Here is a 72,089-nt window from a genome sequence, read left to right on the forward strand (position 1 = left end):
ACTTGGATATGTGCCTTTCAGTCTGTTTTCAGTTTTCTAAGACTATGGTGGTTTAATCGCTAAGTCATGCCTGACTCTTGTGATCCCGTGGACTGTAGCCTGCCAGGCTCCTCTGTCTATGGGATTCTCCAGGCAAGAATACTGGAGTGGGTTGCCATTTCCTTCTTCAGAGGATCTACCCAACCCAGGAATCAAACCCGGGTCTCCTGCATTGCGGGCAGATTCTTTACCAACTGAGCTATGAGGGAAGCCCCACAAATGAGTGCTTGTTTTCACAAAGTGTGTTTACTTAACAGGCCAGAATACAGGAGTAGGTAGCTTTTCCCTTTTCCAGGGGATCTTTCCAACCCAGGGATTGATCCCAGGTCTCCTGCGTTGCAGGCAGATTCTTTACCAGCTGAGCCACAGGGAAACCCAAGAATACTGGAGTGGGTAGCCTATCCCTTCTCCAGGGGATCCTCCTGACCTAGGAATTGAACTGAGGTCTCCTGCATTGCAGGCGGATTCTTTACCAACTGAGCTATCAAGGAAGTCTAAAACTGGGATGATAGCATTAACCAGAGAGGGAAGTTAGATGATAGTGTGGGCTCGCCCTGCCTCAAGGGAAAAGTTTTCTTCATGGACAAGTTGTTGGGATAGGTGTGTCATTGTGGGAGTGGGAACTGGGTTCACGGATACTCTGGCAGAGGTGGGGTTTAGGAGGAGGTTCTCAGGTTCTGTGGGTTTCTGGGCAGCTGCTAATAGCGAACTGTGGGTGCAAAGAGATAACCTGATTATAAGGCTGAGAGAGGAATGCTTGCAGGTACAAAAGGTTTTTCCTGGTCTAGGAATGAAACCTCCATGATCCAGGCTGCATATGTGGGTGTTTGTGTATGACAGAGAGACACACAAAGAGAGAAAGCCAGGTGGAATTCAGATACAAAAGATGAAAGGAAAAAGCATGTAATTCTTCTTGGCTGTGAATGAGGGATCAGATGACGAAGTTAGTCATAGAAGTTAGTAAGTTGCATTCTTTTTTTGCAATTTGATGATATTTTTTTAAAATGATATTTTGGTTGGAGAAGAAAACAGAAGAAAATTGTATTCATAGAAAGTTGTGTTTCAGTTAGATTCAACCTTTTGGCGGCTGGGAAATTTCCAGTGAATTTCCAGGAACAAGAAAATGGCAGCATTCCTGGTGCAAGGTCTGAATCCTCAAAGTCCAGGAATAGTCATACATAAACTGTGATTAAAAGACAGAGAATGAACTTAAGAAACAATCTAACAATAGAGCCCAGCAAGTGGGATGCCATCGTTTAGCTGGATGTGTGTAGGGAGAAGGGGCCGCTTCTTCATGAACAGAGTAGGCAATTTACAGGTGTTGTGGTCTCCACTCAACCAGTTAGTTATAGCTCATCGGTTTCTCACTAAAAGCACATTTAATAAATATTAACTTTGCTACTGGCCACAGATCCTTACAAGAGAAGATAAAGGTGAAACTGAATAGTGGAAAGAAGGAAAACAAAAGAGTACACAAGGAAAATCAAATGGGAAAGAAGTAAAGAAAAGAGAAAAATATTTTTAAAAATCATACATTAAACTCCAAATGAAAAATGACAGAGTGGTCAGAATTGGAGCAGATGATCAAGAGATAGCTTTTCCAGTTTAAAGCTGAGATGACACAGTCTGCATCGGATGGAAGACCTCCTAAGCAGAACTAGAAGATGGTGCCAGTTGGTGACACATTCTCTAAAGACCAGAAGCCTAGTCCCCAAGTGTGGTGGAGCTGAACCCACACAAGAGTGGGAGCCCCCAGATGGGACCACAGAGCAGCAGCAAGGCCATTGTCCCCCGGGCCTGAAATCTTCTTCACCTCTTCCCCAAGAGCTGGTTTGGCTCTTGCTCCTTCCAGAGTGGGGATGAGCCCTGAGTCTCAGGCAGCAGAAAGGCCAGTAGAATCTGGCTGCCCCGACAAACAGTTGTCTGCCTTCATCTCCTTTACAGGGTCTACTGAGGTGGAGTTTGTCCTAGGACATAAGACCACAGAACCACAGAATTTCAGTGTGAGCAAAGAGCCTAAGTGTCTCCTCATTTAATCATTTCTGAACTCTCTTGCTTGAGCATACTACATACTTTGAGCATGTAGCTTCAATTTAAGCATATTCATTCATTTTTAAATGACATATTAGCCTTTTGTACTAATAGGTTTATTTTAAAACCTACACAGACATTATATTTATAAATAAATATATAAAAGTTATATTATTTTCTTCCTGTCCTCTAACATATTATCTTTGTTTCCCCCGGGGGACATGAAATCTATTTTTAAGACAATTCATCAGATTCAACCAGATGTTTTCATCTATTCTGTAACTCTCTTCCAAAAACACAGTCTCTCTTTTGAATACCTAGAGGGGAGGCCATTCCATTTTTGGGACACTTCTATATGTTCCCTGGTTGCTGTGTCCCTGTTGGCTCTGATGGTAAAGAATCTGCCTGCTATGCAGGAGACACGAATTTGATCCCTGGGTTGGGAATATCCCCGGAGAAGGAAATGGCAACCCACTTCCGTATTCTTGCCTGGAGAATCCCATGGACAGAGGAGCCTGGCAGGCTACAGTCCATGGGATTGCAGAGTCAGAGATGACTTAGCGACTAAATAATAACAATACTCTGTCCCAGGTGGCCAAGGTGGGAGCTTCCATACAGAATCACACAAGGAGTTTCGGTCAGAGCTCAACACTTCTCTGGGAAAGAGCCCTTGTTCCACACTTGGCTCTCTCTGGATCTCACTGCAGTGTGAGCTGTGTGGACAGCAGGAAGGCTCTCACGGCCATGGTAAATATTATGGTTGCCTCTGGTATGCAGAAGAGCAAGAGTGGCTGCATTTGCGGCTTCCAGGTGGCAGACGCACAAGAATGAAAGCAGGCAAGGAGGAGCTGGAGGGGTGTCTGGGAAAATAGAGATCAAGGAAACCTCACTAGTGTGTGATATTTACTGTAAACAGCCCAAGGTTGTTTGGGGTAAGCAACATCTTTGACATAGATCAGTTATTTCTCAGTGACTGTGGGAGCAGGTGTTCCCAAGGAAGGATGAATGAGCCCAGTAGCCGTAGTAGGTTCCCTGACTGCTTGGAGGTCCCTGGATGTTAATGTGGACAGCACGCGGGGCCCCCTGCCGTCTGTAAAACTCACTGTTCAAGATCCTGCAATGAACTGTTTCCTCAGTTCCTCAGCAGAGTTTTTCCAAAGCACACAAATGCTAGCGGTGGAGCTGGTTTGGGGCCGAGAATCCTTAGCCAAGCAAGGGTGCAGAAAGGCCTGGGGGAGAAAACGGTGCAGGCTGAGTTGGTTCCAAAACATCTCAGGATGCTCAGGGAGCCGAATGGGAACACTTATCCAGGCAGCTTTGTGCAAAACCATTTGAAAGAAAATCTCTCTCAACAATTAAACTGGGTGTGTGTGGGTAGAATCAAACATCTTTCTGGAATTCAAGATGAACTTTCTTTCTTCCCCCTCCCCTGTTCACCTGCTTTTGAATGACAAACTAAATCAGATACTGAGACTAGATTTAAAATTATCGCAACTTTTAATTTGAGTTCTTACCATTTGACATTGAAAGAAAAACATTTATTTTGTGGTAGGTGTCCCAGATTGGAAGCTTCTCTGAGTTTAGGGGAGGCAGAGTCTTAAGGGTCCATACGAATTGGATAAAACTCAAAGGAAGTATAATTTGGGTTTTAGTCGGCAGTCTGGGGCAGGGGAGGTTAGACTGTGGTAACAGTTGGCTTTTGTTTGTCTGGAAAGTTTTTCTAACTCCTCAATTCTAGTAATTCTCCCTGCTGCTCTGGTGATAGGGTAAGTGTGTATCCCAGGCCTGGACAATCATTATATGTCGCCTTCCTGACAACAGTGATTGGTGCAAAAGTTGGGTCCATGACTCAGACGGGACTTTGCTGAGGTCTGATATGTAAATATGAAGTAGCTTCCATGGCCACTAAACGGGAGAGTGTAGATTTAGGGCTCTTGGACATCATGTTATCACCTGCCAAATGGAGAATTAGAGTAAAGCCAAGAGACAGGCAGAGATGGAAGATGGATGGATGGACATGTGAGGATGGCTGGGGAGGGAGAGAGCCCTGGTAGCAAGGCATCAATCATGACTCTCTAGAATCTTGCAGCCCAGGTGGGATCCATCAGCCTGTGCTTTCATCCTTACCTATATATATATATATATATATATATATATATATATATATATACACACACACACATACTGGATATATATAATTTAATTTATTTTTGGCTGTGCTAGGTCTTTGTTGCTTTTCTCTAGTTGCAGCGAATGGGGCTACTCTCTGGTTGTGGCATTTCTCACTGCAGAAGCTTCTCTTGCTGTGGAATGCCAGCTCTCAAGCGTGTGCTTAGGTGGTTTTTGCAGCACATGGGCTCAATGGTTGCAGTTCCCAGGCTCTAGAGCACAGGCTCGGGAGTTGTGGCGCACAGGCTTGGTTGCTCTGCAGCATGTGGGATCTTCCCAGATTGGGGATGGAACCCATATCTCCTGCATTTACTGGTGTGTTCTTTACCACTGAGTCACTGGGAGAGCCCTCACTCCCACCTTTGAACTAGAACCTGATCCTGATAATGTGACAAGGTCTTATCTCCATCATGATGGCTTTAGGTTCAACCTTCAGTGTGTCTCCCCTGGAAAGTGACAGTGACCTTTTCCCTGTCCTCCTGCTCCTGCTTTGCCTTGATGCAGTCCATTTTCCATACAGCAAGGAGGTCATTTGGTTGTCTGCTTGCACGGAGTTTTGAAACATTAATTACAGCCTGTCACTCCTCTGCTCAATACCTTCAAAGGATTCTCACCTCACTCCGAGGAAAGCCAGTAGTTTTTTCTGCAACCTCTGTCCTCTCCTCCTTAGAGCTCATCAGCCTCCTCTGCTCCTGACAGATTCTTCACTCTCTGATGTGGCTATCTTTTAATTTTTGTGCACTATATATTTATCTCTCTGGTTTTTATTGTTGCTTTCATTGCTGTATCCTCTATGTCCAATGGACCCTGGAACACAATGAGTACCATGAATTCCAGGGCTGGGCTCCAAAGTGCTGGTTCCCTCTGCTCTTGCCTTCATTCTGTCCCCAAACTCTTCCCAGCCACCTGAGCCTACACATTTCCTTTTTTTTTTTTTTTGTTTAAGCTAGTTTGAGTTGTGTTGGAAATTTTTAAACCTTGAGATTTGGGGGAGACCTGTACGTTGCTAAAGATGAAATAAATGGAGGTTTCTGCAAGTTTCTGACGTTGGTTCAAACTAAGTGCTCTAAAGATGCCCTTTGTTGAACCACCTCCCCACAGAACCATTCTGTATACCTTGGCTGCGCCCCAGACAGAACTTAAATCAGATATCTAGGGCTGAGAAAGCAACGATAATGGGAGCAATAGTAGGTAACATTTATTGAACACATACTACATGCCAGATTGCATGCTACGTGGCTTCACACACATTACCTCATTTCATCCTAACAATAGTTCTATCAAGCAGTACTGCTGCGATCTCCTCTAAACATTTGAGGAAATAAATTGAGGTACAAAGAGCTTAAGTAGATTACCCAGTGTCTTACAGGGAGCCAGTGATAAGAACCAATTACTAATCCAGGCAATCTGATGCCAGAGCCTAAGATTTTTTTATAATTTGGTTTTTATTTTTGTAACAATTCAATACACATAGTTTTGAATCAAATAGTTCTCAAAGCTCATTACTAAAAATATCAGCCTATCAATCCCCTAGCACCACACCCAGCTGTCCTGCTTCCTCATTCTCAATGCTGTCTCTTTCAGTTATTTTACTTTTTCTTTTCATACTTATGCAGGGGTCTCGCATTATTATAGTTCACTGGTGGCTCAGAGGTAAAAACCTGCCTGCAGTGCAGGAGATTCAGGTTCAGTCTCTGGGTCGAGAAGATCCCCTGGAGAAGGAAATGGTAATGCACTCCAGTGTTCTTGCCTAGAGAATCCCATAAACAGAGGGGCCTGGTGGGCTACACAGTCCATAGAGTCGCAAAAGAGTCAGACACGACTGAGCAACTGAACACCACCACCACTATGTGATCTTATGCTTTTTTCAGTTTTAAGCATTAACTTTTACCTGAAGGCAGAGATTTTACTGCACATCACTTCTCACTTTTCCTAGTGTAGTTGCATCATACTTTGATAATATAATAGCAGATTACATCATTTGGATTACATGAATACTATGTAGTACTACGTTGTTATTTTTTCACTTCTTAAACAATTCTACTCTTGTTCTAAGTTGTAATCTCTGTTGCTACCTCTCTGGGAGTAACAATGACGGTTTCCTGTTGGTTTTTGACAAGGGGAGGGAGTAATGTTCACGTCCTTGCATAGTTTCCGTTTACCTCATGTCACTTTTTTCTGTTTGACTCTTCTGAGGCTTGCCTTTCATATCTGAGACTCGGCTCAGATGACCTATGATCCTTGGCTGTTTGTATCCAGGTGTTAGAGGGGAGCTAAAAATCAGACTGGGAACCATGTGCACAAGGGCATCTATGGTGAGTCATTGGGCATTTGAATCTCAGGCTGATCATATCTCCTAGAGAAGAATCTTCCAGTCTCTTGTCTGAAGAGTGTTACCCTGGATGCCAGCATTTAGGAGTAGAGTCGGGGAGGGAGGCTGGGATATTTTAGTTAGTCCTTCTGTTTTCAACCAAGTACTCTGGCCTGAGTACACAACTCGTCTGGTGTCTGTAGATCCTCTTCAGAGAATAAGACTCCAGTCTATTGGGAAGGAGAGAAGGCAATGGCACCCCACTCCAGTACTCTTGCCTGGAAAATCCCATGGACGGAGGAGCCTGGTGGGCTGCAGTCCATGGGTTGTGAAGAGTCGGACACGACCAAGCGACTTCACTTTCAGTTTTCACTTTCAGGCATTGGAGAAGGAAATGGCAACCTGCTCCAGTGTTCTTGCCTGGAGAATCCCAAGGACGGAGGAGCCTGGTGGGCTGCCGTCTATGGGGTCGCACAGAGTCGGACACGACTGAAGCGACTTAGCAGCAGCAGCAGCAGCAGCAGTGGCCAGAAAAGACATCCATCCATCTGTGCCTACCTGGGGAGGGGATCTGTACACATTACTGCCTTGGCAATAGACTTTTAACCAACTACCTTCTTTTCTGTCCCTTGTATATCCTCACTTCTAAAGGAACCTGTGCTACCAATTCCTGAGGCTTTTGAAGGTGCTGGATGCAAACTGAGTTGTTTCTCAGATTCCCCACTGCTGACTTAGGGTGATTCTGCCCAGAAAACCTGACCCACTTATCATCTGTCCTGCTTTTAATAAACATTGAGCATGTGCACATACCCCCACAGATGTTTGTGCATGGATTTGTTATATTAGTTCCTGCCTCATCTCTTGTGCTAGTAACCTTATGCCAAAGTCTCATTTTGCTGAGGATACAGACAGGAGTAGAGTTAGATGAGTGTGTTCAACCATCATATTTATGGAGGGGCCAGAGCCCTTAATCACCAGCTCCATTGAAAGATAGACAATCAGCTGTCTTCACGCTCCTGAGTAATGTCTTAGCACTTTCGCGCCTTTTGTTTTTCTCAGCCTAATCAGACAGGTCACGAGGCTGTCATATGTCCACAGCACAGATAAAGGATGACATGGAAACAGTGAGGGACTGTGCCAGGACCACACCGCAGGCCTCCTGACTTCTATCCAGTGCCATTTCCGCATTTTCATATTGTATCCTGGCCTATATTGAGGAGACCATCTGCCATTAGGAAGGATGATGCTCTCAGGTCCCACCAGTGATCCTGGGAAAACATGACTCTGTTTATCACCTTGATTCAAATTTCAGGTTCACTGCCTGAGTTTACAAAGAAGAGAAATAGGAGAGGGAAGCAGGTTATAGAACTCTTTTATTCCATGCCTGCCTTTCTTTATTCCATTTTTGCCTTTCTTTATCTGCTCCAACTGCTCAGGCTGCTTGTTATTTAGGAGTAGATAAATGCAGAGATGACCACATTTGGAAGAGCTACAAAGGATGCTAAAAAAGCATGGGGCTTCCCAGGCACCGGAAGAATGAGTCAAACAGTGAATTTGTTCCCAGGCTGAAGAAAGATACTGTACCGAAACTGAAATTGGCCCTCTGGATGACATTTGGAAGCCAAATGAACCGTAGCACTTTAAGTGGTGAGGTCAATGGCTCAGCTAATTGTGGAAATGGGGGGATTCCCCACTGACCCAGCAATCCTTGTGATCCAGGGCTGAAGATGTACATTGTGAAGGCAATGTGTGCTGGTTGATCTATGAAAACAGGAAGACCAGGGCAGCCCCAGCTAATGCACTTGCCTATGCTGGCTTTTTCCTGAAGCTAAGGATCACTGGCAAAATCTAGCTGTCTGGCCTAAAAAATAAAAGTGGACTAAATGGTATTAATAAAAAGAAATCTAAATATTATGATGAGTGGTCTAGGCTTCAAAAGGTACAGACAGAAAGCTGCATTATTTTATCTTTTTATGGTGTGTTTGAATCCCTTCTGTAATTCTGTAGGCAAGTTCATCCCTATTGCTTGGGGAAAAACTCAGGCAATTCCACTGATCTTGCCACTGCTAGTAGTAAAATGTCTCTGGGTCCTCTAGATCTCAAGATAAGTCTCATTTCAGAAATTAAGCATTTCAACAATTGAATGTACACATCAAAACTCAAAACTTCATCCAAAGTGAAAGCTTTTCTCCTTCTTTGTGTCTGGTTTGGGTTCAAGACCTGACATTGGGGTTTTTCCTCCTATTTCTTCTTCCTGACACTGCTCCTGCTCTCTGCAGCTGGAGTTGATACAAGGGAGGTGTGGGGAGAGCCCGGAGGTCTTTCTTGACTGGCCCAGGTGTCGTCAGACAGTGGATCAGACATGGTCTTATGTGACTGTTTCTCTCTCACGGAGGCCCTTGCTGACTGTGGACAACGTGGTGAGGACAGAGCTGTTCCACTGGATGGCCCTTATGACGACTCTTCCTTCGGTCTTGGGATCTCTGCACGGCGATCCTTCTGTTGAATGGCCATGCTCCTCCAGGAAGCCCTGTGGTGGGAAGGGGATCTTTCATGGCCTGTGAGCAGCACTTCCCCACTCAGCCCAGACCCACTTTCTTTTCCCTCAGTTCTTCCTGCCCAAGCCTGTGGTCACAACTCCTGCCCTAAGGTTTCCCAGGCAGGTATAAGGGGCCAGTGTTTGTGTTCTGCACACACTCCAGGGGGATGCAGTCACATTAAACCTCTGTCACCATGCTCCATTCTATTCTGGCAGCACCTTCCATGGCCTTGATGAGGGGAAGGTCCTCTCTCCTCCGCTAGGGTGGGAGGAAGTGAGCAGTGTCTACAGCATCCACCTCTCTGGATTCTACAGCATCTCTCTGGCCTCTACAGCATCCATCTCTGGATATCTAGGTGGGTGATGGTATTTGCCTTTTTTTGGATGCTTTCTGAGTCCTACAATGACCTGACACCTACTGGTTTGTTCTTAGCCTATGGAAGCTGTCAGAGCTGAAAAATGTCCCCCAAAGATATCAAGTCCTGAGCCCCACAACCCGAGAATATTACCTTACATGCCAAAAGACATGGTTAAACTAAGAATCCTGAGATGATACTATCTTGGATTATCTGGGTAGGCTCAATGCAACCATCAGCATTCATCTACAAGGGAGGCAGAGGGAGATTTGACACATAGAGGATTAGGAGGCAGTATGATCATGGAGGCAGAGAGGAGAGAGCTGTAGCCACAAGCCAAGGAGTGCCAGTGACCCCCAGGAACTGGAGAGGCAAGGAGCCCATCCTCCCCAGAGCCTCCTGAGGGAGCCTGGCCCTGCAGGGGCCTTGATCTCAGCCCAGTGATACTAATTTGGGACTTTTGGCCTCCAGAACTTGGAGAGAGTAAATTTCTGTGTTTTAAGCCACCCATCTTGGGGTAATTTGTTACAGCAGCCACGGTGTCAGCCAGAAGAAAAGCAGGAAGAATTCCACTTTAAATTATATTGTAAAAGAAATAATTAAAAAAAATTATCTCAATGCCTCTTGAGACCCGGGTCTCCTCCTCCCTCCACAGGGAGTATACCCAGCATGTTGTTCCCTGTTATCCCTGAAAGCTCCCCTGGGGAAAAATTAACACTAAACCTCTCAAGGAAAGCTACAGATGTGTATTAACAGTGATTTTTTTTCAAGCATATGTGGATCAAGGATGCTGCCTAAGAATGGGACCCTTATGAAGATTTTATCCCCAGAGATTATGTCAAAGAAAGAATGACAGAGGTCAGAAAGTGAAAAGCACCTGTAGAAAGCTGCCCTAGCCCCTCGGTCAGAGGCAATAACAAATGCGGAGACATCCCCAGTCCAACCATTGAAACCTGGTTCAATCTGGGTCTCAGTGCTTCTGAGACATGGGTTTCCTGCATTGCAGGCGGACTTGTGCACTGCAGGCAGATTCTTCACCAACTGAGCTACAAGGGAAGCCTAATGCCTCTGAAGGAGAAGGCAATGGCACCCTACTCCAGTACTCTTGCCTGGAAAATCCCATGGATGAAGGAGCCTAGTAGGCTGCAGTCCATGGGGTCGCTAAGAGTCGGACACGACTGAGCGACTTCACTTTCACTTTTCACTTTCACGCATTGGAGAAGGCAATCGCAACCCACTCCAGTGTTCTTGCCTGGAGAATCCCAGGGATGGGGGAGCCTGGTGGGCTGCCATCTATGGGGTCGTACAAAGTTGGACACGACTGAAGCAACTTAGCAGCAGCAGCAATGCCTCTGAAAGGGGCTGCTTATCACTTTTGCTGGTCATGTTGATATATTTGACTTTTAATGTATATGAATCAGCCTGAGGGATATGATTGGACCAGGAGTGTCTCTGCATTTGTTATTGCCTCTGACTGAGGGGCAGGGGCAGCTTTCTGCAGGCGCTTTGTCACTTTCTGGCCTCTGTCATTCTTTCTTTGACATAATTTTTGTGGATAAAACCTTCAGGGTCCCATTCTTTGGCAGCATCCTTGATCCACATATGCTTAAAAAAATCACTGTTAATACACATCTGTAGCTTCCCTTGAGAGGTTTGGTATTTTTTTCCCCAGAGGAGCTCCCAAGGATAACAGGGAGCAACATGCCAGGTGCACTCCCTGTGGAGGGAGGAGGATTCCCTTGCTGAAGATAAGAGATGTGATTGACATTTCTGATGCATGACTGGCTTCCAGTTTTGGCATCTTTACTGTTGACTCATAGATCTGCAGTAGAAACTGAAGTTGTATAGTCCAACTCTTAGAGTTTTCAGTTTTCAACCCTCAAGAGCTGCTGAGTTCCCTGATGAGTGGCAAAGTCAGTGTCACTCCCAGGCCAGGCTTGCGGCCCTGGAGAACTGGGTCACACAGTTCCCCTCTCTGTGCTCATTTCCTCATCTTCAAAGGGGAAAGAGGGGGTGGGAAGCATCATTTGCTCATTCAACAAACAGTTGTTGGGCAGTTGCCACAAGCCAGATCTCCTGCCAGGTGCTGGGCACCAACCAATTTGCCCCAGACCAATGGGACTCAGCCTGGTGAGCTACGTACTCCTTTCAGATCCCTCCTTTCAAGCTAAGGCTTCCAGTCCACTGTGTATAACAAAGAAAAGCAGAAGGAGGGCAGGTGGGGTGGGAAGAGGGGTGGAGACTGAGAAACTAAGTGAATCCTGATCTAGGTACCTCCCAACCCTTGATAGTCCCCAGAGTGACCAGGAACCCCAAGACTCAATTATTGAGCTTGAAAAAGGCTATTTTAGAGCCCAGCTTAGTACAGAGGCCACAAGTCCTGACTCTGAGGACATTCTGCTTGGCTTCTAAACCTGACATTGCTGCTTCCTAGGGTTGGTCTCCTCTTCAAATTGCTTAATCCCTTTGTGTTTCAATATTCTCATCAATAAAATCAAAGTGGTACCTAATTCTAACAATTCCTAACTCCTGGAGTATAGAGAAGATTAAATGAATTCGTTCATTCACAAAAGTGTCTAACACAGTTAGCACTCCGAAATGTCAGGTGATAGAATTTATGAGCTTGTGAATTACCCTTGGACTCTCCACTGTCCTACATACTCTTCTCGTTCGTCAATCAGAGTGGATGATGTCAGTGGAACGCACTTGAAAGTTTAGGAAAATTCCACTCAACTTCAAAGCACTTTGATGAACAATCATGTAATTCCTGCCTTCTGATGGACAGGACTGAACTTCAGCAAACCCTGGACCCTGATTGGAGTGAAACCCAGTCAAGGGGAACAGAAGGGAAACCATGTGGGGCTTCATCTCACTCTGCCAGGGAATGGATGTCTCTTTGCAAGTTAACAACCAAATAGTCAGAGGGAAATTGCTTTTGTTGGAGGATTATGCCTTTGCCACTAAAAAGTTTTTCCTTCTTGCTGAACCCTTAACCAAGCAAAAACATGCATGACAAAAACTGGGAGTGTTCCAAAGCAGACCAGAGAGGAATTTTCATTTTGGAGACAGAGTGAGAGTTGGGGAAGAGGGCAGAAAGGAACAGGAAAAGGAGACAGGCTTGGACAAAATGTTAGGGATGGGAAGGGAAGAGGTGAAGGAGGCTGGGAAGAGGTGAAGGAGGCTGCATGGATCTGCTCAGTAAGCATGCTTGTTTTGCAATATGAAGTTGGTGCTCAGGGCGCTGGGAGCCTACATCCTGGACAGTAGCAAACAGATGGGATCTGGAGGGCCTACAGATGACTCTGGGGGAAACCAGCTGGTGGCAGATGCAGCTGAGGCCGGTGGCCACCTGTGCTCTGGCGCCCACACTACCCACCTGGTCTGTCTGCATTTACTCAATCCATCAATTACGGTGGCAAAGCCCTAGGGCTCCAGATCAAGTTCCGAAGGAAGGCTGACATCAGACCCAAGGAAGCAGTGCTTCCTTTCTGTTGCATTGTAACTGACCATGCAGCTTGTGGCAGGCTTCCCCTGAGTTGCAGAAACTGTGAGGAAAGTGAGCCTGGGCTGAGTGTCCCCAGTTGTCACCTGGATGCCCTAGCATCTGTTTGTTCCTAGTCAGTGGGAGGGGGAGGAGGAAGGAAAAGTGGGGGTGGGGGTTGCCTCAAATCCTTGACCCTGCTGGAAAATAACCCCGTGCTTCCTAGGAGAGTGTCACTTTCATGTATGAAAAGAGCATGGGCACAGCAATTGAGGATGAACAAGAAGGAAGGTCAGCCTATCAGATACTGAATAGCTACAACATCGCAGACACTGGGTCTGGAAATTTATGTGTATTCTCTGGCTTATCCTCAGCAATGATGCTTTAAGGTTATGGTTATATCTTTAGAGGTAAAGAAACCCAGGCTCACTGATTTCAATCACTCCCTAAGACCATGTAGCTGGATTTGAACCCAAGCCTGTCCTAGTCCAAGGGAGGAGTTCACCTGAGTGACTCCTAAATATTAGACTGGTTTGAGGAGCTGCTTACGTCTATACATGTCCACTCTCACCCCCAGAAACTCTGATTCAGAAATTCTGAGCTGAGGCTGGGGAATCTGCCTCTGCAGATGTTTGGAGGCCCTCCTGCTGATTCTGATGCTCAGCTCCACCAGGCATCAGACCCACTGGACAGCACTGCTTCCCACAGCAGCACTCACACTTGTAATGGGCCTTGTGGCTGGGGGAGTTCCATCACCAAACCTGCCTTGACCCATTAAAAATCCCTTTATCCCGACCCCTGACTTTCTTTGGGAAGACTCTGCCAGTACCTGGTTGACCTGCTTCATACCTGTCCCTCGTAGAGCCTCTCTGAAGTTGGAATCTCTGTAAACTTAGTCAGAGATTTCTTTATTTCACAAACACCTCTGTAGCAGTAACTCTGTGCCAAGTATGCTTTATATTTTGCTTTTTTTATTATTTAGCAATATGGGTTTTATTTTAGGATTTCATTAACAATTTAAATATTAAACTCAGTGCTAATTCAGCCATAAAACTACAAGCTGCAATTCCTTTTGGTATGTATATTTGTGCACAGGCCTTTTAAAGAATAATTGTTTCAGGTTTATCAAACAATTGAGATTCAGATGCTTTCACTATGACATAAAATACATTTTAAATGGCAAGTGCTATACAAGATGTCTGTATATGGATGAATGTATAGTATAAAATGTTATCTCTCAAATAAGCCCCAGAGATAGGCTGAGTATTTTGATGGGTTTTCAGATAAAGATTGCTCTTGTTTACAGAATTATGTAGGACAATAAGAAAATTCCTTTTTTCTGCTTCATTCAGTTCTCTTAAGGCAGGAAATGGGCACAGTTCCCACGGAAGCTCCAGTTAAAACCTGAGGCACTGGCTTCAGTGGAAATTTTGCTGGAGAAAGTGTTCTACCAGGTCATTTTTGATCAGAGACTCTTCCACAGCCTTCTTTGCCCCTACAGCCTGTATTCCTTTTAACTGTGTCTCTCTACGTCGTTGTTTAGCTGCTAAGTTGTGTCTCTATTCCTGAATGTATACCTCGCAGGCTGCATTTCTGAAGGGTCTCTGCCATGTTGCCTTATTTTTGCACGTGCCGGGTGTGCTTCAAGCCTTGTATGCAATCAATTCTCATTTTTGCAGTAATTGTGTGTTTAAAGTCACAGCGGACACTGAATTAGTGAATACTGTACCCATATTCCCAGAGGAAAGTCAGGGTTACGTTCCTTCAAGCCTCTAACCTCAACATTTTCATCAACTGATGAGTACCTAACTTGTTTTATCTGAGTTTCTGTTTAAAGACACCTTGTTTAATAGATATTGCGGACTCATTAACATTGAGCTCACAGCCAACAGCACGTTCACACGTGCCTGGACAAAGCTTATCTAACACGTGTGTTTTCTCTCAAAGATCCTTCCACAGCTTTCTGCAACTACAAACACCAGTCAGCACTTCTCAGCACTTTGCTTAGGGGCCACTATGTGCAACAGAATTATTAATAAAAAAGCACAAAAATGCAAAAAAACATAACCCTAAGCAGACTTCAAAAAGGACACTTGTTTAACAGTCTGAAGGTGAAACAAGAAGGCAGAGCATTGTCTTGCTCCACACCACCTGGGAATGTGACATGGGGAGACTAAAATTCTTCATCACGTGTGCCAGAATGACCACAAAAATGCCCTGAGTATTGATTTTGGGGTTACAAATGAATTTAGCATGTTGGAAAATTCTCAAATTGTGAGGATGAACTGTGTTAATATGTCTAATCTTCACAACAAAAGCACAAGGTAGGCACAATCATCCCTCATCCTGATGCCCTTTAGAAAAGTTAGCAGCAAATTCCAAAAATGTCACTCCCACTATAACAGATGAAAAGCCTGAGTCATAAAGAGGGCAAGGTGACACAGCTAGTAAGTATCAAAAATCTGGACTTAAACCTAGTATATCTGGCTGCACAGTTAACCAGATAACCATGATACTCTCTGGGGAGTGCAAACCCATCTGTGAACTATACAATTGACCCAGCTCAGAATTTGCCCACCAGAGGGATGCTGATATAATTTAAGAGGAAAAAAATGAACGATTCTGCATCATTGTAGGCATAGTGGGTAGTCATTATACCTGTTGCCTGAGTTCCCTTAAATTTGGATTTCTCAAAGTGTGTTCCAGGACTCCTGCCTTCAGAACTATTTTTGTAATGCAGATTCTCAGAGATTCTAGTTGAACTGGTGTGAAGTGAGGGCTGCATTTTCAGTATATTCTGCAAGGAAGTCTAATGTTTTAGGATTTTAAAAGCACTGTCTAAAATTCAGTACCATCTTGAATAAAAATGACAAATTAAAATAATATTTATTTGTGAAATCTGTAACATTCGAAGTCCTTCAAACTTTTTTTTTAAGGTTCTCTTTTTTGTTTACTTCCTTAATAGGATGGTGGGAGGAAAATGGGCCCAATAAAGACTATTGGAAACTCAATTACAAATTAGAAAGAGCATTTTTTCAATGAGTTGCTTCAAGATTTCCATAATAGCAAAAATTAAAGAAAATTCACCCAGAGATCTTATTTCTTTTGGAAGAATGGATTCTTGCCTAGCTCAAACTTATCAAACACTTTGGCCTAGGGAGAAGAAAGTTCTTAACCTTCTTTGCTTATCAACTTCCCCAAGATCTGGCCTTTACAAGAAAAGAAATTACAAGTTTACTTGAAAACAAGAGAGAAATAAGATTAGCTTGTTAATATTTTTAGAAATCTGAGGACTTAAAAACAGCAAGTAACTCAGGGATTGTTATATCAGTGTGTGCATTTGTTAAAATGCACTTATACACTTGTGACTTATATACCAGTTCATTAGTAAATTGTAGTTCAATAAAAAACAAATCTACAGAAATAAAAACTTAGACTGCTTTTGCCTAATTCTACTTGTTTCCCTCCTTTCTGACATAGAGGAGAAGATGTGTGTGTGCACCAACTTTCTTTGGAAATTTTGTTCTCACTTGTTCAGCCCTGTGCAGAAGTCAAAGGAGTAACACCCAGAGGGGTTGCAGAAACATTCAGCTTAATGTTACCTCTGGTGAGAAGGGATGGGTATGGACTTGCCATGCCTTCTACGTATTCCTCTTTAAAAATGGAATGCACTATAGTTGTTTCAAAGAAACAGTTATTTACCACATCAAAGAATCTAACTGTAAAACCAATTACCATCCCAGGTTCCAGGCAACTCAGTGGTCACAGAGCCTTCACAAAGGGCAGTCTCACTTCTATGAGATTTTCTGTCCAGGCACCAACTCACTGATCTCATCTTCCCCTTACACCTGCTCACCATCATCCAGGAGCTTGGAAGATGAACATCTTGCAATCATTCATGACTGTAAACTTTGAACTATGGTCCCAGATGGAGCTCTTTTCCATATATATACAGTTTATCTTTGAACAACACAGGATTGAACTGTACATGTTCACTTATAGGCAGATTTTTTTTTCCAGTGGTAAGTACAGTAGTATGCGATGCATGGTTGCTTGGATCCTTGATTGTGGAACCACGGAGGTGGACTATGGGGCTTGAGCATCCAGTGAGTTGGTTGTCCACGGTGGGTCCTGGAAACTGCCCCCACCCGAGGACATCAAGGGATGACTATACTTCTCTCTTTAGCAGCAATAGCTTTAGAGATGAAAAGATGGAACAGGTTGCTTTTAAAGTAGAAAAGGAAGTCCACTGACCCTGACTAGCTTATGAGGCAAAATTCTGATGCTCACTGTATTCCTTCCCTTGACCAGCTTCCAGGGAGGAAACAAAGTGGCTGGGTGACCCACCATGGTTCAGGGACGAGGACAGAACTTGGGTTTTGTGACAGGATAATTTATTTCCCAACCAATGAGCTGCTTCTAACTGTAATGTTTTTCTTGGGCTAAAAGATTTGTTCTCTGGCATTTTTGGCTACGTGTGTAACAAGGCTGGCCTTGTGGCAATCGTCAGCATGATTGTCATTTCACACTTGTGTTTGCCCACATCTCTGAATTTATGCTGCCAGTTAGAGTTAAGAGGCTCAGCCCTCCAGTAGCGATAGCCACAGCTGGCTTTTCAGAATCTAAAACCAATTACTATGAATCATCTTCAGGTTTCTTCCTTCAAGTTTCTTCTTTCCTTCCTGGTACCTGGAAAGCAGTATGAGATTTTGATTCAGAAACTATTCACACATTTGGTTTCACCAGGACAGTGACCTCCTTTTGAACTCAGGTGTTCTGCACACCTAGATGATAATATGTTTCAGAGTCTCAAAGAAGTTGCCTGATCTGACAGCTCTGAGGGAATTAAAAAATAACTCAAACAAAAGTAGATAATTAGCAATTGTATCAAGTAGATGTCAAAATATCTGAAAGGCTCTCAGTTGGATGCCCAAGAAGAAATCTAATTGAAACTCTTTCCTTAGCACATTTGTAAAATGTGGATGTGAGTGTGACTATTTTTTTATTTTTTTGCTTGTTACTACAGGTCAGGAAGCAACAGTTAGAACTGGACATGGAACAACAGACTGCTTCCAAATAGGAAAAGGAGTACATCAAGGCTGTATATTGTCACCCTGCTTATTTAACTTATATGCAGAGTACATCATGAGAAACACTGGACTGGAAGAAACACAAGCTGGAATCAAGATTGCCGGGAGAAATATCAATAATCTCAGATATGCAGATGACACCACCCTTATGGCAGAAAGTGAAGAGGAACTAAAAAGCCTCTTGATGAAAGTAAAAGTGGAGAGTGAAAAAGTTGGCTTAAAGCTCAACATTCAGAAAACGAAGATCATGGCATCCAGTCCCATCACTTCATGGGAAATAGATGGGGAAACAGTGGAAACAGCGTCAGACTTTATTTTTCTGGGCTCCAAAATCACTGCAGATGGTGATTGCAGCCATGAAATTAAAAGACGCTTTCTCCTTGGAAGGAAAGTTATGACCAACCTAGATAGCATATTCAAAAGCAGAAACATTACTTTGCCAACAAAGTTTCATCTAGTCAAGGCTATGGTTTTTCCAGTGGTCATGTATGGATGTGAGAGTTGGACTGTGAAGAAGGCTGAGTGCCGAAGAATTGATGCTTTTGAACTGTGGTGTTGGAGAAGACTCTTGAGAGTCCCTTGGACTGCAAGGAGATCCAACCAGTCCATTCTGAAGGAGATTAGCCCTGGGATTTCTTTGGAAGGAATGATGCTAAAGCTGAAAGCCAGTACTTTGGCCACCTCATGCGAAGAGTTGACTCATTGGAAAAGACTCTGATGCTGGGAGGGATTGGGGGCAAGAGGAGAAGGGGACGACAGAGGATGAGATGGCTGGATGGCATCACCGACTCGATGGACGTGAGTCTCAGTGAACTCCGGGAGTTGGTGATGGACAGCGAGGCCTGGTGTGCTGTGATTCATGGGGTCGCAAAGAGTCGGACACGACTGAGCGACTGATCTGATCTGATCTGACATTGCAAGTTAAGCAAGTTAAGTAGTAAAAAGCAAAAAACATAAAAATAAAAAAATCGTTACACTCATGTCCACAGTTTTTTTGCTAGTTACTACATTGCAAATTGGGTTGGGATCCCCTGGAGTAGGAAATGGCAACTCACTCCAGTATTCTTGCTTGGGAAATCCCACGGCGGAGGAGCATGGCAGGCTATAGTCCATGGTGCTGCAAAGAGTCAGACATGGCTGAGTGAGTGACACACATTACCAGTTGGTTGAGACCTGAACCAGTGCGTTAAACAGTGGGCTTTAAGGAGAAGGATGGCCTTCCCTGGTGGGAAGAATCTGCCTGCAATGCAGGAGACCCAGGTTCAATCCCTGGGTCAGGAAGATCCTGTAGAGAAGGAAATGGCTACCCACACCAATATTTTTGCCTGAAAAATTCCATGAACAGAAGAGCCAGGTAGGCTATAGGCCATGGGGTTGCAAAGAGTCAGACACAACTGAGTAACTAATACAAGGAAAAGGATATCTTTCTGCTGCATTTCAGGGTCTCTCCTTGGTTTTGAAGACAGGTGGCCCCTGGGTTAGCAGACAATGAGAAAGAAAACATACCCAGAGCACAGGCAAGAGCTTGTCTGACAGCAGCCTGGCAGTCCTGACACAGAGGAACTGTGTGTCTCCACAGAACCACTCCCTTCTGAGAGATGCAGGTGCCACATGAGCCCTCAGCCTCAAGAAAATTAACCAGCACTCATGTTAAGAAAGAAGGGATGAATGCTCAAATTATCAGTTCAAAAATTGAGCATATTAAATGACTACATACAGCACTGAGCTAGATGGTACATATAATGTATAAAAAAGCAGAATTTTTACCTTCCAGGGACTTGTGATCTAATATTTCTCATATAAGTCAGACATGAAAGCATAGTGCAGTCTTTCTTCTCCTGAGATGAGACATCAAATGTTGAGGGGGAAATATAAGTGAGGGAAAACAGCAGGTTGAAATCTAGAAATTTACGTCTTGCCTCTATCACGGTAATGCAGAATTCTGGATGCCTGTTTTCTACCTAAAACTCGAGAAAGGTTATTACATGCCTTACAGCCTTGCGTCCAGCTTCTGTGGCTCTGATTCTGCTGCCTCCAATTTCTTATACTGGCAACAGAATTCAGGAGAAATGTTGGATAAAGAACATTCAGTGATATGGTTAAGTCTTTGCCATCAAAGACATCCATCTCATCAGAGGAGGGTGGCCAGTGGCAGAATGTAGCATTGCATGTGTACATGCTAAGTCACTTCAGTTGTGTTCAACTCTTTGCAACCCCATGGACTATAGCCTGCCAGGCTCCTCTGTCCATGGGATTTTCCGGGCAAGAAAACCGGAGTGGGTGACCATTTCCTTCTCCAGGGGATCTTTCTGATCCAGGGACAAACCTGCGTCTCTTTACATTTCCTGCATTGACAGATGGGTTCTTTACCACTGATGCCACCTGGGAAGCCAGAGTCTAGCATAGTATGTTAGAAAAATATCTGTAAGAACTTGAGGTCTTTAGAAATAAAACCTATAGAGGTACCTTTGGTGGATTTCTTGGTAAATGGCTTCAGCAACAGGCAAAGGAATACGGAGAGGGCATGTGAGATATCTCTTACCCTTTTAATTGGGTACTGAGGAGTTTTATCACCAATACTTTTTTGATGATCCCTCTGGTCCTTCATCTCTTCATTCGGCGGCCTGCTGCAATTTCTGCAGTTGATAAGACAATAAACAAACATAGAAGGTAAAGTAAGGACTGTCAGTGCCAAATCAACATTTACTAAAGATCTATCGTGTGTCAGTCCTTGTGTTAGAAACTAGAAGGATATGTGTCCACATTCCATAGAAGGAAGCTAGGGTTCTCCTCAAAGTAAATCACTCATAAAATATGAGGTTTCACAAAAGAAATAGCCTCACTTTATGCCAGACCACTTTGTTAAATAGAGCTAGACCTCAGCTCACACTGACGGCGCCTTCACAGCTATCCAGGACTATTTTAGTCCATTTCTATAGGACTGGAAACCATGGATAAATATCTTACAAGTCATGAATCAATTAAACCAGGATTAAACAGCCTCTGAGTGAATTTTCTTCATATACTCACATATCCTAATGTATTTATAAGTGAAACTATTAATTTAAATTAAAATGATTAAATAACTTTTGTCTGGTATATGGTATTTTGGATTAGAATAAAAACACTAAAAGCCCTTGGAGCCCTCGGTTTCTATATTTTCATTTTGTTTGTTGTGGTTTTAAAAATATTTATAACTCACTTTTAAAATTAAGCTTGTTATTTCAAAGTAATTATAGATTCACATGCAGTTGTAATAAATAATACAGAGACATCCCATATTTCCATTACCCAGTTTCCCCCAATGATAACATCTCGGGAACTGTAGTGCAATGTTACAGCCAGGATATTGATATGGATAGAGGCAAGATAGGAAACATTCCATCGCCACAAGCCTCCCTCAGAACTATACTCGCTTTCCTCACACCCCATCACCTGTTTAAGCCCTGGGAACCACTAATCTGTTTTTACTTTCATAGTTTTGCCACCTCAAGAATTATGTAAATAGAATCATACAGTAAGTAACCTTTCAGTTACTTTCTCACTGAGCATAATTCTCTAGAAATTCATCCAGTTTTTGGCCTGTATCAATATTTCATTCTTTTTATTGCTGTGTAGTAGTCCATAGTGAGAATGTAGTGCAGTTAATTTAACCATTCACCTGTTGAAGGGTATATCTATTTCCGGTTTTTGATTTCTAATAAACAGCTATAAAACATCCACATATAGGCTTTTATGTGAACATAAATCTTTATATCTCTGGGATAAATGCTCAGGGAATGTAATTGTTGGATAGTATGGTAATTGCATGTTTATGTTTTTAGGAAACTGCCCAACTGTTTTCCAGAGTAGCTGGACCATTTTACATTCCTATCAGCAATGCATGAGTGATCCAGTTTCTTCACATTCATGCCAGTATTTGATGTTGTCACTGTTTTTTTAATTGTAACCATTCTAGGAGGTGTGAAGTGATATCTCACTATGGTTTGAGTTTCCATTTCCCGAATGGCTCGTGCTGATGAATATATTTTCATGTGCTTGTTTACTATCTGTATCTTTTCTTTGGAGAAATGCCTGTTCACACACTTTGTCCATTTTCTAATTAAATTGTTTTAGTTATTCTTTTTTTTAATGATGGACCCTAAGAGTCGTTTATATAGTCTAGACACTAATCCTTTATCAGATATGTGACTTGCAAATATTTTCTCCCAATCTGTAGCTTGACTTTCACAGGACAAAGTTTTAAATTTTAATAAAGTCCAATTTATCAATTTTTCTTTGTAGAAATTGTGCTTTTGCTGTCAAATCCAAGAATCTTTTTTTTTCTTTTTTTTTAATTTATTTTTTTGAAGGATAATTGCTTTACAGAATTTTGTTGTTGTCTGTCAAACCTCAGCATGAATCAGCCATAGGTATACATATATTCTCTCCCTTTTGAACCTCCCTACCATCTCCTGCCCCATCCCACCCCTCTAGATTGATACAGAGCACCTGTTTGAGTTTCCTGAGCCATACAGCAATTTTCTGTTGGCTATCTATTTTGCATATGGTAATGTAAGTTCCCATGTTACTCTTTCCATACATCTCACCCTCTCCTCCCCTCTCCCCATGTCCATAAGTCTATTCTTTATGTCTGTTTCTCCATTGCTGCCCTGAAAATAAATTCTTCGGTACCAGTTTTCTAGATTCCATATATATGTGTTACAATATGATATTTATCTTTCTCTTTCTGACTCACTTCACTCTGCATAATAGGTTCTAGGTTCATCCACCTCATCAGAACTAACTCAAATGTGTTCCTTTCTATGGCTGAGTAATATTCCACTGTATATATGTACCACAACTTCTTTATCCATTCATCTGTCAGTGGACATCTAGGTTGCCTCCACGTTCTAGCTATTGTAAATAGTGCTGCAATGAACAATGGGATACATGTGTCTTTTTCAATTTTGGTTTCCTCAGGGTATATGCCTAGGAGTGGGACTACTGGGTCATATGGTGCTTTTCTTCTTAGTTTTTTAAGGAATCTCCATACCATATTCCATAGTGGCTGTATCAATTTATATTCCCACCAAGAGTATAAGAGCATTCCCTTTTATCCACACCCTGTCTAGCATTTATTGTTTGTAGACTTTTTGATGAGGGCCATTCTGACTGGTGTGAGGTGATTCAAATGCATTCTTTTTAATGGCTGAGTAATATTCCATTGTGTACATGTACCACAGCTTTCTTATCCATTCGTCTATCTATGGGCATCTAGGTTGCTTCCACGTCCAAACTATTGTAAACAGTGTTGCGATGAACATTGGGGTACATGTGTCTCTTTCAATTCTGGTTTCCTCAGTGGAAAACAATCACTTTCCCAATAGTCTTTTTGAACATGACCAAGACTAAAATTGCTTCTTAACTAAGTTAGTAGAATCAGACATTTGGTTGGGTTTTCTTTCCTTTGTACAGCCTACGTTCAACAAAGCCCTAAATGAATGTCCTTTCAGGATAGCAATGATGATAACTCACATGAGGCAAGCTGACTTTTATCCTCCAAACCACATCAGAATAATTGTAAAATTACTGGTTTAATGGCTGTCTCCATCATCAGAATGTACACTCCTCAGAGGCAGGGACTTGCTCAGCACCTTGTGGATGCTCAGTAAATATTTGTTAAATAAATAAATGAATAAAAGCTTAAAATATCTTTAAAGAGGCATTCTGGTTTTGACTATTAAGAAAGGCAGCTACATGGATGGACCTAGAGATTATCATACTAAGTGAAGTAAATCAGACAGAGAAAGACAAGTATCACATGGTATCACTTATCTGTGGAATGTAAAAATATGATACAAGCAAACTTATTTACAAAGCAGAAATAGATTCATGGACATAGAAAACAAACTTATGATTACCAAAGGGGGATGGTGTGAGGGATAAATTAGGAGTTTGGGATTAAAATATATATATTACTATATATAGAATATATGACAAAAAAGACCTATTACACAGCACAGGAATTATACTCAATACCCTGTGATAACTTAAAATGGAAAAGAACCTATAGAAGAATATATATATATATATATATATATATATATACACACACACATAGTATATAGTATTAAGTCGCTCAATCATGCCCAATTCCTTGCAATCCCACAGATTGTAGCCTGCAAGGATCCTCTGTCCATGGGATTCTCCAGGCAAGAATACTGGAGTGGACTGCAATTCCCTTCTCCAGAGGGTCTTCCTGACCCAGGGATTGAACCCAGGTGTCCTGTGTTGCAGGCAGATTCTTTACTGTTTAGGTACAGGGAAGACCTGTGTGTGTATATATATATATATATACACACACACACACATATAACTTAATCCAGAGAAGGCAATGGCACCCCACTCCAGTACTCTTGCCTGGAAAATCCCATGGACGGAGGAGCCTGGTAGGCTGCAGTCCATGGGGTCGCTAAGAGTCGGACACGACTGAGTGAGTTCACTTTCACTTTTCACTTTCATGCATTGGAGAAGGAAATGGCAACTCACTCCAGTGTTCTTGCCTGGAGAATCCCAGGGACGGGGGAGCCTGGTGGGCCGCCATCTATGGGGTCGCACTGAGTCGGACACGACTGAAGTGACTTAGCATAGCATAGCATAGCATAACTTAATCACTTTGATGTGCACTTGAAACTAACACACCATTGTAAATCAATCATATTTCAATAAAAAATATTTTAAAACCTTTTAAAAAGTAAGGTAGTACAGAGAATTCCACTTTCAGGAATAGGAAATAGATGTCTCTTCCTTATTGCTTCTGCTAAGTGCAAGTAAAACAAGCATAAGAAGACTCTGAATGAGGGGAAATGAAGGCAGAGAAGTTAGGGAGACCCAGGGCATAAGGAACAACACAGTGGTGAGTTCTCTTTTGTCCTCCTATATAACAGACAAGGAATCAAAGATGCGAATAAACCAGAAATGCCCAAGAATGTAGATAAAAGAAACTCAGCAAAAGCCTACTCTCTTTAGCCCAAGGACTAGGAGAAGGTGTCTCCTTTCCTTTTCCCCAAAGGAAAGGTGAAACCTTGCAAGACAGAAAACTTGCATATAATAACTACTCTTCCGTAGCTAAATAATTCAGAAAAGGCTGTGACCTGCCCCCTCCGCACCCATGGCAATATAGTTGAGTGGAAAGCCTGGATTTCCACCCATGCAAGACTGACACAAGTTGCCCTAACACCCCTCTTAGAGGCAGTGTCAGTAAAAGCCAAATAGAAAGCCTGCAATGAGACCTGCCTGTGGCATCAGGTGGAGACCACATGGGGAGCCTGGCCTTTCCTCCTCACCCACAGCGATGAGGCATCTATCCCTTAGGGAAGATGGGTGGGGAGATATCAGGACTTTCAAGATTTATCAGAAGTAATGAGGCTGCCCCTGCCTCAGAGTTGGTGAAGACCACAAAGGGAGCTGGAATCCCACAGCAGTAACAAGACCCTCCACCACTATTTTCTTGGGTGTCCATGGAGTATGAGTGGAAAGCCTGGACTTCAAACTCCACCCAAATTTGAATAGCCCTACAACCATCAAGTAAACTGAATTCATAATTTTAAAAAGAAATTTCAGGGTCTAAAAAACTAACATCAATTCTATACAGGCTCTTCCAGGAAACAGAACAGGAATGAATATGTCATGATTCATTGTATAAAGTTAATATTACCCTGATAGCAAAATCAGTACCAAAAAAGAAAAAAACCTACAAACCAATATTACTCATAGTTACAGATACAAAAGTCCTTAACAAAATATTAAGATAAAGAACTCAGAAAAATATAAAAAGGGGACTTCCCTGGTGGTCCAGTGGCTAAGATGCTGTGCTCTCAATGCATGGGGCCTGGGGTTCTTTCTGTTCCTATGCAGGGAACTAGATCCCACATGCCACAGCTGAAGATCCCACATGCCACAACAAAGACTGAAGATCCTGTGTGATGTAACTAAAGACCTGGAACAGCCAAATAAATAGATATTTTTTAAAAAGAAAAATATAAAAAGAATTATGCATTATGACTTAATGGAACTATCCCAAGGATGTAAGGCTGATTCACTATTTGAAAATCAATCAACATAATATACATTTCTCCAATATACAGATATATCTCCAATAATATACCATATTAATAAGCTAAAGAAAAAAATTACATTGATTATATTAATCAATGCAAAAGAAGCACTTCACATAATTCAACATCCATTCATGATAAAAACTCTCAGAAAAAAGAACAGAGGAACTTCCTCAGCTTGATAAAGATTATCTAACACATAATGATGTGTTAAATATCATTGATGAATGATATCATTAATGATGATACTTAATGATGAATACTGCCCATATTTCTCCTACATCAAGAACAAGGCAAAGATGTTTGACCGACACTCTGATTCAACATAGGCTGGAAGTTCTAACCAGTTAAAAAAGGAAATGAAAGTCACACAAATTGGAAAGGAAGAAATAAAATTATTCCTGCTTGCAAATAACATAACTGTCAATGTAGGAAATCCCAGTTCAGTTAAGTTCAGTCACTCAATTGTGTCCGACTCTTTTCAACCCCATGGACTGCAGCATGCCAGGCTTCCCTGTCCATCACCAACTCCCAGAGCTTGCTCAAACTCACATCTATCAAGTCAGTGATGGTATCCAACTATCTCATTCTCTGTTGTCCCCTTCTCCTCCTACCTTCAATCTTTCCAGTATCAGGGTCTTTACGAAGGAGTCAGTTCTTCGCATCAGGTGGCCAAAGAATTGGAGCTTCAGCTTTAGCATCAGTCCTTCCAATGAATATTCAGGACTGATTTTGTTTATGATTGACTGGTTTGATCTCCTTGCAGTCCAAGAGACTCTCAAGAGGCTCCTCCAACACCACAGTTCAAAAGCATCAATTCTTCGGCGCTCAGCTTTCTTTATAGACCAACTCTCACATCCATGCATGACTACTGGAAAAACCATAGCTTTGACTAGATGGACCTTTGTGGAGAATTGTCCAAATCTCCTAGAACTAATGTGAGTTCTGCAGGGACACAGGATACAAGATAAGTATATACAAATTCATTGTATTTCCGTATACTAGCAATGAACATGCAAACACTGAAATTAGAAATACAATACCATTTGCATTATCTTAAAAAAGAATTAAATACTTAGTGCCTTCGCAGACACATACAGTAGACAATCCAGAAATAAAACTACACAGGCATGTCTAACTGACTTTTGACATAGGGCTGCAAAAGCAGTTCAAATGGCCCTAGAGCAACTGGACATCAACAAGCTAAATATAAATCTCAAAGCTGACACCTTACACAAAAATTAACTCAAAATGGACTATGGACTTAATGTAGAACTATAAAACTTTTAGAAAAAAATTGGAGAAAATCTTCTGATTCTAGGGCTAAGAAAAAGATTCTTGGATTTGAAGGTCCTTTCATTTCAGGTGGAATTCCTCTTGGTAGATTGGACCTAGGCTGGTTTTTGGAGAGGGATCAAGCCCTTAGCCTTTGAAGTGGGAGCACTGACTCCAAGACCCTAGACTACCAGAGAACTAACCCTAGGGAGTATCAAATACTGAGAACTCACACAAAGGAAACCACTCAAATATAAAACCCAGCATCACCCAACCACCAGTAGCACCCTGTGCAGGATGCCTCATCTAAACAACAAACAAAACAAAAATACAAACCCAATCATCAGACAGACAGGATTACCACCTCACTCAGCCTTGCCCATCAGAGGAAAAACAAAGAAAAATTCAGCACAAATCTCACCCTATAAGCTTACACAACCACTGGACCAACCTTAGGAAGGAAGAAACCAATAGGAAGAAAGAATTCAACCTTGAAGCCTAGGAAAAGGAGACCTCAAACACATTAAATTTTTAAAAATTAATGAAAAGGCAGAGAAATACTACACAAATGAAGGAACAAACTAGAAACAGAGAAGTCCAAATAAATGAAGAGGAAATAGGCAAACTACCTGAAAAAGAATTCAGAATAATGATAGTAAAGATGACCAAAAACCTTGAAAACAAAATGGAGAAAATGCAAGAATCAATTAACAAAGACCTAGAAGAATTAAAGAATAAACATACAGAGACAAACAACATAATTACTAAAATTAAAAATATTATAGAAGGAATCAATAGCAGAATATCTGAAGCAGAAGAATGAATCAGTGAGCTGGAAGATAAAGTGGTGGAAATAACTTCTGAAGAGCAGAAAAAAATAAAAAAGAATGAAAAGAACTGAAGATAGTCTCAGAGACCTCTGGGACAATATCAAATGTACCAGCATTAGAATTTTAGGGGCCCCAGAAGAAGAAGAAAAAAAGAAAGGGTATGAGAAAAATTTTGAAGAGATTATAGTTGAAAATTTCCCCAACATGGAAAAGGAAATAGGCAATCAAATCCAAGCGGCACAAAGAGTCCCACACAGGATAAACCCAAGGAGAAACATGCCAGATCAGATCAGATCAGATCAGTCGCTCAGTCGTGTCTGACTCTTTGCGACCCCATGAATCGCAGCACGCCAGGCCTCCCTGTCCATCACCAACTCCTGGAGTTCACTGAGACTCACATCCATCGAGTCAGTGATGCCATCCAACCATCTCATCCTTTGTCGTCCCCTTCTCCTCCTGCCCCCAATCCCTCCCAGCATCAGAGCCTTTTCCAATGAGTCAACTCTTCGCATGAGGTGGCCAAAGTACTGGAGTTTCAGCTTTGGCATCATTCCTTCCAAAGAAATCCCAGGGTTGATCTTCAGAATGGACTGGTTGGATCTCCTTGCAGTCCAAGGGACTCTCAAGAGTCTTCTCCAACACCACAGTTCAAAAGCATCAATTACTAATCAAACTAACAAAGACTAAACACAAAGAAAGAATATTAAAAGTAACAAGGGAGAAGTAAAAAGTAATATACAAGGGAAACCCCATATGCTTAACAGCTGATCTTTAAGCAGAAACTCTTCAGGCCAGAAGGGAATAGCAGGATGTATTTAAAGTATTGAAAAGGAAAAATCTACAACCAAGATTTCTGTACCTGGCAAGGATCTCGTTCAAAATTGATGGAAAAATAAAAACTTCTCAGACAAGCAAAAGTTAAATAATTCAGTACCAACAAACCAGCTTTACAACAAATATACAGTCAAGAAATACAAGAGAAGAAAACAGACCTACAAAATCCACCCCAAAGAATTAAGAAAATGGCAATAGGAACATATATATCAATAATTACTTTAAATGTAAATGGATTAAATGCTCCAACCAAAAACACAGACTGACTTAATGGATCCAAAAACAAGACCCATATATATGCTGTCTACAAGAAACCCACTTCAGACCTAACGACATATAGACTGAAAGTGAGAGGATGGAAAAATATATTCCATGCAAATGGGAAGCAAAAGAAAGCTGGAGTAGCAATCCTCATATCAGACAAAATAGCCCTTAAAATAAGAAGATTACAAGAGATAAGGAAGGACACTACATAATGATCAAGGGACCAATCTAAAAGGAAGACATAACAATTGTAAATATCTATGCATCCAATATAGGATCACCTCAATAGATAAGACAAATACAGTTCAGTTCAGTTCAGTCGCTCAGTCGTGTCCGAATCTTTGCGACCCCATGAATCGCAGCACGCCAGGCCTCTCTGTCCATCACCAACTCCCGGAGTTCACTGAGACTCATGTCCATCGAGTCAGTGATGCCATCCAGCCATCTCATCCTCTGTCGTCCCCTTCTCCTCCTGCCCCCAATCCCTCCCAGCATCAGAGTCTTTTCCAATGAGTCAACTCTTCACATGAGGTGGCCAAAGTACTGGAGTTTCAGCTTTAGCATCATTCCTTCCAAAGAAATCTCAGGGCTGATCTCCTTCAGAATGGACTGGTTGGATCTCCTTGCAGTCCAAGGGACTCTCAAGAGTCTTCTCCAACACCACAGTTCAAAAGCATCAATTCTTCGGCACTCAGCTTTCTTGACAGTTCAACTCTCACATCCGTACATGACCACAGGAAAAATCATAGCCTTGACTAGACGAACCTTTGTTGGCAAAGTAATGTCTCTGCCTTTGAATATGCTATCTAGGTTGGTCATAACTTTACTTCCATGGCTGCAGTCACCATCTGCAGTGATTTTGGAGCCCCCCAAAATAAAGTCTGACACTGTTTCCACTGTTTCCCCATCTATTTGCCATGAAGTGATGGGACTGGATGCTATGATCTTCGTTTTCTGAATGTTGAGTTTTAAGCCAACTTCTTCATTCTCTTCTTTCACCTTCATCAAGAGGCTTTTTAGTTCCTCTTCACTTTCTGCCATAAGGGTGGTGTCATCTGCATATCTGAGGTTATTGATATTTCTCCCGGAAATCTTGATTCCAGCTTGTGTTTCTTCCAGCCCAGCGTTTCTCATGATGTACTCTGCATATAAGTTAAATAAGCAGGGTGACAATATACAGCCTTGACGTACTCCTTTTCCTATTTGGAAGCAGTCTGTTGTTCCATGTCCAGTTCTAACTGTTGCTTCCTGACCTGCATACAGATTTCTCAAGAGGCAGATCAGGTGGTCTGGTATTCCCAACAGACATAAAAGGAGAAATTGACAGTAACGCAATAATAGTAGGAGACTTTAACACCCCACTCACACCAATGGACAGATCATCAAAACAGAAAATTAATAAGGAAACACTAGTCTTAAATGATATATTAGATAAGATGGATCTCATTGATATCTTCAGGACAGTCCATCCAAATACAGAAGAATATATCTTCTTCTCAAGTGCACATGGAACATTCTCCAGGATAGACCACATCTTGGGTCACAAGTAAAACCTCAGTAAATTTAGGAAAACTGAAACTGTATCAAGCATCTTTTCTGACCACAACACTATGAGACTAGATATCAATTACAAGAAAAAAACTGTAAGAAATACAAACACATGGAGATTAAACAACACATTTATAAATAGCCAACAGTTTACTGAAGAAATCAAAATGGAAATTAAAAAATTTCTAGAAACAAATGACAATGAAAACACGACAACTCAAAACCTATGGGCTGCAGCAAAAGCAGTTCTAAGAGGGAAGTTTATACCAATACAATCCTACCTCAAGACACAAGAAAAACATCCAGTAGACAACCTAACTTTACGCCTAAAACAACTAGAAAAAGAAGAACAAAAAACCCCCAAAATTAGTATAAGGAAAGAAATCAAAAAGATCCAAGCAGAAAATAAATGAAAAATAAATGAAAGAAATAATAGTAAAGATTCATAAAACTAAAACCTGGTTCTTTGAGAAGATAAAACAAAACTGACAAGCCCTTAGCCAGACTTATCAAGGGAAAAAGAGAGAAGAATCAAATCAACAAAATTAGAAATGAAAAAGGAGTGATTACAACAAGCAATGCAGAAATACAGAGAATTATAATAGACATTATGAATAACTATATGGCAATAAAATGTATAATGTGGAAGAAATGGACAGATTCTTAGAAGAGTTCAATCTTCCAAGACTGAACCCAGAAGAAATAGAAATTATGAACAACCCAATTATAAGCACTGAAATTGAAGCTATGATCAAAAATCTCCCAAAAACCAAAAGCCCAGGACCAGATGGCTTCACAGAAGAATTCTAGCAAACATTTAGAGAAGAGCTAATGCCTATCCTTCTAAAACTCTTTAAAAAAACTGCAGAGGAAGGAACACTTCCAAACTCATTCTATGAGGCCACTGTCACCCTGATACCAAAACCAGACAAAGACAACACACAAAATGAAAACTACAGGCCAATATCACTGATGAACATAGATGCAAAAATCCCCAACAAAATTTTAGGAAACAGAATTCAGCAACACTTCAAAAAGCTAATACACCATGATCAAGTTGGGCTTATTCCAGAAATGCAAGGGTTTTTCAATATACGCAAATCAATCAATATGATACACTATATTAACAAACTGAAAGATAAAAGCATATGATAATCTCAATAGATGTAGAAAAGGCCGTTGACAAAATTCAGCACCCATTTATGATTAAAACTCTTCAAAAAATGGGCATAGAAGGAACCTACCTCAACCTAGTAAAGGCCATATATGATAAGCCTACAGCAAACATTATTCTCAATGGTGAAAAACTGAAAGCATTCCCTCTAAGATCAGGAACAAGACAAAGGTGTTCACTTTCACTGCTATTATTCAACACAGTTCTGGAAGTCCTAAGTGACAGCAATCAGAGAAGAAGAAGAAATAAAAGGAATCCAGATCAGAAAAGAAGTAAAGCTCTCACTGTTTGCAGATGACATGATACTGTACATAGAAAACCCTAAAGATAGTATCAGAAAATTACTAGCGCTAATCAGTGAATTTGTAAAGTTTCAGGATAAAAAATCAATACATAGAAATCACTTGCATTTCTATATACTAACAATGAAAAATCAGAAGGAGAAATTAAGGAATCAATCCCATTCATCACTGCAACAAACAGAATTAAATATCTAGGAATAAACTTACCTAAGGAGACAAAAGAACTGTACACAGAAAATTAAAAGACACTAATGAAAAAAATCAAAGACAACATAAACAGACGGAGAGATATTCCATGTTCCTGGGTAGGAAGAATCAATATTGTAAAAATGACTATACTGCCAAATGAAATCTACAGATTCAATGTGACCCCTATCAAATTACCAATGACATTTTTCACAGAAGTAGAACAAAAAATTTCACAGTTTATATGGAAACACAAAAGACTGAATAGCCAAAGAAGTCTTGAGAAAGAAGAATGGAGCTGGAGGAATCAATCTTACTGACTTCAGATTATACTAAAAAGCTATGGTCATCAAGACAGTATGGTACTGGCACAAAAACAGAAATATAGACCAATGGATCAATATAGAAAGCCCAGAACTAAACCCATGGGTACCTTATTGTTGGCAAAAGAGACAGGAATATACAATGGGGCAAAGACAACCTCTTCAATAAATGGTACTGGGAAAACTGGACAGCTACATGTAAAAGAATGAAATTAGAACACTTCCTAACACCATACACAAAAATAAACTCAAAATGGGTTAAAGACCTAAATGTAAGACCAGAAACTATAAAACTCTTAGAGGAAAACATAGGCAGAACACTCAATGACATAAATCAAAGCAAGATCCTCTGTAACCCACTTCCTAGAGTAATGGAAATAAAAGCAAAAGTAAACAAGTGGGACCTGATTAACTTAAAAGCTTTTGCACAGCAAAGGAAACTATAAGCAAGGTGAAAAGACAACCCTCAGAATGGGGGAAAATAATAGCAAATGAAACAACTGACAAAGGATTAATTTCCAAAATATACAAGCAGCTTATAAAACTCAATGCCAAAAAAGCAAACAACCAAATCAAAAAGTGGGAAAAGGACTTAAACAGACGTTTCTCCAAAGAAGACATACAGATGGCTAACAAGCACATGAAAAGATGCTCAACATCGATCATTGAGAAATACAAATCAAAACTGGTGGATGAAACTGGAGCCTATTATACAGAGTGAAGTAAGTCAGAAAGAAAAACACCAATACAGTATATTAATGCATATATATGGAATTTAGAAAGATGGTAATGATGACCCTATATGTGAGACAGCAAAAGAGACACAGATGTAAAGAACAGACTTTTGGATTCTGTGGGAGAAGGCAAGGGTGGGATGATTTGAAAGAATAGCATTGAAACATGTATATTACCATATGTGAAATAGATCACCAGTCCAGGTTCAATGCATGAGACAGGGTGCTCAGGGCTGGTGCACTGGGATGACCCTGAGGAATAGGATGTGGAGGGAGGCAGGAGCGGGGTTCAGGATGGGGAACACATGTGCACCCATGGCTAATTCATGTCAACGTATGGCAAAAACCACTGTAATATTGTAAAATAATTAGCCTCTAATTAAAAGAAATAAATTAAGAAAGAAAAGTGTTTTCTTTATGCATCTAAATATAATGTCAACGAAAGAAGCTTCTACCCACATTTGATGACAAAACTGTGGTTAGTTCCTTGGTATTAACTACTTAGAGCATACAGATGACTTCCACACCCACTCCCTCAACCCACCCAAATGCCAAAAAAGTCTGGTTTTCCTTCAGTCTTCCCATTTGAATACAGCATCTCCATACACCCCAACGTTTAAATTCCAAATCTAAAAATTGTTCCTCTTTCCTCACCAGCCCCCAGCCTCCATCCGGGCCACCAGCAAAACTTGGCGGCCCCACTCCCCAAATGTCCCTCTCACCATCTCAATGCTGCAGTCCTGACCGTTTCTCATCAGGACTGAAGCAAGAGCTCCCAGATGAGTCTGCCTGCATTCACTCCTGCCCCATGACCACTCTCTCGTGACAACACGAGTGTTGTTGCACATCTTCAGCCAAGTCATGCTGCTTCTCTGCAGTGAACCTTCCTAATGTTTTCTCACACACTTGCCATGCAAGTCAAGCATCCTAACCAGGATTTCTAAGTCTGCCTTGAATGGTCCTCTGCCTCTGTTTCTCATGTTCTGCTTTCATCTTGAGCCTCCATCTCCTTTGCCCCGCAACCTCATCATAACAGCCATCTTTCTGGTTGTCAAACACCACCATGCTTGCTCTGCCTTAGGGCTTTTGTACTGCCTGGTCTTTCTGCCTGGAATGTTCTTCCTGCTAACCTTTGATGGCGGGCTGCCCTTTGATTTTAGACCCCAACTTAAATGTTAGCTCCTCTAGAATATCTTTCCTGATAATCTAATTGTATTGATGGATAACCCATCTGTTATTCTTTATAAGGTTACCTTTACAAAAATTCTCAAGCATTACCTCTGTTATGAATATCATCTGTTCTGCTTACATATCATCTGTTCCTTTTTTTGCTTATTTCTTTGAACTCTGTTTTGAAAATATCAATTCCATGACAGAAGAGGGACTTTCTCTTAGTTCTTCACCATCCCTAATAGTTCCTCAATATATATTTACAGAGTGACTGAGTGAGGGATCACGGGTCCTTTTCTCATTGTCATGGACTACCAGATGAAGAATAGAACCAACTGGCCATGGAAGATAGGAGAATAAGTTATAGGAAGTGGTTACTAAAAGCAAATGTTCTGAGACAATAAAGTACATTGTCTTATGTGAATGTAAAATGATGAGTCACTATGGAAAACAGCATGAAGTTTCCTCAAAAAATTAAAAGCAGAACTATCATATAATCAGCAATCTTATTACTGAATATTTATTTAAAAGAAATAAAATCAGAATATTGAAAACATATCTGTACTCATATTCACTGCCACATTATTCACAATAGGCAAGATACAGAAACAACTCAAGTGTCCAGCAACAGATGAATTGATAAAGATGTGGCATTTATATACAATGGAATATTATTCAGCTATGAGGAAGAAGGAAATATGGCCATTTGCAAAAACATGGATGGACCTTGAGGGCATTATGCTAAGTGAAATAAGCTAAACAGAGAAAAACAAAAATGATCTCACTTCACATAGAATCTTTTTTTTTTAAGTCAAATTCATTGAAACAAAATAGAAAAGTGGCTGGTGGGTGAGGGAATCAGGGAGAAGTTGGTAAATAGGTATGAACTTTCAGATATAAAATAAATAAGTTCTGAGGCTTTAACATAAAACATGGTGACTGTAGTTGATAACATTGTATTGCATAATTAAATTTACCAAGAGAATAGAACTTTAATTTCCACCACCATCCCTGCCAATATACACACACAAAGATAAATATGTGAGGTGATAGATGTGTTAATGAAGCAAATGGGGGAATCTTTCACAATGTATACATATTTTACAATTCTGTATGTCCATTGTACCTCCATAAAGCAGAATTTTTTAAAAAAGCAGAGAAACCAGTAAAACAAAGTCCTATACACATGTCACCCAGTCCTAAGTCATCATTCTACATCCAGTCTTGTTTCATATCCCCACTCACTCTTGTCCTCAGCCTTGTCACTATCTTGAAGCAATCTCAGACAGCTAATTATTTCACCAGTATACTAGAAATCTACATTCTCTAAAATTGTTTTAGTTCTTTACTACATAAAGAGATATGCTACTGAGGAAGTTAAAACATGGATTTGAACCAAACTGTTCAGATTCAAATCCTGGCTTTGTCACTTATTAATTGTAAAACCTAAGCAAGTTACTTACAGTGTGAGCCTCTGTTTCCTCATCTGTAAACTGGAGATAGTTAATAGTGAGGATTAAATATGTTAATATATGCTATGCATCTAGGGCAATCCTTAAGCCTTGGTGAGTGCTTATATGTGTTCAGTTCAGTTCAGTCACTCAGTCGTGTCTGACTCTTTCCTACCCCATAGGCACGCCAGGCCTCCCTGTCCATCACCAATTCCCGGAGTTTACTTAAACTTATGTCCATTGAGTCAGTGATGCCATCCAACCATCTCATCCTCTGTCGTCCCCTTCTCATCCTGCTTTCAATCTTTCCCAGCATCAGGGTCTTTTCAAATGAGTCAGTTCTTCACATCAGGTGGCCAAAGTATTGGAGTTTCAGCTTCAACATCAGTCCTTCCAATGAATATTCAGGATTGATTTCCTTTAGGATTGACTGATTGGATCTCCTTGCAGTCCAAGGGACTCTGAAGAGTCTTCTCCAACACCAAGTTCAAAAGTATAAATTCTTTGGTGCTCAGCTTTCTTTATAGTCCAACTCTCACATGCATACATGACTACTGGAAAAACCATAGCCTTGACTAGACGGACCTTTGTTGACAAAGTAATGTCTCTACTTTTCAATATGCTGTCTAGGTTGGTCATAATCTTCCTTCCAAGGAGCAAGCATCTTTTAATTTCATGGCTGCAGTCACCATCTGCAGTGATTTTGGAGCCTAGAAAAATAAAGTCTAACACTGTTTCCCCATCTATTTGCCATGAAGTGATGGGACCAGATGTCATGATCTTAGTTTTTTGAATGTTGAGCTTTAAGCCAACTTTTTAACTCTCCTCTTTCACTTTCATCAAGAGGCTCTTTAGTTCTTCTTCACTTTCTGCCATAAGGGTGGTATCATCTGCATATCTGAGGTTATTGGTAATTCTCCCGGCAATCTTGATTCCAGCTTGTGCTTCATCCAGCCCAGCGTTTCTCATAATGTACTCTGCATATAACTTAAATAAGCAGGGTGACAATATACAGCCTTATATGTGTTCGCTATTATTATTTTCAGAGGCAGGGGAATGGGTAATTGTTCAGTCGCTAAGTCGTGTCCAACTCTTTGTGACCCCATGGACTGCAATGTGCCAGGCTTCCCTGTCCTTCACTATCTCCCAGAATTTGTTCAAACCCAGGTCCTTCGAGTTGGTGATGCCAGCCAACCATCTCATCCTTTGTCGTCCCCTTCTCCTCCTGCCTTCAGTCTTTCCCAACATCAGAGTCTTTTTCATCTGCATATCTGAGGTTATTGATATTTCTCTTGGCAATCTTGATTCTAGCTAAATGAAACTTGAATTTAAATTTTACTAGAACTGGGTGAAAATTGAAATTTAATGAAAATAGAAACTGCCTTTTCTTCCTCTTCTGTACAGTGAGATAAAGAACATCAGAATTTTGATCATAAAACTTTGGGCCATGCTATGACTGCATTTTATAGCCTTGAGAACATCACTAAATTACTCTAAGCCATTTCTGAGATGGAAACAGCATCTGTTACCCCTCTCCCTGTGAGCAGGGCTGGTTCTAGGACTATTACTGCAGATACTCATCTCACTGGAATCCCCTTGCTCTAGCTGAGCTCTCCTTCATCTTTTACCTCCATGTTCCCCATTCAAAGGTGCTCTTAGGAAAGTACTGGAGAAACTCATCTCATTGATGTGAGTGATTGGGGTGGCTTCACACATTAATATTACCAACAACATTTGTGTTTGAACAGTTTTAAGCTTTCCTATTGCAGTGCCTCAGTCATTAATAAGCCAAATAAGTCTTTTGAGCATCCCCCAATCCAATATCTGTGTGCAGCTGCTCACATAGACACTTGCCTCAACTGTGGAAGCTGTTGTCACAGATAACCCAGATGAGCATTCTACAAGGCAGACCTCCTCTCTTCACACCTGTGCTCCTAGGGATTTATCCACAGCCATGTGTGCAGGAAACAGGGTGACTGCATTGAGAAAGGAGAAGGCATTCAGAGGGGTGCAAAAGGAATGACACCTTGCAGGGAGGTCTTCAGCTATGTTTTGTAAGTGTTTGAAAATGCTGGAGAGATTTTAGACATAACTGAGTCATGAGCACAACTGGCTTCCCAACATTTGGAATAATTACATAATGGTCACATAGAAGACTTAAAATGAGTGAAAAGAAAAATTGAAGTGTATGGTGTGGAAGTCAAAGTAAGAGTTAGGTCTCTCCCAGCTTTTATTTACTGCTCTTTACTAAATATGAAGAGGCTCATGGAATAGAAACTGAGCTTGGACAGCTCCATATATCAGAAGAGAACATTAGACAGGAAAAGGCTTTGCAAGGACTTGTCAAGTATTCTCTGAACAGAAAGGAAGCAGCCTATCTCCTAAGAATGGTCTGTCTGCCATCACAAAATCCAGTACCAAGAAGTTAGCCCAAATTACCCTCAAAATTAGTCACATCAAGGGGGTGAGCCTAGTTATATCATGAACCATATCTTCAACAATGATACTAGCAAAACCCTCTTTTTACAAACCAACACTCTTTGGAGACTTTGATGGTCTAATAATAATAATAGCAGTAACATTAATAACAATAATACCTAATTTTCAACAAGCACTTATTTGTGCCAGGTACTCTTTCTGAGGACTTCATTATTAATAGTAATGTAAGTTAGTATTTATATTAATAATGATATGTGAGTATTAGCTAGAGGGAGAGTAATTTACTTGAGCATTCAGGAGTTATAGGAACTTTCAGTCCAGTGAAAGTAGTGGATTTTGTTGGTTGCATTTTATAAACAGCACTGTGTTAGGCTGCGTGAAAAGAGAAAACTAAAACCTCTTACCTACTCTAGATCTACTCTACAGTGAGACCCCTTCAGGGGCTTAGACAGGAAGGAATGCTTTGTGAGAATCCGGGGACCTTGTTTGGGCTCAACCAGAAAGGCGCCTTTCCTGTGCTGGCGTGGGAAAGGAAGGGGGAGCGGGGACCAGCAGTTGTGCCAGGCATGTGCCACAGCCTTGCCACTTCCACCTCAAGACATCTCTGTTTGAAACAGTGTCTTCTGCCCACTTCTAGGGAAGGAGTGGCTATTTCCACGGGAAGCAAAATTCCACGGTGGCAAGAGCACAGGTCTAATCTGGTTCTAAAATTAGAACGGCACCAACAGAACAAAGATTTTTGTGTGTATGTTCTGGTCATCATCCGAAACACTCACACACAGTGCTCATATTGTTCAAAGCAAATTTCATTACCCACAGTCCCGGCCATGGGATGCTTTTTAAAAACCTTCTTTGTTTCAGATTTGCTGAGTTATTCAGACTGTTAAAAAGCTAAGTGCATGTAAGAGCTCTAAATCAAGTCATCTGTCTAGAATATTTCCTTTGAGGAAAGTTCCCTTTTTCATTCTATCTCTCACCCTCACTACCCACCCACCCAACCCCCCACCCCACCCCCACTGCCTTTTTTTAGAATAAAAAGACTTCAAAGGGTAAATTGCTTTATTTTTCCTCTAATGGTATCCAGGAAAGAAGAGGCAGCCTTTTGAAATACATGTCTCTCTGTGAATGCCAGAAAAAAAAAAAAAAAAAGTGCGTAGCTGTTATCAGCTCCTGCCATCAAAATTCTTTTAATTTAAAGAAGTATTCAGCTGTCTAAAATTAGGTTGCAGACTCTGGGGTTGCATATCTTGTGAGTGGGAGTTCTTGGTGACATAAAACAGCATTTAAGAACTGATATGCAACTTGGGAAGGGAAAATCATGGACGATGAAGAGTAGAAGACACAGTGAGTTGGGAGAGAAGGGAGGGTGTGTGCATGTATAGACGACGTGGATTAGAAGCAGGAGGGAGTTGCCTACAGAGCAGAAATTCAGTGACTTCCATTTCAGACAGGTCAGAGAGCTGTTGCTGCCTCCATCCATAGGTTTTGCTGGCGGTGTCTGAAGTGAACATGCCTTTAAGCTTTCACAACCAAGAGATGAACTTCTGAAAAAATATTCACTCCTTCTACTCAGGCCATTATTCCAATTTTCTCCTGTAGTCACTGTTTTATAAAAATCATGTCCTCCAACACAGGAGTCCTCCACCTTGACGCTACCGACATTTTGGACTGGATAACCCCCTCTGCTGAGGGGGCTGCACTGTGCATCACAGGATATCTTTCTGCACCCCCGACCTCTCTCATGCAGGCAGCACCTCCCCTCGCCCAGGACAACCAGAAGTGTCTCCAGATCTACTGACTATCTTTTTGGAAACAAAACTACCCCCAGCTGAGAACCCCAACTCTAACCCAGTGAACTACAAACTGCTGAGAAAAACACACATTGCTGAGAAAATCTAATCAGCCGATAGAAATCATTGCCATTACTTTTTTTAAAACCTACCCAAGGAAGGAAAATGACCTCTAATTTTTAACTGGAAACAGATCATTCTTTCCACTTAAATACAAGGATGATAACAAGGCAGAGCTTAGCTCTGTAAGAAGTGCTGTGAATTTTTTTTTAAATTTATTTATTTATTTGGCTGCACCAGATCTTAGTGGCAGTATGTGGGATCTTCGATCTTGGGTGAACTCTTAGTTGCGGCACGTGCGATCTAGTTCGCAGCCCGGGAATCGAGCCCTGGCCCCCTGCACTGGGGGCATGGAGTCTTAACCGCTGGACCACCAGGGAAGTCCCAGAAGTGCTGTGGATTTTATTTGTGATTTTTGATGTAGAATAAGTGAACACGAGTCAGTCACAACTGGTTATTTTTAGTTGTTGTTCAGTTGCTCAGTGGTGTCTGACTCTTTGTCACCCCATGGATGGCAGCACACCAGGCTTCCCTATCCTTCACTGTCTTCTGGAGTTTGCACAAACTCATGTCCATTGAATCAGTGATGCCATCCAACTATCTCATCCTCTGTCACTCCCTTCTTCTTTTGCTCTCAATCTTTCCCAGCATCAGGGTCTTTTCCAACAAGTAGGCTCTTCACATGAGGTAGCCAAACTACTGGAGCTTCAGCTTCAACATCAATCCTTCCAACGAATATTCAGGACTGATCTCCTTTAGGATTGGCTGGTCTGATCTCCTAGCTGTCCAAAGGACTCTCAAAAATCTTCTCCAGCATCACAGTTTGAAAGCTTCAATTCTTCAGTGCTCAGCCTTCTTTATGGTCCAACTCTCACATCCATACATGACTACTGGAAAAACCATAGCCTTGACTAGATGGACCTTTGTTGGCAAAGTGATGTCTCTGCTTTTTAATATACTGTCTAGGTTTGTCATAGCTTTTCTTCCAAGGAACAAGCATCTTTTAATTTCATGGCTGCAGCCACCATCTGCAGTGATTTTGGAGCCCAAGAAAATAAAGTCTGTCACTGTTTCCACTGTTTCCCCATCTATTTGCCATGAAGTGATGGGACCAGATGCCATGATGTTAGTTTTCTAAAGCTTAAAGCTTTGTTAAGCTTTAAGCCAACTTTTTCACTCTCCTCTTTCACTTTCATCAAGAGGCTCTTTAGTTCTTCTTCACTTTCTGCCTTAAGGGTGGTGTCATCTGCATATCTGAGGTTATTGATATTTCTTCCAGCAATCTTGATTCCAGCTTGTGCTTCATCCAGCCTGGCATTTCTCATGATGTACTCTGCATAGAAGTTAAATAATCAGGATGACAATATACAGCCTTGACATACTCCTTTCCCAATTTGGAACCAGTCTGTTGTTCCATGTCCAGTTCTAACTATTGTTTCTTGACCTGCATACAGGTTTCTCAAGAGGCAGGTAAGGTGGTCTGGTATTCCTATCTCTTTAAGAATTTTTCACAGTTTTTTGTGATCCACAGTCAAAGGCTTTAGGGTAGTCAATGAAGCAGAAGTAGATGTTTTCCAGGAATTTCCTTGCTTTTTCTATTATTCAATGGATGTTGTCAATTTGATCTCTGGTTCTTCTGCCTTTCCTAAATCCATTTTGTATTTCTGGAATTTCTCAGTTCACGTATTGTTCAAGCCTAACTTGAAGGATTTTGAGCATTATCTTGCTAGCATGTGAAATGAGTGCAATTGTGCGGTAGTTTGAACATTCTTTGGCATTGCCCTTCTTTGGAATTGGAATGAAAATGACCTTTTCGAGTCCTGTAGCCACTAATGAGTTTTCCAGATTTGCTGGTATATTGAGTGCAGCACTTTAACAGCATCATCATGTAGGATTTGAAATATTTCAGCGGAAATTCCATCACCTCCACTAGCTTTGTTCTAAGGCCCACTTGACTTCACATTCCAGGATCACACCATCATGGTTATCCAAGTCATTGAGACCTTTTTTGTATGATTCTTCTGTGTATTCTTGCCACCTATTCTTTATATCTTCTGCTTGTTAGATCCTTACTGTTTCTGTCCTTTATTGTGTCCAGCTTTGCATGAAATGTTCACTTGGTATCTCTAATTTTCTTGAAAAGGTCTCTAGTCTTTTCCATTCTACTGTTTTCCTCTATTTCTTTGTGTTCTTTACTTAAGAAGGGTTTCTTATCTCTCCTTGCTATTTTTTGGAACTCCGAATTCAGATGAGTGTATCTTTCCTTTTCTCCTTTGTCTTTCAGTTCTTTTCTTTTCTCAACTATTTGTAAGGCCTCCTCAGACAACCATTTTGCCTTGTTCCATTTCTTTTTCTTGGGGATAGTTTTTGTCACTGCCTTCTGCATAGTATCACAAACCTCCATCCACAGTTCTTCAGGTTCTCTGTCTATTAGATCTAATCCCTTGAATCTGTTTGTCATTTCTACTGTATAACCGTAAGGGATTTGATTTAGGTTGTACCTGAATGGGAGAAGGCAATGGCAACCCACTCCAGTACTCTTGCCTGGAAAATCCCATAGACAGAGGAGCCTGGTAGGCTACAGTCCATGGAGTCACGAAGAGCGGGACACGACTGAGAGACTTCACTTTCCCTTTTCACTTTCATGCATTGGGGAAGGAAATGGCAACCCACTCCAGTATTCTTGCCTGAAGAATCCCAGGGACGGGGGAGCCTGGTGGGCTGCCGTCTCTGGAGTCACACACAGTCGGACACCACTGACACGACTTAGCAGCAGCAGCACACCTGAATGGCCTAGAGGGTTTCCCTACTTCCTTCAACTTAAGTCACAATTTTGTAATAAGGAGCTCATGATCTGAGCCACAGTCAGCTCCAGGCCTTGTTTTTTGTTGACTGTATAGAGCTTCTCCATCTTTGGCTGCAAAGAATATAATCAATCTGATTTCAGCATTGACCATCTGGTGATATCTATGTGTAGAGTGACTTTTAAGAAGAGACGCAATGATGGGAAGAAATTCAGGGCAGCAGCTGGAACCCAGTTCACTCATTTAACTCCTAGTGTCACCTTTCAATAGGTCCCATGAATGTGTTACCCTTAAATTGTGGATCATAATGTCACCTTGTGAGACCACACAAGAGACTCAGCCATGGACACAGCATGAGAGAGAATCTCCCTTTTTCACCTTCGCGTAGACTAAGCCACTGTCACTTCAGTGGCCGCACTGTGCCTGGCCCTGGTGTCAATATCCTGTCAGTAACTACAGCAGTTTATTGCCACTTCTCTGTCCTTTTGTAACACATACTGTTCATCTCCAAAAGCACAGTATCCTCAAAACCTAGAGACTGTGTCTTGTTTCATTAGGACAATGCTGGGCAGGCTCTTAATAAATAATAGATTAAGCCTTTGCAAAGTCAGTCTAGGTAAATTCAAATGGCCACAGAATTTCATATTGTTTTTTAAAGTTACTTCCAACAGAAAGTTAATACTCCAGAGCTGAAGTTGTCTAAAATTTGCTGGAACTTATAAACACTGATAACATCTTTTCCTCTGTATATATTTTGTGAATAAACACAAAGAAAATAAAATGGCTTCCAAAATGTATTCATGTGCACACCTAAAATAATTACATAAAACACACATATATGTGTGATTTATGTGCCTACATATACAGTGTGAATATATTTCATAGCTTGTGAGGGTAATTTGTGTCTGAGCATTATTCATTTGGGCTAATCAATATATATTGAAAGATATACTTATGAATAATAAGATGACAATTCACGTATAACTATCTTTTTATGCAAGACATTGTTGAAGCATCAAATAAATGTTCTTTGTAAAAACACACATTTCCCCCTCATATCTTGCATTTACTGACATCTCAAATAAATCCAGAGAAATAAAGTACTAGACTGCTGGGAAATCCCTGTCACTTTTTTAGAAATTGCAGTAGAAAAAACTCTGGTAAACTGTAAATATGACAGCAAATTTCAACAGAGACTGTCAAGTACTACACATGTTTCATTAGCACAAGAAGCTGAATTGGGAATCCGCAAGACTGTGACTGAATTAATAAGCCTGGCTTTCTTTTGTGTTGCTAGTTCCTTCAGGGCATGCTAATAATGGGGCTCCTTGTTCTACTCCAGATAGGGACTGTCAGAACAACAGTTATAGTAAGACGTGAGATGGGAAATGGCCTCTGCGCTTTTAGGTTTTCCAGCACGCCGTTAAGGGTGTAATGGGCTGCATGGTCGGAGTGACCCTTTCTACTGAGGGATGCTTTCTGCCCCTCCAGGGAAGCTATGTACCCCACCCAAGTGACTAGGGGGAAAAGTGATAACATCACCTCCGAAAGTAAATCATGTTTGTAAAATATTTCTTTTGGAGAATGGATTTAAAGCATGATGGCAGGAAAGCTCGATTTGATACTGGACTGGTATCTCCTGGTCTGCACTCAACCATGAGAGAGCTTCCATCATCCAGGTGGATGCTGAGTCAAGCACAGGACAGGGTCCTCCTGCCCCATAGTGCGAAGCTGAAACAAAAACAACAACAATTTGTTATGTGATGTATCACATTTCTTGATTTGTGGATACTGAAAAATCCTTAAATCCTTGACATAATGATTATGGTGTATGATTCTCTTAATGTATTGTTGGACTCAGTTTGCAAAAAAATAAATAAGTAAATAACAAAGCAAAACCCATCAACCAATCTCCGCCCCCCACCCCCATCTCTGTGGAAAAACCATACAGTTGTAGTTAGGCACAGAAAGAACAGACCGACTCTACATGTAACACTCACAGCAGTAGGGATAAGGCATAGCAAGGAAACTCTAGAAATGCTGCCTGCATGGATGGATGACTGTATATCAGGAAATACCCCTGAATCTTGTTTCAGAATAAATTTATTACAGGAAAAATCAAGCTAACAAATCAAGCATCCACACTACACAGAATTCATCTTTATGCTTTTTAAAACTTTTATGTTCCCCTAGGACATTAAAAATGCAGTTGTTAAACAGTGCAAGAAATTTTCTTCCTTTCTCTGAATTTTTTATATTTTTCTGAAATAAGCACATATTTCTTGTTTAGCAGGAAAAACAATAAAAATTATTTTAGGAGCCCAGTTTAAGTTACAAAAGTGGCATTTCCATGTATACTTTTTGAAGTAATTATTCTTGGAGCTTTAGAGCTAGTGCCAGCTCCACTTTTGGTAGCAACTGTGCTTTGCCTTGCCTGACTCTGCAGCCTTTTTGCAGGATAAGAAAGCCGAGGTCCAGAGAAGGCGAGTAGTGTACCCACAGGACAGAACAGGTGAACTCACAGCCTAGGACTCCTCTACTGAGAAGGACACAGTTAAATGAAAGAGACAGTGAGGTTGAATATAAAAGACAGTTTATGCTAAACTGAGTTACTGGACTCTAGAGTGTCTCTATTGTTATCAGATAAATTTATGCCCCTCTTCAATGTCTTTGGATGTCCAGACATATGTGTGACTTCAAGTGGTAAATAGCAGTACTGTCACAATCATGTTCATTAGCAGGTACTTGACTTGAATGCCTGAAGCAGTTATAATTAAGCTTTTCCTTGGGAAAAATTTCAATACTGTGTTCAGCTTTCTGTATTGTGCCTGCCAAGCTGTGTCTGCAGCCATATTATGTGGTACAAATCAATTCACCAACACCTCCAGCCTGGAGTTTTCATGGGGAAGAAAGCAATTAAGATTTAGAGCAGGTGCTGCTTTGACTATTAATTATAAACCCTGTGGAACACATTGAAATGTGCAGTATAATTCTGAGAAATATCTCATTCTAAATTGGAATTGTTTTTTTTTTACATTTTAAGGAGACAGCCTTAGGCAAATTCAAGGTGTAAATATTTTATTGAATGCAATAAAAATTTAAGACTTTCTGAAACTTAGTTTATGAAAGGGCTCAATTCTATTAAATTACTCTGGGAATAGGTAGTAGGTTGTGATGGATTCTGATCCAGCAGAGTATTAAATATTAATATCAGCATTAAAAATTTTGTTAGTCATAATAAGCTTGGGATAAAATAAATGTAGACCAAGGACACACAGAAGAGGTCTATTGTCCCTGGAGGGTGTAACTCTGGGGTGGTCACAGCCTCAGGGTTCAGGGAACAATAGAATGAGAGGCTGGGATACTACAGTGCGGCAGGTGGGAATGCTTCCCTCAATCCAATGTAGGACTCGTGAGCTTGAGCACTCTGGCCCCAGGAAGCAGCTTAGAGCTGGAGAAACACGAGATGCCCAGGCCCAGAAGACCAATTATTAATAAACACAGTACCTTGAGAATACACTCTGCCTCTCCCCTACATCACTGGAAACAAGCCTTGTTCAAAAGGCATAGTATTTACAAGGAAGTTAGGGAGTGTCTCAAACACAAATAAGAATCCACATCAGAGTGACCCAACATGCTAGGTAAATAGACAAGCTGAGAGAAACAACCAAACTCATAAACAAAAGAACCAAAATAAGTGAAAACAAGAGTTGATGGAGGAAAGAGATGCAGGCATTAAAGGAAATGTTATTATGAATAATATCTTCAGAGGGAATACAGAGATTGTGCGTATGCTAAGTCGCTTGAGCTGTGTCTGACTCTGCGACGCTATGAACTATAGCCTACCAAGCTCCCCTGACCATGGGGATTCTCCAGGTGAGAATGCTGGAGTAGGTTGCCACATCCTCCAGGGATCTTCTGACTCAGGGTTCGAACCTGTGTCTCTTTACGTCTCCTGCATTGGCAGATGGGTTCTTTACCACTAGCGCCACCTGGCAAGCCCCACAGAGATTACATGTCCGTAAAACAAAATCAGATTATATGAACAACCATCGGGAAAACTGAAAATAAAATCACCATTAGTGAAAGAACCATTAGAATAGATAGACTGAGAGCGAAAGACAAAGCTTAAAAGCAACACTGTAGAGGATGGAACTAAAAAAGTGAGAAGATAATTCAAAAGAACAAAAATATGAAAAATAGGAAAATGAAATTAGAAGACTTAGAGAATATTTCTAAAATTATAACCTCTATCTTTAGGAAGAGACTAGAAAGAAGAAAGGGAAGAAAATCATCCAAAAACTTTATAGGAATATTTCCCTGAGTAGAACTATAATACCACTTGGTTAAATTTTATTTCTACTCTATATATCTATATCAGTAATTACCATAAAATAATTCACTTGCTAAATACTCTCAGAATGGGTAAAAAACAAAACCAAGGTGATTCAACTATATGCTCTTGCAAGAAATACAAACAGGACATAGAAATAAATCTTAGGGAAAAAATCTTTGAAAAAGATTTATAGAGCAGATGGTAACAAAAAAACCTGCAGTGTGACAACATTATATTAGACAAAATATAATTCAAAGCAAAAAAAAATGCTTCAAGAGAAACAAAGATGGTATATTTCATATTCTGAAGAGGTACAGTTGTCCAGGAAATTATAACATAGATCCTAATGGAGCCAACAAATTGCCTGAGTTACATAAAGCAAGAACTGGAACAAATACAAAGAAAAATAAAATTCACAATGCTAAAGGAAGATTTTAAAATATTTCCCACTAAAATTGCATAAGAAACTTATGGGATTCAAAAGACATAAGAAGCTTAACTCAGTATGCATCTATGACTGGTTTAAAAACATTTACAAAGACCCCCAAATTATACATGTATATACAGAGTACATCATGAGAAACGCTGGTCTGGAAGAAGCACAAGCTGGAATCAATATTTCTGGGAGAAATATCAATAACCTCAGATATGCAGATGACACCACCCTTATGGCAGAAAGTGAAGAGGAACTAAAAAGCCTCTTGATGAAAGTGAAAGAGGAAAGTGAAAAAGTTGGCTTTTTTAAAGCTCAACATTCAGAAAATGAAGATCATGGCATCTGGTCCCATCACGTCATGGCAAATAGATGGGGAAACAGTGTCAGACTTTATTTTTCGGGGGGGCTCCAAAATCACTGCAGATGGTGACTGCAGCCACAAAATTAAAAGATGCTTACTCCTTGGAAGGAAAGTTATGACCAAGCTAGATAGCATATTCAGAAGCAGAGACATTACTTTGCCAACAAAGGTCCATCTAGTCAAGGCTATGGTTTTTCTAGTGATCATGTATGGATGTGAGAGTTGGACTCTGAAGAAAGCTGAGCGCCGAAGAATTGATGTTTTTGAACTGTGTTGCTGGAGAAGACTCTTGCAAGTCCCTTGGACTGCAAGGAAATCCAACCAGTCCATCCTAAAGGAGACCAGTCCTGGGTATTCATTGGAAGGACTGATGCTGAGGCTGAAACTCCAATACTTTGGCCACCTCATGCAAAGAATTGACTCATTGGAAAAGACCCTGATGCTGGAGGGATTGTGGGCAGAAGGAGAAGGGGACGACAGAGAATGAGATGGCTGGATGGCATCACCGACTCGATGCACATGAATTTGGGTGGACTCTGGGAGTTGGTGATGGACAGGGAGGCCTGGTGTGCTGCGATTCATGGGTCTCAGAGTCAGCGACTGAACTGAACTGATATATAAAATATGTAACATACTTTTAAAACATGCGTAGAACATTCCTAAAACTGTCCATGTATTAACACAAAGAAACTCTTAACAAATTCTGAAATTCCTAATCTAGCAAATGTTATACAGACCACACTCATTGACTATAATGCAATAAAATCAAAACATCAAAGAAACAGAAACAAAAAACAATCTAAAAGCAATCCAATAGGATTTTAAAATTTCCAAATCCTTTCAAGTGAAAGGAAAATTTTAAATAGAAATTGCTAGTTATTCAGAATGGAACCGCAATAAGGAAAATATCGAAACCTGCCGCATATTAACTTCTTATTGCTAAATTCAGACTTAAATTGAAGAAAGTAGGAAAAACCACTAGGCCATTCAGGTATGACCTAAGTCAAATCCCTTTTGATTATACAATGGAAGTGACAGAGTCAAGGGATTAGGTCTGATAGAGTGCCTGAAGCTCTATGGCCGGAGGTTCAGAGGTTCGTAATATTATATAGGAGGCTGTGATCAAGACCATCCCTAAGAAAAAGAAATGCAACAAGGCAAAATGGTTGTCTGAGGAGGCCTTACAAATAGCTGAGAAAAGAAGAGAAGGGAAAGGCAAAGGAGAAAAGAAAAGATATATCCATCTGAATGCAGAGTTCCGAAGAATAGCAAGGAGAGATAAGAAAGCCTTCCTCAGTGATCAGTGCAAAGAAATATAGGAAAACAATAGAATGGGAAAGACTAGAGATCTCTTCAAGAAAATTAGAGATACCAAGAGAACATTTCATACAAAGATGGGCATAATAAAGGACAGAAACGGTATGGACCTAACAGAAGCAGAAGATATTAAGAAGAGGTGGCAAGAATACACAGAAGAACTGTACGGAAAAGATCTTCACAACCCAGATAATCATGATGGTGTGATCACTCACCTAGAGCCAGGCATCTTGGAGTGCAAAGGCAAGTAGGCTTTAGGAAGCCTCACTATGAACAAGCTAGTGGAGGTGATGGAATCCCAATTGAGCTATTTCAAATCCTAAAAGATGATGCTGTTAAATTACTGCACTCAATGTGCCAGCAAATTTGGAAAACTCAGCAGTGGCCACAGGCATGGGAAAGGTCAGTTTTCATTCCAATCCCAAAGAACGGCAGTGACAAAGAATGTTCAGACTACTGCACAGTTGCACTCATTTCACATGCTAGCAAGGTAATGCTCAAAATTCTCCAAGCTAGGTTTCAATAATACGTGAACCGAGAACTTCCAGATGTTCAATCTGGATTTAGAAAAGGCAGAGGAACCAGAGATCAAATTGACAACATCCATTGGATCATAGAAAAAGCAAGAGAGTTCCAGAAAAACATCTACTTCTGCTTCATTGACCACGGTATAAAGCCTTTGACTGTGTGAATCACAGCAAACTGAAAAGTTCTTAAAGAGATAGGAATACCAGACCACCTTACTTGCTTTCTGAGAAACCTGTATGCACGTCAAGAAGCAACAGTTAGAACCAGACATGGAACAACAGACTGTCTCAAAATTGGGAAAGGAGTACGTCACCCTGCTTATTAACTTATATGCAGAGTACATCATGCTAAATGCCAGGCTAGATGAAGCACAAGCTGGAATCAAGATTGCTGGGAGAATTACCATTAACCTCAGATATGCAGATGATACCACCCTTATGGCAGAAAGCAAAGAGGAACTAAAGAACCTCTTGATGAAGGTGAAAGAGGAGAGTGAAAAAGCTGGCTTAAAACTCAGCATTCAAAAAATGAAGATCATGGCATCTGGACCTATCACTTCGTGGCAAATAGATGGGGAAACAATGGAAACAGTGACAGACTTTATTTTCTTGGGCTCCAAAATTGCTACAGATGGTGGCTGCAGCCATTAAGTTAAAAGACACTTGTTCCTTGGAAGAAAAAATTATCAACCTAGACAGGATATTAAAAAGCAAAGATATTACTTTGCTGACAAAGGGCCTTCTAGTCAAACCAAGCTATGGTTTTTCCAGTAGTCATGTATGAATGTGAGAGTTGGACCATAAAGAAAGCTGAGCCCTGAAGAATTGATGCTTTTGAACTGTGGTGTTGGAGAAGACTCTTGAGAGTTCCTTGGACTGCAAGGAGAGCCAACCAGTCCATCCTAAAGGAAATCAGTCCTGAATATTCACTGGAAGGACTGATGCTAGAGCTGAAGCTCCAATACTTTGGCCACCTGATGCAAAGAGCTGACTTATTAGAAAAGATCCTAATGCTGAGAAAGATTGAAGGCAGGAGAAGAAGGGGACAACAGATGGTTGGATGGCATCACCAACTCATTGGACATGAGTTTGAGCAAGCTCCAGGAGATGGTGAAGGACAGAGAAGCCTGGTGTGCTGCAGTCCATGGGGTCACAAGGAGTTGGACATGACTGAGTGATTGAACAACAAAGGAAAATATACAGAATTCAGTCCTCTTATTGAAAGATAGGCAGGATTCCTTAATGTATAAAGGCCTGAAAGCCAAATAAACTGGCTTACACAAATAGGAAAACCTAGTGGTTTATGTAATTAAAGAGTGCAGGGTAGACTTCAGGTATGGTTGGATCCAGGTGCTCAAAAAATATCATCATTTCCCATTTCCTCAGTGTAGCTTTTTTATTCTCAGGTAAACTCTCCCCATGTGCAAAATAATGGTCAACTGCAGGGCCTGGTATATATATTCTCAGTTCAGCAACCCCAAGAGGAAGAAAGCCTTTTGCCCAAAAGACAAGAGTCCTCAGACTCACTCCAATGTGTGATCACTTTGAATAAGGAGTGGATCTGCCCCACTCAAAACAGAAATACTAAGTAAGGATTGGTAAGAAAAAGAAACTAATTTTATAGGAAAGATTGAAAATAAACTAAGCTTGTACTCAGTTAAACAGAGTAAATCCTGAGAAATTAAAAGCAACTAAGCAAAATGTTATAAAAAGATGAAAACATAACAGAATTTATGAATAAAACAAAAACTTACTACTGTAAAAAGTAGACAAATCTTTGACAAATCTGGTCAAGAATAAGGGTGGAAACAAACACAAGCAAAATTAGGGTCGAGAAGAATCAGAACTCAGGACATGGATTTCTAAAACTGTAAAAGAATACTTTTTATGACTTTGTTTTAAACATAATTTTTAAAAAAATGAAAAAATGATTTTCTATGAAAATAAAGTTAATCAAAATAAGATGTACACCTGACATGTGAAAATACACTCTCCCTACCACACACCCACATCCTTAAAAGGGCAGTCAAAGGTATATTCCCAATAAATGCCACTAGGTTTGAAGTTTTGACAAGTATAGTCTACTAAACTTTGAAGAAAAGATATCTCCAATATTGTATAAACTGTTTCAAAGTTTAGAAAAGTAGATAATACCTCCCAATTCATTTTATGATTTTAGCATAATTCTGATGGCAAAACTAGGCAAAGAAAGGATGAGGAAATGGTATGCAAATCTCACATATAAACAAAGGCACAAAAGCCCTAAATAAAATATCTACAGATAGGCTCCTGTATTTAGTAAGAAAGTTCCTCGAGGTGTATAGATGCAAGATTTCCATATAAATGTACATAACATTATATTCACTGATAATGACCATTGAATATTTCATTGAAAAATTCCTATTTCCAATAGAAATAAAAGATAAATTGTTTAGTAACATCCTGGTAAGAACTATGCAAGACCTAAATGGAAAAATCTATAACAGTTCCAGAAAGGCATGTATGGACAGCTGAATAAGCAGAGGTAGTCCAAGGTCCTATAAGAGAAGAGGAAGTTCCATCATCTCCCATTAACCCTCTGAGCTTCTAAAATCAGATGAGGAAGTTACACCTGAACTTGAGGGGTGTCTTCTGCTGCTTAAGGCTCTGCTGGGTTCTTATGGCACGTTCTTGTTCAGCATGTTACCTCTTTTCTGAATCAGACTGCTTAGTTCTTCCCCAGAAAGCAAAGTCTGTCCTTTCTCCCCTCCGTTATTCAAGGCAGGTCTTATATAATAAAATTACCTTTCTCAGATTTTCTGCTTTCCAAAAGTTGCGTATCCATTTAGGGAGAAGAGGGTGTCCCAGAAGCTGCTTTCAGGGACAAAATGATTCTCCATTCTGCACCCTATCACTCCCTCACCCTTCTGAAGAGTAGGGGAGGGAAGAGGGCGGAGAGGCCTAGTTACCCTGCTGAGCTCTGTGTGACACGGTTAAGGCCACTTCTGGGTCTCTCGGTCATTCTCTGTCAGCTCTGCCAGGCACATTCTGTAGAAGGAAGCACTGACATGCAAAGCATCAGCCATCCTGTGGACCTTGCGTCCCATCTGCCACCCTTTAGATCTCAAACCCAGTTCTAGCACTGACCCCACCATAGATAGAAAGGATGTCATCAGGAGCGGAAGAAAAGGACCTGGGCTCTGTTTGCATTTAGGTAACAATTCCTCAGCAACTCCTCAACAACCTGGGAATGATACTTTGGAGAAACTCTGTCCACTGGGATAAAAGTTTGCTTGTAATAGTCATTAATAGTCACTATAATAGTCACTCCTTGGCGGCCCTGACTAGCTGACCCTCGTTCCTCTAAGTTTTCATTCACTTTCTTACCTGCTTCTCCACTGTCTTCCTGAGCCTCTTTGACCCCAGCCACACACAAGGCCCTTCCTGTTTTTTGTTTTCATTTTTGTTTTTACTTAGGCTTCCCTCCTACCTCCACCCTTTTATTCTGCATCACAGCCTAACTCAATTCACAATTTCTTGGCTTGGAGCCAATAAAGATATTGGCTTTGGAATCACCTATCCTCCTTTCCTCCTACCTAACTCTTTCTCCAGTTCCTGCTCCACTTCAGGTCCAGTATCTTCTGGGGTCAAAGAGCCAGCACAGGGAGAGAGTTGCAGAGGAAGCATAGGGGTGGCAACTCAGATCCCCCTAGGGTCTGGGCAGGTGATAGGAGCTTGTGATGGGCCAGATGGCAAGCTAGCAAGCACATGTCCAATGAAAGGGAGCAGCTGCTACTCAGCTCCCCTGATTATTGCCAGGTGGGAGAGCAGGCCTAGAGCTACCAGGGTTCTCATTTTCAAGAAGTCAGGAATATCTTTGTTATCAGAAGCAAAGTCTTCCCAAGTACTGTGTAATTCGTCAGTTAGATCTGGAAACCCTCTGTAGCGCAAACTTATAGCTTATTGAAGATTGTTATCTTCTACCTGGGGAATGGTACCAAACAAAGCAGAGAGCAGATGGGTATCCAACAGGAGGGCCGGGCCCTCCTCGCTTTCCTCTCTTGGGACAGACTAGTCAACCGCTGATATCAACTATGCAGTTATGGTGCATGTCAGGCCCTGTGGTAAACTTTGTACATGTGTCAAACCAGGGAATCCTCACAGTAACCATGGAAGCAGAGCTTCAGGATAGCAAGTAAAATCAAGGGACTCCATCAAATTTGGAATTTTCCGGGACATACTTGTATTGAACAGTTACTTGTTTCCCTGAAATTGAAATTGAACATCCTGTGTTTATCTGGAGATCCTGCAGGAGAGGTGTGTGTTTGTGTGTTGGCATTCAGTCATCTCTGACTCTTGACCCCAAGGACTGTAGTCAGGCTCGTCTGTCCATGGACTTTTCCAGGCAAGAATATTGGAGCAGGTTGCTATTTTCTACTCCAGGGGATCTTCCTGACCCAGGGATCTAACTGCTTCTCTTGAGACTCCTACATTGGCAGTCAGATTCTTTACCACTGGGCCACCTGGGGTTTGATTAAATTTTGTGCAGCACATGTTTGTGAACACCAGTGTATCCTGCTGCATTTCTCAGACTTGTCAATTATATGTCAAAAAATTATGACAGCAAATGCTCTTTTAAAAAGTGTCCTACAAATAATTAGTATGAAGCCTATATACGAATAATTTATATCCATACAAATACATATAGTAATATGTATGCATACAGAAACATTGTGTTTAATATAGGTATATGTGTGTGTATACACACACGAAGTTGTTCATCGTTGTTGTTTAGTGACAGACTTGTGTCCTACTCTTTTGAGATCCCATGGATTGTAGCCCACCAAACTCCTCTGTCCATGGGATTTCCTAGGCAAGAATACTGGAGTGGGTCGCCATTTCCTTCTCCAGAAGATCTTCCCAACCCAGGGACTGAGCCCAAGTCTCATTACTTGCTGTGCTTAGTCAGGCAGTTGTGTCTGACTTTTTGCAACCCCGTGGACTGTAGCCCTCCAGGTTTCTCTGTTCATGGGGCTTCTCCAAGCAAGAATATAGCAGTGGGTTGCCATGCCCTCCTCCAGGGGATCTTCCCGACCCAGGGATCAAACTCAGGTCTCCCACATTACAGGTGGATTCTTTACTATCTGAGCCACCAAGGAAGCCTGAATCTTATTAAGGTCTGTCTTAATATTTACAAAAGAGGCTGATCCCTTGTGACTTGCTCAGCTAGTAAAGGGTCACCCAGCTAGTAAAGAATGGAGTCAGAAATCAGGGTTCAGACCCAGATTTGTTCATTTCCTAAGCCCACACTTACTCTCTGTACTAGTATTTTCAAACTTTGGTTCACCCATATAGTAACCCCAGGGGTTAGGGAGTAATTCCCAAATGAATTAATTTAATTTCTTAAATTAATGACAATTTAAAATGCTAGTTATACAGATAAAAAGTTGGGTCCTGATTTGAATAACCAATTACAATAAATATTTATGAAACATTCTGAAAAATTTCAACCTGGACTAGATATGTAGTTGTATTGAGAGATTAAATGTAATAAAGAAATTGTGATTTAGTTTTTATTAACAAGTAGTCCTTCTTGAGGCTGGTAGGCTGCAGTCCATGGGGTCATGAAGAGTTGGACACAACTGAGCGACTTCACTTTCATTTTTCACTTTTCACTTTCATGCATTGGAGAAGGAAATGACAACCCACTCCAGTGTTCTTGCCTAGAGAATCCCAGGGACAGGGGAGCCTGGTGGGCTGCCGTCCATGGGGTCACACAGAGTCGGACATGACTGAATTGACTTAGCAGCAGCAAAAGCAGTCCTTCTTTTTAAGAAATATGTGTTGATATATTTCCAACAGAAATGACATGGGGTCTGGGATTGGCTTCTAAATAACATATGGAGAATAAATTAAAGGTAAAAACAAACTGACCATACATTGATGATTGTTGAAGCTGGGTGACAGGTGTATGTATGCACTATTTAACCACCTCTACCTCTATCTTTTGATATCAGTTCAGTTCAGTCGCTCAGTCGTGTCCAACTCTTTGCAACCCCATGAACCGCAGCACGCCAGGCCTCCCTGTCCATCACCAACTCCTGGAGTCCACCCAAACCCAAGTCCATCGAGTCGGTGATGCCATCCAACCATCTTATCCTCTGTTGTCCCCTTCTCCTCCTGCCCTCAATCTTTCCCAGCATCAGGGTCTTTTCCAATGAGTCAGCTCTTTGCATCACGTGGCCAAAGTATTGGAGTTTCAGCTTTAACATCAGTCCTGCCAATGAACACCCCGGACTGATCTCCTTTAGGATGGACAGGTTGGATCTCCTTACAGTCCAAGGGACTCTCAAGAGTCTTCTCCAACACCACAGTTCAAAACCATCAATTATTCGGTGCTCAGCTTTCTTTATAGTACAACTCTCACATCTATACATGACCACTGGAAAAACCATAGCCTTGACTGCTGCCGCTGCTGCTGCTAAGTCACTTCAGTCATGTCCGACTCTGTGAGACCCCACAGATGGCAGCCTACCAGGCTCCCCCATCCCTGGGGTTCTCCAGGCAAGAACACTGGAGTGGGTTGCCATTTCCTTCTCCAATGCATCAAAGTGAAAAGTGAAAGTGAAGTCGCTCAGTCGTGTCCGACTCTTAGCGATCCCAGGGACTGCAGCCCACCAGGCTCCTCTGTCCATGGGATTTTCTAGGCAAGAGTACTTGGAGTGGGGTGTCATTGCCTTCTCCTAGATGGACCTATGTTGGCAAAGTAATGTCTCTGCTTTTTAATATGCTGTCTAGGTTGGTCATAACTTTCCTTCCAAGGAGAAAGCATCTTTTAATTTCATGGCTGCAGTCACCATTTGCAGTGATTTTGGAGCCCAGAAAAATAAACTCAGCCACTGTTTCCACTGTTTCCCTATCTACTTGCCATGAAGTGATGGGACCAGATGCCATGATCTTAGTTTTCTGAATGTTGAGCTTTAAGCCAACTTTTTCACTCTCCTCTGTTACTTTCATCAAGAGGCTCTTTAGTTCTTGATCACTTTCTGCCATAAGGGTGATGTCATCTGCATACTTGAGGTTATTGGTATTTTTCCCGGCAATCTTGATTCCAGCTTGTGCTTCATCCAGCGCACTGTTTCTCATAATGTACTCTGCATAGAAGTTAAATAAGCAGGGTGACAATATACAGCCTTGACGTACTCCTTTTCTTATTTGGAACCATTCTGTTGTTCCATGTCAAGTTCTAACTGTTGTTTCCTGATCTGCATACAGGTTTCTCAAGAGGCAGGTCAGGTGGTCTGGTATTCCCATCTCTTTCAGAATTTTCCACAGTTTATTGTGGTCCACACAGTCATAGGCTTTGGCATAGTCAATAAAGCAGAAATAGATGTTTTTCTGGAACTCTCTTGCTTTTTTGATGATCCAGCAGATGTTGGCAATTTGATCTCTGGCTCCTCTGCCTTTTCTAAAATCAGCTTGAACATCTGGAAGTTCATGGTTTACGTATTGCTGAAGCCTGTCTTGGAGAATTTTAAGCATTACTTTACTAGCATGTGAGATAAGTGCAATTGTGTGGTAGTTTGGTATATGATTAAGCATTTCCATTGTATAAAATACAAATAAATTATAACCTTTTTGTAACAATGATTGCAACCAAAAGCTGTATTCATAAAATAGATTAGTTTCTCAAGTCAACATTTTTAGGTCCAAGTACTCTTTGGGATTCTTGGGAATTGTATTTTTTTTGTAATAATTACATAGAGTTTTCAAATTTGAGAAACACCAAATGCTATTCTATTGGTGTGTGCTGTGTCAAGTTGCTTCAGTTGTGTCCGACTCTTTGTGACGATATGGACCATAGCTCACGAGGCTCCGCTGTCCACAGGATTCTCCATGTAAGAATACTGGAGTGGGTTGCCATGCCCTCCTCCAGGGGATCTTCCTGACCCAGGGACCAAACCCACATCTCTTACATCTCCTGCATTGGCAGGAGGATTCTTTTCTCCTAGCGCCACCAATAAATACAAATGTAACAGATATATTCCCAGGATTTTAGGGGTTATAGAAATCTATTTCTTTGAAGTTAAAGAGGATTAAGTCTCTTTTTTTTGAATTTTCACTTCTGTGGGTGGGTGGTAACATCCACTCTGTGCAGTCATATAGCTAGTTGTACACACCTCTCACTTATGATGGAGAGAATTCCAAGACCACACTCAGTTTTATAAACTATGTCCTGAAAGTATCCGCTGAACCAATGTGGCAGGACTGGAATATCTCCTCATCACCCAAAAATGTTGGGCAAAGTGACAATGACTACGATAGGCTCTGACTTGTGTGCTAAGCTCAGAGGAGGTTACTTCTTTACCTTCTTTTTTTTTTTTTTTTAATTTGTTCTTCTGTATGCAGTATGTCTTTTTTTAAATAAATTTATTTATTTTATTTGGCAACCAATACAATATTGTAAAGTAATTTACCTTCTTTACTATGGATGGATTCTTTACCATCTGAGCCACCAAGGAAGCCTGAGGGTAGGCTCTTATGTATGATTATAATAACAAAAGCAATGAAAAGCAAGTCAAAGAAACAGTTCCAATATGGAGTCAGAATTGGCTTTTCCTTGCAACAGAGAGACTGAGGAAATAATTTTGTAGCTGAAGCATTTTAAAATATTCAGTGGGGGAAATATGTAGTCCCTTTAAACATTTTTTTAGTCCCTGTATTTGGATTGGAGGTCTAAGTTTCTTTTTTTTTCCCCCCTTTAAACGTATGAACAATTTTTAGAAGCCTAATCATGTTGTTAAGAAGAAAAACATTTCAATGCACAAACAGATAACCTGCAAATACCATGAGGTGGGATGGCTGAAAGGAGAGGAAAAAATTATCTCAGCTGACCAGTGAAAGGAAGCTGGGCATGAGCCAGATAGCCTGAGATCCTGTGTCTATAATATCATGCTTCTTAGGGTTTATTTTTTGTTTTGTTTTTCTTTTGTTTGTTTTGTTTTAAACACAGGGACTGTTGATGTTGAGTATAACAATAGCCTTGAGTAGCAAGAAGGAGGAGTTTGGAGAGGGAGCTGGCCAGTGGCTGCTTGGCAAGGATTCAAGATCGTGAGATTAGCAAATTTCCAAAAGGGATCTGCTGCAGTTAAACAAGTCTGCTTCACCACTTCCAGTTTCTCTGCCATGATTGCATTTGGCAATGGGCTAAAGGCCCTAGGCATTCATTCTGCAACAATTCAGGGAGGTAGATAGTGAGTGGAGTCCAAATGGAGCCAGGGAGCCCCTAGTCAAGCAGGGAGAGAGATGCATGGAATACACAAGCTTCTAGGGATTTGAGGGGAGAAACAGACCGGCGGTGTGACAGGGAGTGTGCTCCATTGTCACAATTGTGCCACCCTCTTGACCTGAGCATGGAGGTGAGCTGCCTTCTACCTCACTCCTTGCCGGGTGTGGCGAATCTAGAATTGGTAGGTGTGTGCTGACACTCAGAGAGGGACAGGGTTTATTGGAAGACAGTGGGACAGGACAGAGCTTGGGTCACCAGGGAATAGAGGTGATGTGTCTTTCAGCTGGAAGTTCCAAAGGACATATGTAGCCTTTCTTGCAAGATTCAGAGAGAGGCTTTCCTGTTAGAGCAGGACTAGATACTGTCTACAGTGGTGCTTCTTAAAGTTTAATATGTACATGAATCACTTGGGGATCTTGTTAAAATGTACTCAGGGGCAGGCCTGAGACTACATTTCTAAAAAGTTCCCTGATGATGCTGGTGTTGCTGAAAAAAAAAGAAAAAAATGCTCTGGCCAAATTGCCAAAATCTGGAATATGCCCAAGGAAGATTTTTGAATTGAGAAGAAGTCAAAGACAATCAGTAAACTAGTTTTATTTGGGGCCTGAGTATGACCAGAATTGGATTAAGCAACAATCTTTGATTAAGGTTTTGAAGGGCAACAAATTGGCCCTAGATGCTTGTATTTCTTTAGCATTTGCTATAATGGCAATCAATTTGTAAACATAATATATTTCTATGTCTGCATTTAGTTCATTTAGAAAAGAGTTAAGTTCTTAAAAAGAATAAAAACCGGTACATACACGCTATAAATATATATATTTATTGAATAGACACAAACAAGTGAATAGGCATTGTACATTCTGACTTAGCCATTATAATGGGAAATACTTCATTTCAGGTTGAAATGCCATAACCTGTAGCTTCTCCTGGTTCCTCTCAGTTTCTACATTCTATTGTGGAGCTACCCAACAGAGAAGCAGTGAGAGGGTATCTAGCCCCTTTCTGGGTCAAGGCCTCTTGCCTACAGCCTCTTTCCAGGATCAGGGAGGGCCTTTGCCTCTGAAGCTGCAGGCACAGTGGTCATCCTCTGCACCCCCTGCATCCTCAGCAACCCCTACATCCTCAGCATCCCCTGCATCTCTCAACGCAGAAGCCAGGCTGAGCTCTTCATCCAGAGAGGAGGGTGCATATTCATCCCTGGAGGCCTTTTTCCCTTTCTCTCCTGCCAACTCCACTTTTCACCTTAGCAGTTACCTGTCTCTGACTTTCTATGTGTTTACCTGATGATCTTTTATCTACCTTCCCCCTGTAGGTTGTGAGCACAGGGACTTCTCCCACTGCTGTATCCCCACCTCTGAGAAGAACACCCAGCATACAATGGTGCTGGATAATTATTTGTCAAATGAATGAGTGAGTGAGAGAATGAAGTGGGCTCATCGTGAGGGTTTCACCGTCTCTTCCCTTCACATGGTTGTCTGAGATAACTTCTCAGTACCCATTAAACACAGTAATTCCATGCAGGCATCTCTCCCACCAGTCTTGCCCAGACTTTCTTCTGCTCTGGCTAGAACCTCCTTCTAGATCAAGCTGTTGTCTTCCACCCCCACCCTTTCACCCTACTTCTCACCTCTCCCACCCACCAAGCCTTCCCAGCTTTAGAGATGAGGATACCCTTTAGCTTAACCCTTTATCTGGCCAAAATAGTAATAATAATAATAATAATAACTTTGATTTCTAGTGTCTAATTTTTTGGAAAAAAAATAAGGAAAAAGAATAAATGATAAAGGGAGAGCATTTTTCAAAATTTACTGTTCTCAGAGGAAATAGGATAGAAAAAGTTGGTGTGAAGGACACACAAGAAATGCAGTATGCATCTAAAGAAACCACTCTTTTATTTTCAAGATATATTATTATTTTATGACTTAAGTTTTAGAGCCTTTTCCTTAATTTTATTTCCTCAGCTGTGTTTGCTGAGTTGTTGTCTAATCCAGTCTCTCCTCTTGGTCTCTGCGGGTGATGGCTTTCATGCCCCCATGCCATGCATAAAGCCATCTGTGTCTTCCTACAGTTACTAGCATGCACATCTCAAAAATGGAAATGTTCCGTGTCTCTCTATAAAAGACCCTGTCTTTAAAAGTCAAAAGCTGGAAGTGGCTGATATATAATACAACCAGGAAGAGTGATTTGTTAAAAAAAAAAAAAATTATAATTCCTGTAACATTTAATTGCTCCTTTCATGCTGCTGTTTCCACCACGTCCCTCTGTCCCAATAAATATTTAGATATGGAAATGTGCCTTCACAGATTCCCTAGTTACATTTCCTCATAAATATGCATCTGTTAGCTTTGGGGATTTGGTTGGGGAAAGAGCATCTGTCTTGTGGAAGGAAAAAGTCTTCAAATGATTTCCCTAAATGAGCAAAAGTCATGATGAACTCTTTGTCACCTGGACCTCCTGCCCAACATTTCTCCTTGAAGAACTAACTTTTGCCTCGGTGTCTAAGAGCGTGAGGAGATGCAGTGGGAGCAGAGGTTGACCATTCTTGCAAAGAGGAAGGTCAGGTTCAAGGAGAGAACAGCTCTGCTCCCCCAGTGCCCGCGTGAGGTGCTTCACGTGTATTTATTTGCAGACTTCTTAGAGGTGCTCTGATCTGAGAGTTACTTTCTAGGGGAATCATCCCAGCAGCAATATCCGTGTTTAAACATGATTTCTTTACACATGTACCCCCGCTGGGAATTGCTGGAGCTTTAACAAAGACCGCCCACATCGCCATGCTGGCACGGGTCCTCCATCAGCCAACACCTGCCTAATCCAAAGATTTCAGTTAGACGAGTGAAAGCCTTCCACCACCAGCAGCCAAGCAGACCACCAAGTCAAAATTAGCAAGACTTGATGGAAATTCAACTAAGCCAAGGAGAAATTGCCTCTGTGATCCTCCACCATTATGTTTTAATCAGTAATATAATCATGTTATTTTTTAAAAGAGAAAGAAAAAGTCAAAACTTTTTAAAAGCTGTCTTTGCTTTCATAAGAGAGGGTACTGTTTGCATCTTTCTCAGTGCTAAATGAAGCCTAAGTGTTGACTTTTCCTAAGGAATGGAAACATTTGCATTAGAATCTTTTGGGAATAGAATGCGAATACTCCAAAATTGTGGTCTAAATGTATGTCAAAGTCCCAAGTTCTACTGCAGCCTTACCATGGGATCTCAGGCTCAGACTGCCCTCCGCCAGTGGTCTCCAGAGGACAGGGACACAGGGGCTTCAGCAGATAATTCACTGCTGGGGAAATTAAAATGTTTAGAATTTCTATTTTTATAGATTTCATCACATCATCTAAAATAGTACTTATTATATTGTTGTTGTTATTCAGTTGCTCGGTTATGTCCGACTCCTTGCAACCACGTGGACTGCAGCACACCAGGCTCCTCTCTTCCACTGTCTCCCAGAGTTTGCTCAAACTCGTGCCCATTGAGTCAATGATGCCAACCAATCATCTCATCCTCTGTTGCCCCCTTCTCCTCCTGCCCTCAATCTTTCCCAACATCAGGGTCTTTTCCAATGAGTTGGCTCTTCGCATCAGGTGGCCAAAGTATTGGAGCTTCAGCATCAGTCCTTCCGATGAATATTCAAGACTGATTTCCTTTATGATTGACTGGTTTGATCTCCTTGAAGTCCAAGGGACTCTCAAGAGTCTTCTCCAACACCACAGTTTGAAAGCATCAATTCCTCAGCACTCGGCCTTCTTTATGATCCAACTCTCATATCCTTATATGACTACTGGAAAAACCATAGCTTTGACTATGCAGACCTTTGTCAGCAAAGTAATGTCTCTGCTTTTTAATATGCTGTCTAGGTTGGTCATAGCTTTTCTTCCAAGGAGCAAGCGTCTTTTCATGGCTGCAGTCACCATCTGCAGCGATTTTGGAGCCCGAGAAAATAAAGTCTGTCACTGTTTCCATTGTTTCCCCATCTATTTGCTATGAAGTGATGGGACCAGATGCCATGGTCTTAGTTTTTTGAATGTTGAGTTTTAAGTCAGCTTTTTCACTGTCCTCCTTCAGCTTCATCAAGAAGCTGTTTAGTTTCTCTTCACTTTCTGCCATTAGGGTGGTGTCACCTGTATATCTGAGGTTATATTTCTCCCAGCAATCTTTATTCCAGCTTGTGATTTATTATCTATGCTCAAAATATATGTAACATGTTTAAATATATATACATATATTTGAAAATATATATAATATCCTTTATTTTATATGGTTAAAATATGCACTTGACTCTATCATTTATAAATAAGTAAGTAGTCATGTTTTGGGGTCCATGCTTAAAAAATGTTAGACAGGGGTGTGTGACTAAAGTCTTGAAGTCCAGAGACCTAGCTCACAGGCAGAGCCTCTCAGTGGTCTGCTTCTGTCAGGCCTGTGTCAGTTAATTCCCTCTACTTGTCATCTGACCATATCACATGCTTCAGTGATTTCCCAGTTCCCTCGGGAAATCCACATCTCACGCACTCATCTACAAGATTTGTCTTTTTCTTCCAAATTCCTTTCCCTCCAGCATCCTCACTCTACTCTATATCCCAGCCTCTCTTTCCCAAGGCTTTATCAATTTCCCCAGGAATTCTCCAGGCCAGAATGCTGGAATGGGTAGCCTTTTCTTTCTCTAGGGGATCTTCCCAACCCAGGTCAAACCCAGGTCTCCCACATTGCAGACGGATTCTTTACCAGCTAAGCCACCAGGGAAGCCCAAGAATACTGGGTTGGGTAGTCTGTCCCTTCTCCAGTGGATCTTCCCCACCCAGGAATTGAACTGGCATCTCCTGCATTGCAGGCAGATTCTTTACCAACTGAGCTATCAGGGAAGCCCCTCTTTCCCAAGGCTTTACACACATTGTTGCTTCTCCTGGGATGTCCTCTTCTTCCTCCTAATGTATAACTTGATCAATTTCTATTCAATATGTAGGACTCAGTTTAGATGTTATGGCCTTGGATCCAAAAGACTAGCCTAGGTGTCCTACCTGGGTGCTGCCATAATGCATAATAACTCTTTTATCCAACTACACGGTAAACTCTTGGAGGGTTTATCTGACTTGTCATTGTAATGCTAATGACTAGCAGATGATAGATATGTTGAATGTAAGTGGAAACCATTCCATTGTTATGTTTCTAAATAATGAGAGTTAGTCCACTTTTAATGTTTAGTTCCCTTCTCCCCACCTTTTGTGATCTCATAGGAAGAACAAAGGAATTCAGTTTTCATATTTCCAAATGCACAGTCCCAGCAAATTAAATTGTATGATGGTGAGGGAATGTGTGAATGAATCTCTCATCCAGGCCACCACATCTCATCAAAGGACATTTTGACCATTGAAAGAAAAAGAAAAGGAGCAATGGAGGGACCCTTTTCATCTACTTGGAAGTGAATCTTAGAACATGTTCTCTTCTTTCTTCAACCTCAAATATGAGATAGAAGTTATAATCGCTTGGTAAGACTGAGTTGACCACTATTCACCACATAGCCTTTAATACAGAAAGGTCATTTAAAAAGGGAACAATAGGGTCGCTTCCCTGCCAACAACAACTTATAAGAACACAAGATAGACAGCCTCAGTGTCCACCCAGGGTGGAGACAGCTACTTTCACCCAAGGCATTGTCCTGAGTTTCTAGTTTATATGGGAGACTGGAACAGAGGTTATCAAGTGCCACAAATAACATATCACGTATCAGTCCTAGTTAATCCTGAATGTTATTCCATCCATGGTTTCCTGACATTAGAAATATAAATCCAGATGGGTCAAAATTCCCCCAGATAAGTTCACATGAGCTTAAGACCAGCCCACAATTTGAGACCAGCCCCAACCCAGGACTGTTAGCTCTGCATTCCAACTCTATCACTGCCTGAGGGAGCAGAGGTTCTGGAATTTCCAAACCACTCTATGACATGCTTGGAGTCACAACTAACATTGACTGTCCATCCGTCTCCTCAAGGACATCATGCTTCACATTCCTCTTTAATTTAATCACTACTGTAAATTCGAGTCTGGCTCCTTGCAGTCATCATTAGCTCAGCCTGCATCCCCACACTGTCCCCTCATTCTGAATGTTATTCATCAAAACTACATTCCTCCCTTCTTGCCAAACTTTCCCCGTGTTCTCTGAAGACCAGAAAACTCCACAATATCTTCAGTCATATTGGTGAACTTGCCCTTCAGATCTTGGCCTTCGAACCCAGACTAGCTTCATGGATTCTGCAAACACCACTTCCTCTGATGGATCAGTCCATGTGGAGGCGATTCCACCTCCCCGCCCCTTTTCTGCAGGATAGAATGGGGAGCTCACAATTTCCGTCTTGAGCTGGCTGCTTCCAGACCACTGTTCACTGGTTTCTTAGCAGTTAACAGCAGGGGCAGGCGATGTCCACTCTGAATCCAGTGGAATCTCCTAGGAATCTCTCCTTCTGGATATAGCTACCAAGCATAGGGATGAAGTGTTTGCAGTGGGTTATTACATGTCCTAGTGGGGGGTGGGTTATTACATGTCCTAGTTGGGGGGCGTCATTCCTGCTCCTCTGCTCTGGTTCCCAGACTTATTCTGGCTCTGAGAGAAATAGCCCTGTATGTGTGAAGTGATCAGATTTCCCAGTTTTTATGCCTGTCATACCAGAAAACTACTAACAGCACCCTGTAACTCTAACACTGTTCTGTCCTCCAGCTGCTCAAACCTGAAGTCCTGACACCCACCCTCTGCTCTGACCTCAAATATGTTCTTTTCTCCATGTTGACCACCTCAACAAACAGCCCTTCGTCCATCTAGTTACTCAAGCTTGAAACCGGGTATCATTCAGATGGTCTCCCTTGCTCCCACTCCCTGTAATGTTAAAGTGTTGGCTGCTCAGTCATGTCCGACTCTCTGCGACCCCATAGACTTAGGTCACCAGGCTCCTCTGTTCATGGAATTCTCCAGGCAAGAATTCTGGAATGGGTTGCCATTCCCTTCTCCAGGGGATTTTCCTGACCCAAGGATTGAACCTGTGTCTCCCTTGTTGCAGGCAGACTTTTTTCCATCTGAGGCACCAGGAAGCCCAACATTCATTAATAACAAGATATAACCCACCCCCTCTCAAAGCTCTCACAAACCCTTTTTATTCTTACCTCCATGGCCACCTACCCAAGCTGTTTTTTTCACTGTATTACTGCAGTGACCCACTCTTAGCTCTCTCTAATCCCTACATCCCATTCTTTTTAATTATCATCATCATTATCGTTATTTCACATCCAGATTATTTACTCTAAGCAACTGAAGAAATCTTCTTGAAAAGACCAATTGCATTGTTAGTCTAATGCCAAAAACTCTTCAAAGGCTCCTCATTGATTTTGAATAAAATCCAGATTCCTACAAGAACCTGTAGATCTGGGCCCTGCCTGCCTCTCCATCTCTCTCCAGTATCCTCGCATCCAACAAGCTCATTCCACACTGGTCTTCTTTCCATTCCTGAATCAGGGGATGCGAGTTCTCTCTAACCTCAGGATCTCATCACAGATGGTTCCTTTTCTGCAAGTCTCTGGCTACTTGAGGCACCATAACACACTCCTTCAGGGCTTACTTAGAGAGAAGCCAGAATTCTCTTTGATTCTACTTTTTTTTTTTTTTCCTTTTAAAGAAATAAGCACAATTTGTAATTATGTTTTTTTCAGAGTCTTATTAATGATCTGTGTTCACATTTGAGGGCAAATTCCATGCCAGGGGCTTTGTTTGTTGCACTCTCTAGTATTCCAATTATCTCCCCAGAGCCTAACACATAGTAAAGGTTTAGTAAATGTCTTTTAAATTCATAAACACATTTAAGTCGTGTCCAACTCTTTGTGACCCCATGGCCTATAGCCTATCAGGCTCCTCCGTCCATGGGATTTTCCAGATAAGAGTGCTGGAGTGGATTGCCATTTCCTTCTCCAATAATTACATTAGTACTTGTTAAAAATATATTGTGCATTCAAAATCATCCCAGAAATGTCTACTGAAATCTGTTATGTGCAGAGGGCCATGTACTGTGCTGGGCATTGGAGATGCAAGGAGACAAAAACCTCAGAGGACTCTCGGTCAAAGAGGGCACTGGCCAGTGGGCTGGAAAGTCTCATGAGAGGGAAAACTCAGGTTTTCAACCAGCCCAGGGGAGCAGCCACCTCTCTCTTGGATGCCCAGAAAAGGCTTCCCAGAAGAAAGAATATCTCAGGTTCATCCTCTCAGGCAGGAACGGGTACATAATTAGCAAGATGCAGAGCTTCCCTGGTGGTTCAAATGGTAAAGAATCTGCGTGCAATGCAGGAGACCTGAGGTTCAATCCCTGGGTTGGGAAGATCCCCTGTAGAAGGGAACGGCAACCTACCCCAGTATTCTTGCCTGGAGAATTCTGTGGACAGAGGAGCCTGGCGGGCCACAGTCCATGGGGTTGCAAAGAGTCAGACACGAATGAAGCGACTAACACTTTCACTTCAATGTGAAATGAAGTGAGGCTCCTTGTTCAAAAATTAAGAATTTCAAGATGGCGACTGAAGACTATTAAACTGACTGCGAGGGCTTTCAGAGCCCAGGCCCCGTGTGACAGCACACATCCAATGCCCCTGAAGGTGGCCCTGCTCAGCATCCTGAGGACAGGCGTGAGAGTGCTTGTAAACCGGGTTCAGGCAACAACACTGCCTAAGATTTTAGAGCAAGAAAGACCCTCATTGGTCCAACCTTTCATTTGAAAGAAGTAATACATTCCCTTCTCATTTTCAAGTTGTTTTCTGAAGCTCAGAGAAGGTAAAATTTCCACCGTCTCAAAAAATGGCACTAACATCAGGGTATTAGAGGCAGGATTCCACCAGGACAAAATATTTCTCAAGGGAAGGACAGATTCTTTTTCAAAGCCAGCACCTCCTGAAGCAGCCTGAATGTTTTCGGCTGGGGCCAGCCAGGTGAGGAAGCACTTGGGCACTGCATACCTGGTGGCTGCTAGGAGGCACTCTCCAGGTACCGGTGAGACTAGCAGAATTTGCCTCCAGCAAAAGTGCCTTTGCTCACTTGATGTTCTCCCTCCATCTCGCGGACCCTCATCAAGACTTTGGGTGGTAAGAGGCTCAGGGCCTTTGTTGAGGACCTTTGAGTGTTTTAAAGACTGAATGTAGCCCTTTATGGTGGACTGCAGGCATTTACAGGTTGGTGGAAAACACATCTGGTTCCAGAAGTCTTCCAGCGCCCAATCCTGCTGCAGAGGCAGCCTGCCCACATCCCCAGGTGTACCTTCCTGCAGAGACAACACCGATACCAACCTGTCTCCTAGGAAGACTTGCCCTGAACTCTTTGGACACACCTGGACTCAGCTGAATAAGACCAACCAGTGTGAACAAAACAAGCCAGGACATGTCCCTGTAAAGACAAAGCTGGAGCTTGACTAGACGCTGCCAGGAACTCAGGCCACCTCTTCCTCTGTGGGAACAACATATGACTCTCAGAGGAAAAGCAGCTGTGGCCTGATTGCTGAGATTCTGAGCAGATGCCTGTGTTTGTCAGGCAGCTTCAGGATTCTTTGGGGTGTCAAGCAGGATGAGAATATGCTGTGACTCTGGTTTAATTTAATGGAGACACAAGAGCTTTAAGCTTCAGGCATGTGTTAGGTATGTGTTTAAAGTTACTGTCACACCCAAAAGTAAGTGCCAGGAAGGAAGCTTCACATTTTCCATGCCCTGCAGCTTCTTTGCCTTACAATCATCCCTGACTCACTACTTCTTGCCAAGAAAAGCCAGCACCTTCTAAATTCATTTGTACAAGACAGAAGCTCACCTGTGACATGCTCAGTCATTCAGTTGTGTTTGACTCTTTGAGACCCCTTGTACTGTAACCTGCCAGGCTCTTCTGTCCATGAGATTTTCCATGGACGAGAATATTCTTCTATGGACAAGAATATTCTTCCATGGACAAGAATATTCTTCCATGGCAAGAATACTGGAGCAAATTGCCATTTCCTCCTCCAGGGGATCTTTCTGACCCAGGGATCAAACCCTGTCTCCTGTCTCCTACTTTGGCAGGCAGATTCTTTACCACTGAGCCACCTGGAAAGCCTTCATTTGTGACAAGTTTGGTGAATGCATGGATAAATGAATGAGCTAACACATGAATTAATGAATTCACCACCACTGGGCTTGGCCACCACCAGATGGAAGCAGATTGAGGTGTCGACTATCAAAAAGCATGTTAGATTGCTCCAGTGTGGTACCATTTTGAGTACAGGAAAGTTCAACTCTTTTACAAGTACTAACTAGATTGCTCACATTTTTCATAGTAGTAGATGTCTGAAGTCTATAATGTAGTACATACATTTAGAAAGAGGCATGCTTTAATTAACATATTTATTTTATTAATAATGATATAATGTGTAAAATGCCCTGGGATTCACTAAGATGAAAGCAAGCAATATAAACATGAGATATCATTATGCTTCTTATAATTACAGCATGTGTACACAGCTCATTATGAGTGCCTGTCAAACAAAGTACCCCGTCACGCTGCTGTCACAAAAGGCGATTGTTGGAAGGGTTCACCAAGGCCAGAGGATACCGCTGTAAGGGCTTTGGGTTGGCTCACTGTTTACAGGAACATTTTGATGTGAGTCACGTGCTTCAAATTCCATTGGCCCAGCCTTGAACATGGACTCATTTTTAACAAGTTCAAAGAATAGAAACCAGCTCTTCCTCAACTTCCCCGCAATAAATTCATCGCATCTCCCGAGGCAGTGAGCACTCGTAGCATGAGAAAGTTCTCCATCTTTCTCGTGTGCAGCCTGAGTCATTTCACAGCTGGGGAATGAGGGTGGAGGTGGGGGCGATGGGGAGGGCAATAGGCCCTTTGCATTTCTTATGATTCTATGGACCTAGTCTTGCGCTGACTCTTAACATGAATTTTCCATGAAGCCTATACATCCTCCAATAGAGCAAAAATTGATTTGTGGGGGAGCAAAGTAACTCTTAGCCTTTTTATATATAAAACACAAGTATTCATATATTGCAATAAGAATAACTCTAATGTTTCTGCAATATGAAAATTTCATGGAGGAAATTAGGGAAAAGTGTCTAAAATGGCTCCTTCAGTTCAGGTCAGTTGGTCAGTCATGTCTGACTCTTTGCGACCCCATGGACTGCAGCACACCAGGCCTTCCCTGTCCATCACCAACTTCCAGAGCTTGCTCAAATTCATGTCCATTGAGTCGGTGATGCCATCCAACTATCTTATCCTCTGTTGTCCCCTTCTCCTCCTGCCTTCAATCTTTCCCAGCATCAGGGTCTTTTCAAATGAGTCAGTTCTTCATATCAGGTGGCCAATGTACTGTAGCTTCAGCTTCAGCATCAGTCCTTCCAATGAATATTCAGGACTGATTTTCTTTAGTTGACAGGTTTGATCTCCTTGCAGTCCAAGGGACTCTCAAGAGTCTTCTCCAAAACCACAGTTCAAAAGCATCAATTCTTCAGTGCTCAGCTTTCTTTATGGTCCAACTCTCACATCCATACATGACCACTGGAAAAACCATAGCTTTGACTAGATGGACCTTTATTGGCAAAGTAATGTCCCTTCTTTTTAATATGCTGTCTAGCTTGGTCATAGCTTTTATTCCAAGGAGCAAGCGTCTTTTAATTTCATGGCTACAGTCACCATCTGCAGTGATTTTGGAGCCCAAGAAAATAAAGTCTGTTGCTGTTTCCATTGTTTCCCCATCTGTTTGCCATGAAGTGATGGGACCGGATGCCATGATCTTTGTTTTCTGAATGTTGAATTTTAAGCCACTTTTTTTCACTCCCCTCTTGCACTTTCATCCAAAGGCTCTTTAGTTCCTCTTTACTTTCTACCATTAGGGTAGTGTCATCTGCATTTCTGAGGTTATTGATATTTCTCAATGGCTCCTTGGGGGACTAATAACGAAAAAAAAGAAAAAGCTGAGAAACACTGCTTTTGCTTTCTGAGAAGAGTTTAACAGGTGGGAGGCAATCTTCAGGGTCACCTTGGAACTCTGGGAAGAGATAGAGCCTCCTAGGAAACCATCTTCCCACCTTTTAATGGAAACCTGGCATCGCACAGCTATGGACTTTCTCCTGTGACCTAAATTTTGAATCCTTGCCAAAGTGCAGATATCTCTGGGTGAGGTAATACTTTAAATTTTATCATCTACTTATATCTTGGCATAAGGATCTAGCAATTTCTCCTCTAACATCAAATTTTAATAGGAGAGGCTATGGTACTTGACAGAATAAAAGCAGTACAATTGAAGGATGTGAGTACATATGAAAAAGGAAAAGATGAAAATATAACTGGGCCAGTTACAGAGCTCAGTCTACCATCTCAGTGTTCAAGAAATATGTTTATTTTATAGAATGCCATATAACTTTTTAAAGATTTTGTTCAGCTGAGGTATCAAGAAAAAAGTCACAATAAATTCAGTGTTACCTTTCCATTAGCTCAGATGGTAAAAAATCTGCCTGCAATGCAGGAGACCTGAATTTGATCCCTGGGTCAGGAAG

Source organism: Bos grunniens, chromosome 27 (assembly GCF_055505025.1).
Source record: "Bos grunniens cultivar Pamir isolate PY7600 chromosome 27, Bosgru_T2T1.0, whole genome shotgun sequence".
Taxonomy (NCBI): domain Eukaryota; kingdom Metazoa; phylum Chordata; class Mammalia; order Artiodactyla; family Bovidae; genus Bos; species Bos grunniens.